At 37.5% G+C, this 72,089-nt stretch overlaps 2 protein-coding genes across 2 annotated transcripts; both read right to left on the reverse strand.

The window, feature by feature from the left end:
• Nucleotides 1-30,703: 30,703 nt before the first annotated feature.
• On the reverse strand, nucleotides 30,704-33,406 carry LOC132067039 (uncharacterized). Its single transcript, XM_059460198.1, has 2 exons — nucleotides 32,913-33,406; nucleotides 30,704-32,088 (listed from the first exon to the last, which is right to left on the reverse strand). The coding sequence occupies exons 1-2, from the start codon at nucleotides 33,285-33,287 to the stop codon at nucleotides 31,954-31,956; spliced, it is 510 nt and encodes a 169-aa protein (XP_059316181.1). The 5' UTR covers nucleotides 33,288-33,406; the 3' UTR covers nucleotides 30,704-31,953.
• Nucleotides 33,407-36,144: 2,738 nt separating this feature from the next.
• On the reverse strand, nucleotides 36,145-36,875 carry LOC132066472 (uncharacterized). Its single transcript, XM_059459778.1, has 2 exons — nucleotides 36,535-36,875; nucleotides 36,145-36,436 (listed from the first exon to the last, which is right to left on the reverse strand). The coding sequence occupies exons 1-2, from the start codon at nucleotides 36,873-36,875 to the stop codon at nucleotides 36,145-36,147; spliced, it is 633 nt and encodes a 210-aa protein (XP_059315761.1).
• Nucleotides 36,876-72,089: the final 35,214 nt, after the last annotated feature.

Raw genomic sequence — 72,089 nt, forward strand, 5'->3', positions numbered from 1 at the left:
TTTAGATAGGCAGAGGCCCCGTCTCGTCCGCAACATGTCCAAGATGTCGAGAGGCTCATAGACACTTATAGAAGTAGGCCCGCTTGTTTGGTTAAAGTTTTATGGGTAGAAATAATAATTCATGTATATATATATCTTTTGAAATGACTTGGGAATCTAAAGAGGACATGAAGCTCGTGTGGCCCGCATTTATTTTCACCCCGCGTAAGAGACCCAACACGTAGAGACGCCATTATCCTCAGGTATGTAGTGTTTTCCTTGATGTTTTCCTGGTCGTGTGTGGCCACGGCTATTGATGTTGTTGTTGTAGCCCTGTGAGGTGATGTATTTTGGGTTGCTGTGCAGGATGGTAGTGCCATATTATAGGGAAAATTTGGCAAAATTTTTATAGAATCCCCAAGAACCTAACATTCGAGGACGAATGTTCCTAACGGGGGAAGAATGTTACACCTCGAAAATTCCGGGTTTATTGCCTTGGAAATAGACCAATGCGAGTTTAAGATGAACATGAAGTTCTTACGAGATTAAGGGAAGTATTAGATAACTTAAGGTGCATACCATAAGATTTTGAAGTCGTACGAATATGTGAAATTTAGTTTGTTGAAGGAAGTGAAATATAAGTCGTGTTCGGAAAGGTTTTGGCTATAATTGAGCTAATGTTTATTTAGAATATCTTGAGGAGCTGCTATAGGGTCTATTGTATGGTTAATGAATTATTATGTAAGTGCCAAGAAGGTTCCACGAGGATTGGAAGTCGAACGAATCATTGAGAGAAAGTTTCGTACAACTGGGAGTTATACGACCACTTATACGGTCCGTATAACTTTATATGGTCCATATAAGGGGGGGTTCGTATAACTCGACCTTTACAGAAAGGGACTTTTCCATGGTGGTGTTATACGGTCCACTTATACGGACCGTATGATATTATATATAAGTGGTCCGTATAAGTCCATCGGGCTGAATTTTTACTTTTTGTATAAATAGAAGACCTTTGTTCATTTATTTCATTTTTCATCTTCCACAAGTCTTGAGAGCTCAAAACCCTTCTCCAAGCATATTCCACCCCAATCCAAGAGAAAACAAAGATCAAGAGGCAAGAATCAAAATGTTCATGTGTTAGAAGGCTTCCTAGGGTTAGTAAACTACAAGAGATTCTTGGGTATTGAAGCTAGGATTTTCACCTAAGTTGATAGCTGCTCCAAAGCTCATTCCCATGAGATAAAAGGTTAGTTTTCATGCTTATTTCATGTTATCATGGATGCTTGGTTGTTGAAGAACTTAGGTAGATGAAAAAAGTGGAAAATGAGGGCTCAATGTAACTTTTATGATGTTTTTGAGTAGTAAGCTAACTTTAGTCATGATTCTTAGTATGATATAGGTATAATCTTGTTATGGAAGGTAGTAATAGTGATAAGGAAGCATTTTATGAAAATATGCTAAAATGGGTGTGAGGTTGTTGGTATAAGTTGAACATAAGGATGAATTGTGAAGACTTAATGGAATGTGATTACTTGATGATGATATTATGGACGTTATTGTGGATGTTTGGGAGTTGTTTTGTAATGTGGTGGAAGTTGAAGAAATAGGGGAAATGCTGCCCAATTTCCATTAGATCATGAATTATTCTAGTTTGAATTTAAGAGTGTCATTAAAGCTTAACCATGGTATGAATCCTTCTAAATGTAGATTGCTTAAGCTTCGATGGTGAACGTTATTTAGTTAAGAAGACAAAGAGGTATGTAAGGCTAACTCTTCTTTCATTAAGGCATGGTTCTTTTGCTATATATCCTTTCATGAGTTCCATAATGTCTTCCAAATGACTCCATCTCTAAGATTACCAAAGCTCATGATTTCTCGATACTTTCATGATACTAGAACCTCCTTTATATAATAGTTGATCCTCTAAGGATAGATGTAACGAAAACGATGATAGCAATGATGTTGATGATGCTTATGGACTTTGATGTATACGTGTCTAAGTATGTATGACTATTATGTGACACCGAGCTTATATGGCCGGGTATGATATCTATCGCGCGCACACCACTGTAGTTGGGTACGGATAACACTGAGCCTTGGTAGGGCCAGGTATGTATAATCACCGAGCCTTGTCATGGCCGGGTATGTGAACCACCCAACCTTCATGGTCGGGTATGATATATATACGAATACGGGTATAAAAATGAATACGAATATGTATATGTATGTATATATGCATGAGTAAGCATTAGAAATGGAAGGTCCCTATGAAAGACAAGTAAGTAGATATGATGAAGGCCACTAGAGGTACAAATGATTCTATCACCTCCTGATTCTCCCATCTTATGCTATATCTTATGCTATTTCTTATGTTGTCTCTTATGCTTCTGCTATGATGTTGATTATGCTTTACATACTCAGTACATTATTCGTACTGACATCCTTTTGTTTGTGGACGCTGCGTCATGCCCGCAGGTGGACAGGGAGACAGGCTCGATCCATAGATTTCTTTTTAGGGACTACATAGAGGAGCTCCATTTCATTCGGAGCTACAGCTTTTGGGTATTATTCTTTTGTGTACATACATATGGGATGGAGGGGCCCTGTCCTGCCTATATGATGTGACATACTCTTCTTAGAGGCTCGTAGACAGTTGTGTATGGTTAGATGTCTTATAGCCTTGTCGGCTCATATTTTGTATATCATTTGATAGCCCCGTCGGCTTGTGCATATAGATATGGGCATTGTTATTGATGATAATATAAATGCGTTGTTGCCCAATGAGATTAGCACTATTGATGTATGTAAATTATAAGTAATCCATGTGGCTCACCTAGATGTGAATATGAGAGTACGATAAGAGGTGCCCGGGTGAGTTAGCACCGGGTACCCGTCATGGCTCTCCGGTTGGGTCGTGACAACAATATATCTATGACCTCCCACAACTCCAATCACGTAATTAAATACATTACATGCCAATAATGCGTAAATAATGGTGACAAGCCCACATAATCAGAAATCATACCAACCTAACTGTCTATCCATCCAACATCATGTCCGAAGACCTACCATGCTTTCCCCGTCAATGCTCGCAATCATATATGAGTCGCTAATCAAAGTCTAATTAGATTAAGCCATAACCTACCTCAACTGCCGAACATGTGCCATGAATAATCAAATTTGAGCCTTTTCTTTATGAAGCGCCTTAGAACGTTCAAAGTCTAACATTTAAACGGTCTACATTCGACTACGAAAACAACAATATGAACATTGCCATACTTTTAGCAAATTAACCCAGAAGTGACTGTGGCTTTAAAAGGGTAAGATGGGAAATTATAGGTTTAAAAAGACCAATGCAAAGCTTAATAGGTCTATTTACTCATAATCAACATCAATTAGTTCCCAATTTGCACTAATTTCATAAATAGAAGAAAACCCCTAATTTGGGTAGGAACCCTAATTTCCATACTTTGATTCTTAAAATAACAGAAAATTCAAGACTATGAGTTAATTCCCTAATGATTAAATGGTAGGAATCAGTAAATTAATCAATAATACTCAATTAGATTGAGAGAGATTTAAAATCACAACCTCGGGTTCATAAAACCATCTTCCCCAATAGTTCATTACTACCATGGATTCCATTTTAAGCATGATTAAATAGTAAAAGAAGGTATAGGAACTTATCCGAAGATGATTCCACCCAACTCTCTTCAGAAATCGCCCACCAAACTCCCTAAGGTTTATATTTTAGTGAAAGGAGTGAAGGGTTCGAAGTTGGGAATAAAAAGAAAATTTTGTTCGGCAATTTCCGCATCCGCGGACACCTTGTTCGCTGATGCGGACTCGCTTAAGCGAAGTGGGATCCACCTTTGCGTACCTACTTAAACATGTCATTCCTCGCAGCTGCGAGCCAAGTCTTGTGTGGGCGGACCCGCAGATGCGGACCTACTCCCGCCGAAGCGGAATATCAGAACACAAAAAAAATCTAGTTTTCACCAAGTTCAACCTAGAACCCGACATCCATCCGAGACATCCGGATACAAACTAAATATGCATGTCAATGTAAAAACAAGCAACAAACTCATCAGTTCCCTCAGAATTCCCAATAGAGATCATCTTGACCGGTCACCCCTAAAAGCCCATAAACAAGGTTTCCAACCCAAGGCCCAAAATACCCCCCGAATGCCTAAAAAACCGAACCAATCATCCTACCAAGTCATAATCGACATCCGGACCTCATGAAACCGACAAAAATTCTAAAAAGACGCGAATACTCAAAAGTCAACTATTGGTCAACACTATTTCGCTTATTCAACTTAAGGGCTTCTAAACTCCTCAAACCAATCCCGATCACCTCGAGAACCACACTATCCATCCCCATGAGTCAAAACCACCCTAATAAAGTTGGGGAAAGGGTCAATAAGGGTAAAAGAAGTAAAATACCCGTTCCATCAGATACCAATCAGACAATCGTTCGCCCTCGAACGAAAAAGTTGAGTACGAAAATTGACGAGAAACCAAAGAAATCCCATCATAACCTCAAGGAAGCCTCCATAGGAAAGAAGTACACCGATATTACCTCTAGTTCACCTTATTAATCAAAACTACCTTTAACTTAGCTCAAATACCCAAACTTTCCCTTCTTTCAAACCCGAAATTCGTTTCCAGATGGATCCTGGAATGTACTGACTGTCCCGCTCGAATTATCTGATTCTGACTATAACCATACCATTGAATGAATTTGGTTGATTCCAAAACACCCTCACAGACACCACAACCCTCTGACTGCCGTCGTAAACATAAACAACTAGAGTACTCTTATTTTGCTAATCCTTCCTTCACACCTTCCAGGATGTCATCATCACCAAGATCCCTTAGAAACATACTGACACATGCCACAAGTCCAAATCATGACTTCCTCTCTTCAGGAAAACAATCTTCTTTTATCTAAGCAGATTCTAAGCATTTCCATCACAATCGATCTTATCAAGAGCTTATTGCGCTAAATCCAATTTTGTTATTTCAGTACCCAATGTTGGAACCACTTAGTCAAAACCCATCATCCATTTCTTCTCAAACTTTCAAATAACCAAACTTTATGCACACCTACTGATTGTTTTGCCGAGCCAAATTCGTATAAAACCATCTGATTATGCTAAAGACTTCCTAAAACCATTAGAACCTCTTCAATGTGCTGCCAGTACCGGTGTAAACCATTAGAACTGCCCGAATAGTTATCATCAGTAAAATATTATTAACCTCGCTTGCAGACTTCAATGAGACCCGATAATCCTGCCATACTTCCATTTGAACTGAAATCCATCGACCCTATGAACTCTAAAAACCTCAAATTCCCCTCATGTCTCCACTTAACTTGCTTACGATCCCGAACATTTCAGTGTAAAACCTGCAGCCTCATTCAATACACCTTTAACCATCGAACCACCAATTGTAACACTTTGATAAACCTATAACCATTCCAAAAGTGCCAATTATCACAATCTCTTGCACCAAACTTGCGCAACTACTCCCAAGTCCCTGATATCTAAAAGGCTTACCCAGGCTACCCAATTAGCAATACCTACAACATGGTTCACTACCACGAATATGGTCTCATCTCGAAAATATAACTCTAGTTCCCAAAATTACTCCTCGTTAAACAATTCTAGCTCATCCATCGGAGAGTGCTACGAAATTACTCATCTTGGTACAATGCAAACCACCTTTCCATAAATATTAACATGTCGGTCACCTAAAATTTGCTTCTCACCAGTCGCTGATCACGAAACCTCACGGAACATCGTCATAACACTTAGTCCATTTATGTAGACTTTCTTCTTTAAGCGTACTTAACGATCACACCTTATCTGGATGATGCAAGTCAACAACACCACAATCCATACCCGACCCAAGTAACCCTGAAGATGTACCTTATTTATACTGATTCTCAATTAACTATACCTTTATATTAATTCTTCAATTTCTTATTTCAGATCACATTCACCACCACCGACCGACCATCACTCGAACCCGCTCGAAAGTATACCACCAAGTCAAAAGTCCTGCCAAATAGTTGAGCCAATCCTAGAGATAGTAGTAGGCCATGCACTCGAACAACCGAGAGTTCCCTTATTTCACCTGACTTTCCAAATTTATTTCTCCTCTAAACCCGTCGCACCATATATACAATTCTTCATAAAGCCTCTGTGCTAGAAAACTACCAACCAACTCTACTTATCCCAACAAGAATCCATTATTGTCAACGCAATACCTCAACCACCACTAAACTGATCTATAATCCCGAATTACCGTACACATAGTCCTACTAACGCCCTCATATAAATTCATCGAAGAACCCTTACTAAAGCCTATAAACTGAAGAACCCTTATTCTAACCTGGTTTATGATTTTACTAACTTAACATCGATACCCAACCTCTATAGTGAACTTGCCTTTCCTTGTATCAATTGGTACTGCTGATCCTTAACTTAATTCCTGAAATTCTCTTCGCAACTTGAATTAGCTCAAAACTATCATTGATCTACCACTTCAAATGTCCTTACTGACCTACTCCTCATTCAAGGGTCCTTGAATGATGCTTTCCCGCGAAGACCACCTCTTGCCTTACTTCGCCGAACCGAACACCTCTAACAATAGCGCGATTATTCCTCTCTTTTGGTCAACTCCACAAAGTCACGATACCTGTAATTGTTGAAATCTTCACGCATTAACCTTTATATAATATGCCCACAAATCTTATCCAAGACTAGATGCAACACCCGGTAATTCCTTAGACATAACAACTTTACCCTTGTCCAGCGCTCGAGTTATTCCCGTTAGTCTATGACTTAATCGATCTTACTAACTCATCTATGAACCCATACCTCCACTCTATATCAAAAATCGCTACATAACTCTCAAAATAACAAGATTTGGTTCAAACAATCTCTCTTTTATCACTAACCTAGAAACAACACGACTATACGAACACACCCTGTATTGGAGAATCACAACTGTCTATTCCCTTAAGTTCCACTCGTCACAAATAACCTTTTCACCTGACCTTGAACAAATAGTCATTTCCCGAAGGAACCTTCAAACCACTAGCTATTACTCCAACATTATAATTTTATCATAACAAAGCACAAGTTAACTTTTCACAACCTTATACGACATCCACCCTTGCACATTTGGCTACCTTATCCTGACGAGCACGTCAGACCAATCGTTCCCTTCATATAGCGGAGATTGATCCATCCTATTTTCTTTGTTATGCCTCCATCTCATAGGACAATGAAGTACTTTTACCTTAATACCATAAGAAAGCTTAGTTCCTCATGCCTTAACACACAATTCGCCCTTCACGTCCTTATCCTCACTTCTCTTCATCCTTAAAACACGGTCATTATCCTCTTGTCGAATCCGAGAATCCTCTTCAAGTCTACACTTGCTTTTATATATCGACAGCCATACTCTGCCATAGCTGAATTGTTAATTTTTCATTGATACACTCGTGCCAACCAAACTATCATAATAACCTCTGACGATGCTAAAAATTCCCCATACCAATCACACCTCAAGTAAATCATTCTTGGTAAGCCATAATTGCACTCCAGCAACTTTCGAGCAATCACTCACTGAAGCCTGGAGATCGTGCAATCCTCTGTATTATCACCTCACTTCTCAAGAGTATTACAAGATAAACGAGTCTTAATCACAACCTCACACACACAATCTTTAAGTCGTAGCTGGAAATTGAACATGGATCACGCATTCGTATCAAAATAACACAACTGATACCATATCGTGCTACGTCATACCATACCACCCACTTACGAATGCAAGAACGTGTTCCCACCATCAGTGGGAGAATAAATATGAAGTCGAATACTAACCTGGACCAACCAGATGCCAATTTGAATAAAGTAACACGAAAGGAGTGAAAAGGACAGAAGTTTTCTAAATGTCCTATAGCCTCTCGCAGATAAGTACGGAGCTCATTGTACCGATCCGCAAGACTCTACCAAACATGCTATTGTACTTGTAAAATCGGTAACCTAGTGTTCTGATAACAACTTGTCACGACCCAATTCGTGAATCGTGATGAAACCTACGCTGTTCCCCCAGGTAGGCGAACCATCCCCCGTTTGATTTAAGTCATTTATAAGAAATATGCGAAAGTAAGCAATGATTTAGCTAATAGTTTCAAATTATATAAAATAATAAGGGCGGAAGTAATAATAACCTCAAAATCTAGTCTGGACTAGTATAAGAGCCACCATTACATAGATACATAGTTTGATAAAAAGTATAAGTCTTAAGAATACAAATATTGTCTCAAGAATACGGAATAGACAGGTATATACAAAGGAAAAGCCTCCGGGTTACGGATCTAGCCAATAGCTCACCCTAGAATTTCAGTCAAGTAGCCTTGGATCACTCTCGAGGATGGGAACTAGAAATAGTAACAAACTCTGCACTCAAAAGAAGAGTACAACAAGAGTAGTATCAATACAACACACATACTGGTAAGCATCATAGGCCGATTAAGATTAGTTCATGCATGTGAAAACACATAATTAACAAGTCAACAAATAGGCACATAATAACCTCAAATGTACAGGATATTACACAACTGAACAATAGCCTAAGGTGAAGCTTCTGAACCACAAGTTTGCTAAGTCTCAATAACATCTCAAATTAACCACAACACAACACAACCAATAATAAGTAGGACAATGTATGATGGACAATGATACATACATTGCAATGAGATGAATACCGTGCACTGCAATGGCCAATACTCACTCTGTACACATATGCTATGAAAGAAATCTCGACGTCTCTATAGTCATGACCCGTAGGGGACCATGTACTGTTGTGGCGTGTGACCCAATCCACTATGTATATATAAATGTGCGGCACGTACTCCAATCCAATATGTATATATATGTGCGGCGCGCACTCTGAACTAATATGTATATATTTGTGCAGTGTGCACTCCGATCTAATATGTATATATATATATATATATGTCGCGCACACTCCGATCCAATATGTATATATATGTGCGGCGTGCACTCCGATTTAAAATGTATATGTTCAATGAATGCATGAGGTGTATAAATACAAGAAATCCATGAAATCAATGAATATGCTATGGAATCACAAAACACTATAAGTCACATCGAGTCTTGCATAAACCAACAACACTTATAAAAATGGATCAATATCTAGTTCCAATCACTACAATGAAGCTATCACCTCCCATAACTCCAATCACATAATCAAAAACACCACATGTCAATAATGCATAAATAACAACGATAAGTCCACATAATCAGAAATTATACCAACCTAACTGTATATCCATCCAACACCATGTCCGAAGACCTAACATGCTTTCCCCATCAATACTACTCAATCATATATGAATTGCTAATCAAAGTCTAACTAGAGTAAGCCATAACCTACCTCGAACAATCAAACTTGAGCCTTTCCTTTTACGAAGCACCTCAGAACATTCAAAGTCTATCATTTAAACGGTCTACATTAGCCTACGAAACCAACTATATGAACATTGCCATACTTTTAGAAAAGCCCCGAATTAACCCAAAAGTGACTACGACTTTAAAAGGGTAAGATGGGAAATTATAGGTTGAAAAAGATCAATCCAAAGTTTAATAGGTCTATTTACTCATAATCAACATCAATTAGTTCTCACTTTGCCCTAATTTCATAAATAGAAGAAAACCCCTAATTTGGGTAGGAACCCTAATTTCCATACTTTGATTCTTGAAATAACAGAAGATTCAAGCCTAGAAGAAAATTCCCCAATGATTAAATGGTAGGAATTAGTAAATAAATCAATAATACTCAATTAGATCGAGAGAGATTTAAAATCACAACCTAGGGTTCATAAACCCATCTTCCCCAATAGTTCATTACTACCGTGGATTCCATTTTAAGCATGATTAAATTGTAAAAGAAGGTATAGGAACTTACCCTTAGATGATTCCACCTAACTCTCTTCAGAAATCGCCCACCAAACTCTCTAGGGTTGATATTTTAGTGAAAGGAGTGAAGGGTTTGAAGTTGGGAATAAAAAGAAAATTCTATTCAGCGATTTTCACATTCGCGGACACCTTGTCTGGCGTGAACAGATACTCGGTGCCTTCATTTACATGTGGACATGTACTTTGATACGAGTGAACATCACATGTGATATCATAATAATGAATCATACATGGGACATGTAGCGTAGCCCACAAGAATACGAGTACCCAACATATATGTTAAAAACATCAAAAGTCTGAATAAAGCATGTGATATCATAATAACTCACCAAATAGAAAATACTTTTCATACATGATACGGAAGTAATCAACTGCATGAAAAACATGATAGTGTAGCCCACATGAGTATAATATAACATGAGTAAAACATTTTCAAGAATATATATAAATGGGGTATAAGCGAGTACCCAACATGACATACCGACTAGTCAATAAAACTTCCAGACATGACATGGAAAGGATCTATCAAGTATCCGAATTACTGAACTATTGCTGGGACAAAGCCCTCAACATACCTTACTGTCTAACATGGCATGGCTACTAAAATGTAAAGACAACACCCCGAAAGAAGTAGGACTCACCAAATATCATAGCATCTATATGATGATGTCTGGTCTCTAGACTAGTCTCGCATCATCTGTACAGAAGAAGGGGTCGACGAGTAAATCAATGGTAACATAGAAAGCATCGTGAAATGCATATCCCGTACATATGAGACATATCACGTATAAAGTTAGTCATATGGAACATGACGTGTGTAAAGCCGTATATTTGAATTGTATCCCGTAAAGCGCCAACCGGTACATAGGGATCATATATTGTATGTGTATAGGAAGCATATAAGCATGAATAAACATGGCACATGAAAGAATGGTCATAGGTATCATAGCGCCGAACTTAAACTCACCCAACATGAACATGAGTATAATATAACATGAGTAAAACATTTTCAAGTACATATATATCTGTGGGGGAGCTTTAGTATAACCGACAACATGAAGTCACCACGCGAGCACGCGAGAATAACATTAAGAGAACATCCATTTCGTACCATATCATCGATCATGTCAATGGCAGAGCAATTCCATACCTTCCAGGGTATGAGACATAATCATTTTCTCATATTTGACATCATCATGATCATCCCCATGAATCATAGTCATGACATGAAAGGATCTAATCAAGAAAAATGAATATTTTGGAAAACACTTATAAACTTTTAGTAAGGAAAATCATGCCACTAACTAGGCGGATCGACCCTTATCCTACCAAACGGCATACGTAGTTTAGGAACGGTGGGCCACCCTGGTCGAATGAGGCGGCGTACACAATTTACTCGATAATTTCATAACATACTACTCCCAAAACATGAACATGAATATAGGTGGCATCGAGCCCATGGTTTGTATAATATTACTTATAAGCATGACTTGTAAACATGACTTATAGACATGATTTGTAAACATGACTTGTACACATAATTTGTAAACATGACTCGCAAACATAATTTGTAAACATGACTTATAAACATGATTTGTATATATATATATATATATACAACGGAATAATATTGATTCATGACCTGTATCTAAGAACCTATGGAATTCAAAACATGGGTGTTCATGGATTATGGATTCATGACAACCAAAATAATATTCATGAATACAAATAATGGAAACATGGTTGAACATAATGGTATACATATATAATCTTGCACCTAGGGTTCATCTTGAATTGAGATATAATTTTCCTTAATTCTGAGGAGAAAATGTGTTTCATGGATTATATGTGATGTGGGGAAGAACAATGATGTTTCTGTACGTGGATAGATGTCCTATATACCTTAGTTGCTCCAAAACTTGAAGGAAAAGTCTGAACCTTTGAAGAAGAACCCCAAGAATCTAAACTTGAAACCTTGAGAAGGGTTTTCTTGAAAATCCTAAGATTGTAGTGTAGAATCATGTTAATAATCCATGTATAAGTATTAGAATTACTTAGGAATACATGGGAGAGACTTATCTTGATGTGGGAGGATGAGAATAGAAGAGAAAATTTGTGCTAGGACTTGGAGAACTGAAAAGTGGAATAAAAATTTAGAAAAATGCGACTTTAATGAACTTCGGATGTCATATACCTAGTTGCTCCAAAACTTGAAGGAAAAGTCGAATCTTTGTGAAGAGGTGACCTTCTGTTATTACAGATGATAACGCACTTTCGGAATAGAATGTTAGAAACTTTGAGACGAAAAATTTGGCCCAAATGCATTGCAGATGGCCATCTGCGTCGCATTTCGCGTTTTGCGCCTACGACCCTTCAATAAAATGACCGTAACTTTTTGAACAGAGGTCTGTTTGACCTCCACAATATATGGATGGAAAGGTATTTCAAAAGCTTACAACTTTATTCGAGGAAGTTTTCCCAAATTCCCAATTAATAAGGGGGTTATTCTAGCTTGAAGTGAGGCCTTGTGCAAACTCACTTGAAAACATGCTTCGTAGAGTAGCTTCTGACTTTGCTTTGTCCTAAGCTTATTCTTATGACTTGATTAGGTTTCAAAAGGCTCCCAACAGCTCCCATCTTGATTCTATTATATCACCATATTACGGGTCAAACCTTAGCCCAAAAGTATGGGATGTTATAGAAGTGGGCTCCGCCTCTGCGGACCCACTTAAACATGTCATTCCTCGCATTTGCGGGCCAATTCTTGCATGGGCGGACCTGTAGATGCGAACACACTCCTGTCGAAGCGGGACATAAGAACACCAGAAAAATCTAATTTTCTCCAAGTTCAACCTAAAACCCGACATCCATCCGAGACCTCTGGGATACAAACCAAATATGCATGCCAATGTAAAAACACTCGCCGAACTCACCCGTGCCCTTAAAATTCCCAATAGAGGTCATCTTGTCCCGGTCACCCCTAAAATCCCAAAAATAAGGTTTCCAACCCAAGGTCCAAAATACCCCGAATGCCTCAAAAACCGAACCAATCATCCAACCAAGTAATAATCGACCATCCAGACCTAGTGGAACCGACAGAAATCCTAAAAAGACGCGAATACTCAAAAGTCAAGTATTGATCTACACTATTTCACTTATTCAACTTATGGACTTCTAAACTTCTCAAACCAATCCAATCCCGATCACCTCGGGAACCGCGCTACCCATCCTTATGAGTCAAAACCAACCTAACGAAGTTGGGGGAAGGGTCAACAAGGGTAAAAAAGTTAAAATACTATAAATGACCAAACGGTTTGTTACACATTCATATTGGTTCGATTTTGGTGGCGACTAGTTAATTGAATTACTAACCTATTGGTCATCTATCATTTGAGAAATATTTTGTTCATTTGTGAAAGGATGTCACTTGAAATGTTATGTTCTCTCGTGTAAAGATGTCACTTGAGAGGTTCTGACTTTCATAATAATATTCAAGTATTTAGTATCATTTGGAAATGACACTTAAAATGTTTAAAGTGTGGGTTGATTGGCTTACGATTGATAGCCAATAATATTTGAAGATGCTTCAGATATAAAATTCTTTCTTCACCTCCCACAAAATATATCCTTGATGTGGTAGTGAATTAACAACTGGAAAATTTTGGTGATGATTAGTTGATGAAACTACCAATATGATGGTTAGGATATAAGCCATCCTATAAATGTTGTGTTCTTTCATAAAAGTTGTGACTTTTTATGAAAAGATGTATTTGTTGAAAGATGGCTTATTTTTTTTTAGAGATATGACTGTTAATAAGCGGGTGTATTAGTTCATTGGTCTATAAGTAGTACTGAACCAACATATGATAATGACAAAATTCATATAAGTTGGATTTGTAATAAGAATGACGGCGCTATTATTTGGGTATCAAAATAAATTTGTATTCCATAATGGAAGAAGAATACAACCATTCTAAGCAATTGATATAATGATACTACTTTAAGAGTAGATAAAATTCAGAAATGAAATGGAAAGTCTAGACTTATTAGTCTGTGACATGTCTATGTGCATGTGATGCTTTCAATTTATCGTGACAATCATTCATATTAATCTTGTAAGATTTATTAAGAATGAATGCAATATAAATAAATTGTCAAGGAATAAGGCTAAAATCCTCAAATTAAGCACAATTGATGGGAATCCACCTTTGAGTTAGTATACACTCTAACAATACAAGTTCAACGGGTAATAACAATTCACTTGTGTTGCTGAAGCAAAGTCTCCTCATTTAGAGCCTTGATTCCAATGTATTGGCTACTGTTATGTGAGGAGTTAAGTAGTTGTTAAATGCCTGAAATAACATGGGCATAGTGACAAACTCCATAGTGCAAACTGTTACGAGAAGAGGTTGAATTAATCTTAATGAAATTAGTAAATGTCTACAGTAACAATGACATAGTAGCTAATTTCACTTATATGAATATTGAAGTGGTGCCGCTTCACACAAGACTTAGAGGGTTGGTCTTGTTAGTATTCATGGAATCAGGATGGGCACATGGTCATAAATGTGCTAAAGCAAATACTGGATTTTCTAAGCTACTAAATAATATTATGTGTTTGATATATTCGGTTTTGACACATGGAGTTGTGATTTAAATCTTTAAAGATACCAATAACTTCGACATAACTTTAAAGTATTTACACTAATGGAAAGTTCAAATCTATCATAAGATACTCTCTGGTATGCATGATATTATGAGAAATATTAAAAACTAGTGAGGATTCTTAGATAGTTTGTAATATATAGAGGTCTTAAATTGAACAGGCACATCTGTTCGTGAAAGGACATGACTATTTTGAAGAGTCATCTCTCAAGTTCTATAAATATAAGGACACTCTTGAAGTAGCATATAAAAAAATCTGCAGGTATAATCATGGGCTTTGTTGTGTCCTGAAGGAAACTGCTTGTATATTCCCCAATTTGTAAATGAGCAATATCTTTTTAAGGAAAGACGATTTATTCACGCCTCAAAGTCATTTCTTCTTCGATTATGTTTTCCTATTTTTCTAGCAAAGGGTGGTCAGATGAACATCATTCATCCGAAAATTACGTTGTGTATATAGGTCAAATTATGGTTAAAACATATATATATATTTAATGTTGAACAAACTTAACACAACCAAGTTCTTGACGCAATGACTAAGAGTGTTTATTTTCTGCCGATGAGTTCGAGACTCGGTGCAGTCTCTCCACAATGTTATTTTGTTTTATTTTGACCGATGTCATTCTCAAAAATCACAAGCTACACTGCTACAGCTGTGGATACATACATTAATGAATTACAGATCACCTGCATTATCATTCTTAAATATTTGTCAACTTTCTTGATGTTACAATTTTTATCAAGACAAAGTTATATATATGAATAAGTTATTTTATTTTTGAAACATGTTATTATATAGATATTAATCGTATTAAGTTTTTTATCCCACATAGGATGCACTTTTGAAGGGTTAAAAAAAATCTAAGTCGATAAATAACTTTAAACCCAAAACTGAAATTGATAAATAAGTCTTACTCTTTTTTTGGGTCATCTTTTTCTCTTTGATTGTCTCATCAGTGTCCAGTACAAATCTAGACTCGCTCATTTGTTCAACTTGTGTTTTACTTTATCCAAAAGAGTCCATATATTTCATTAGTAAAAGCAAATCAACAGAAAAAATAAAAAAATCTCAATTAGAAACAAAATCTTGGGATCGTTCATGGCAGAATCGTTTGATTGAACAACATAACATGAGTGAACCCACTTATCAAAATATTTGTCGTTTACTTTTTCAAATCTTGAACACCATTGACAAAAATTTTGGCTCCGCCACTGGCCTTAGGACCAGGCAGATTACGAGACACTCTCTACTCCATTGTGAAGGAATCACGAGAGAAAGGCGTGGTGCTAGTGTAAAATCACTCGACACTAATGCTCGAGAAAAACAAGTTGATCTAGTGAAACCCCTTATATAATCGTATAAGGAGACTAGATATAGGTATAGGTGTTTCAATATAAATTTGAGTTTGTAGTTCTTTACTTAGCTTTATTTCATTCACTACAAGATAGTATAGGCCTCACTATGTGGGACTTTACTGAGTATGTTATTGTTGTTGTACAAGAAAGTATAGAATTTGCAATAATATTTTAGCAATAACAATGATATTGTTGCTAAATATCAATAAATGGGTTGTTGCCATATCATAGAATTTTCGGAAAAGGTTCAAATATGCCATCGAACTATCGGAAATGCCTCATTTATGCCACTTGTCAATAGTTTGGCTCATTTATGCCATCGAACTATCGGAAATGGCTCATCCATGCCATTTTTCAATAACACAGGTTTTACAATATCAGATATGACACTTGGCCTCCAATTAGAGATCCACGACGTTTAATTAAACCAAAGACAAATTTGTCGGTCGGGTTTTAGTTTAATTTAGGATTTAATTTGTGCTGGTTAAATTAAACAACGTGGACCTCTAATTGGTGGCCAAGTGTCATATCTGGTATTATAAAACCGGCGTTAATGAAAAATGGCATGAATGAGCCATTTCCAATAGTTCGATGGTATAAATGAGCCAAGCTATTGACGAGTGGCATAAATGAGCCATTTCTGATTGTTCGATGGCATATTTGAGCCTTTTCCGTAGAATTTTTACCCATAATTGTTTTTTTTTTTTTTTTGTTGCTAAACGTTTTTAATCTTGTTGCCAAATCTACATTTAATATAATACATTTTAAATATTTATGAATTTGCAACAATTTTTTGCCAACAACCATAATATTGTTGGCTAAGTTTAATAAATGGCAACAACTAGATTCAATTGTTGCTATATCATATATGTTTTAACCACAAGTTTTTTCTTATTACCAAACAATTTAGATTCTTGTTACCATACTAGATGCAAAGCCCCGTGCCCAGCATGGGCCCAATTAGAGGTGGCAACCGGTTCCAACCGGAACCGGTTATGGAACCGGCCGGTTCCTGTTAAAAAACTGAACCGGCTTCTTAACCGGTTCCGGTTTCTGCAGTTTTTAAACTCCAAACCGGAACCGGTCCGGTTTGGAGTGTTTGAAATATATTTTTTTTTTTTTTTTTTGTATTATATATATATATATATTAGTATTTATTTGTATATTGTAGGTATATTTACATATGTTATACAACTTTATAATTAAAGTTTAAATATTTATCGACTAACAACCCCTGTTAAAGTCGGAATACGATAATAGTGTTTTTCGTATACATATATATGTATAACTTACATATACTTATATATATGTATAACTTAATATATATAGTATATATACTTATATACTATATATACTTATATATATGTATAACTTAATATATATACTATATATATGTATAACTTAATATATATACATATATATATATATATATACATATATATATATATACTTATATATATACCAAATATGTGTATAACTTAATATATATACTATATATATGTATATATATATATATATATATATATACTTATATATAGGTATAACTTAATATATATACTATATATACATATATACTATATATACTATATATACTTAATATATATACTAAATATATGTATAACTTAATATATATACTATATATACTTACTTATATACTATATATATATATATACTTATATATAGTATATACATATATCCCTTTTTTTTTTTTTTTTTTTTTAATTTTCACCGGTTTAACCGGTTAAACCGGTCCGGTTCCGGTTTAACCGGTTCCGGTTTGCAAAATATTGGAACCGGACCGGTTAACTATTATACGGTTAACCGGAACCGGTTAACCGGTTCTACCGGTTCCGGTTCCGGTTTAACCGGTCCGGTTACCGGTTAAAACCGGTTAAATGGAACCGGTTGCCAGGCTTAGGCCCAATCTTTATTTATCCTACTATTAAATCAAGTTCTTTGTCTGTATGAACTTGAAATAAATAAAAAGAATTAAGTTTTTTAAGCGGTCATAAATCTTGTATGAAGAGTTTCAAGTTTAAAGCATGGAAAGTCAATCTTATGAAGTTCTTTATAAATTAAGTTTGGAAAGCCATTTTAACGGGAAAGCACTACAAAATAATTTGTATAACTTGCTCTTCTAAATAATTAGATCACTTGAACTTATCAAATTTTTATTTTTATTGAATAAATCAGCAGATGGTCCGCTATGTGCTCAGTGAATTGCCACGTGAATATTAATAATATAACAAACAAAAAATAGATACTTATCTTTAAGCTATAAAAATATTGGATATTAATTAGTCCAACCAAAACGGGGAAAACTTTTTAAATTTTTTAATAAGGGTATCTCAGAGTGAAGCTCAATATTACAAAGTCAAATATTTATTATAGGTAAATAAAGGGTAACAAAAAAGATAAAAGAGTTAAGTGCAAGTAGTAGGAGAAAACAAAAAGAGAGTATAGGAAAAGCTGCAATATATTTTTAACATGACATCACACAACAGTCATTTGATACGTTTGGATCATTTGAAAAGTTCACAAAAGTTTACTAAATTTACAAGAATACCAAGGACATCTACCGTAATAACGAGATAACAGAAGGGTACAAATGTTCTCAAAAACACGACGCAACCAATTATGTGCAGGCTCATTAAATAAGGAAAATTGGTTTATTAGTCCAAGTAAGGAATAGTACACCTACCGTTACATGGAAGTACAAGTTATTTAAAGCAGATAAATTCTAAAATCCCGTAAATACCCTCGGCCAGAGGCAGGCATGTCAACGAAGAGCCTGCTTCTATAGAGTAGTAATTTTAGGGGTAATATAATAAGTATAAAATATTAGAAGAATTGCCGACAATAATTTTCCGCCAAATTTCTCTTTTCAACTATTTCCCCCAAATTCTTAGCGGCTCTTCTACTTTCCACTACAATTAGGTTTTTCCTTTTCCATTATTCCTCAAACTCTGGTGAGTTATCCCTTCCGATCTAGTTTAATTTGAAGGACTTCTCGTTTCGCCTCTCAATTTCTCTCTGATTATGGTGTTTTCTGCTCTGGTTTCATTCGTGACTTCATTTAATTTGTTACTTGAAGTTTCGTCTTGTTTCAGTGTTTCTTTTTTACAATTTTATTGTTGTAGCATGTTGCGATCATGCTATTGATTTAACGGTGGAAAAAAAAAAGGGGAAATGATACACCTTTAGATGCCATTAATACACACTTGGATGCCACATCAACATGATTCACATGGTGAGCACATGGAGATGCCACATTGGTGCCAACTAAGCGAGATCACATGGAATTGATGGACACAGTTTTGGTGGGAAAGTTTGTTATTTCGGTTATTTCCAATTATTGCATTATGTAATTTCCTTTAGTTTGATTAATTCAGCAAAGTATAAATAGGAGAAATGTAATAGAATTCACAACTTTGAATGCACTGATTTCTCTCTTTTTAGTCAACTCTCTTCTTCTTCTTATCTCAATTCTCTCCTCTTTCTCCTTCTTCTACTTCTATTCTTCAATTTCTATCTCGATACCAGCTAATTGGTAACAATTAGTATTAGAGACACCATTCCTGTAACCGATAATGGCCCCACGCAAGGTAGTCGAAATCGCGATTGAGAACCCATTCGCGATTGCACAAGAGCAGTTCGAAGATCTCCCTGCTCAACAGTTGGAGATCGAGTAGCTATGGAACAAAAACACTAGGAAATGTGAGATGAAATGGATCCTAGACAAGCTGAATTACTTCAAGTCGTAAATGCACAGAAAAAATTCAGTTGATGGAGTTCACCTGCACCAAAAAATAAAGGAACCTGTATCTTCTTCGACTTCTAGGGAAACAAATCATTTGTCTAGAACTGGTATATTAGGATCTACTCCTTATTCTCATGGTAATGCTCGTAGTCACAACTTGTTGTTTCCTAGATTTAATGGGCAAAATTTGAAAACATGGTTATATAGAATCAAATAGTACTTTTCTGTGGATGATATACCTGTTAATCATAGAATTAAGCTGGTAGCTATGGATTTGGAAGATGAGGCATTAGCATGGCATCAATCGTATTTGAAATGTAGAGAAATTGTTGTGTTGCCTAATTCGGATGAATATTTGCTAGCTTTAAGAGAGGGGATGATTTTGCTAATTCAGTGATGGAGCTAAAACAATTGAGACAAACAGGAATAGTGAGAGAATTTTAATTTGCCTTTGATAGATTACTATCCCAATGTAAGCTCTCTAATAAACAGCTTATCTCTTGTTTCCTTGGAGGATTAAAGAGGAATTGATTGGTCCCATTTTGATGCATGAACCTCAGACCTTGTCCAAGGTATATAGACTTGCTAGGCTAGCAGACGCAACATTGAATGCTAATGTTAGGAACCAGAAATTGACTAGTGTGTCTAGTGGTGTGATGAAAAGGGATAATCAAGTTCCTAGATCTGTTAACCCTAATTATCAATAGTATTCTAGATTAGCTTTACCAGCTGCTAATACTATCAATAATCCTAGGCCTAAAAGAGCCATATCACTAACTGAGATGCAAGCTAAGGGGCTCAAGACCTATGCTTTTGGTGTGATGATAATTATACACCCAGTCACAAGTGCAACTTACCAAAGCAGATGTTTGTGCTGGAATTGGAGGAAGGTGAATCAGAAGGGACTTTAGAGGTGTTAGAACAACCAGAAAAGGAAAGGGAAATTGAGAATTGGCCAGCTATAGAAGTGAATACTCCCATGATCTCTTTTTGTACATTGACTGGACTGCAAGGAGCACAAACTATACATGTTGGTGGTTACAATGAGAAGAGGCCTATACAGATTCTGCCAAATGGAGGAAGTACTCATAACTTCATAAATGTCAATGCTATGAAGAAGTTGCATTGTACAGTTATTCCAACACCACCAAGCAATGTTAGCTTGGGTAATAGCTCAGTAGAAGCAACTTCTGGTTTAGTCAAGGACTTCAAATGGATGATGAATGGCACCATCTACTGTCTAGACTTGATAGTTTTTCCTGTAGGCAAATATGATGTGGTTTTGGGAGCATTATGGATGAAGACTTTAGGGTCCTATTACCATAGATTACGTTAAACTAACTATGACATTTGACCACTAAGGTAAACATCATGTATTGAAGGGGGTAAATGAGAGTGCAAGTTAACTAGTTCTAGGTTTGTGAAGAAGAAACAAGGACTTGATGCTCAATTTTTTATGTTACAATTATTGCCTAAGGTGGTTGAAGTAGAAGTACACAATCATTTTAACTCTTTGCACCTGCCCCAAGTCACTGACACCCCTGAAATATTGAGTAAACTTCTTATCCAATACCAATAAATCTTTGCAGAACCAACTACTCTCCCTTCTCAGAGAGGAGTTTTTGATCATAGAATTCCCTTTCAACCAGGAACTCAACCTCCTAACATAAGACCTGATAGGTACCCTGCTATGAAGAAGGATTTCATAGAAAATTTAGTGCAAGATATGCTGAACCAAGGTGTTATTCAGCACAGTAACAATCCATTTTCCTCTCCTGTGGTGTTAGTGGGCAAGAAGGATGGAAGCTGGAGATTATGTGTAGATTATAGAGGGTTGAATCAATGCACTATCAAGGATAAGTTTTCTATACCAATTATTGATGATTTATTAGATGAGTTAGGTGGTGCTACAATCTTTTCTAAGGTGGATTTAAGATCAGGTTACCATCATATAAGGATGGTGGATAAAGATATTCAAAAAACTGCTTTTAAGACTCACATGAGCCACTATGAGTTTTTAGTCATGCCTTTTGGTCTTTCTAAAGCTCTATCAACATTTCAATGCTTGATGAATCATGTTTTTCAGCAGCACCTCAGAAAATTTATTCTTGTCTTTTTTGATGATATTCTCTTTTACAGTATGAACTTACAAAATCATGTTATTGATCTGCAAATGGTATTTGATCTCAGGGTGCATCATTAGTTGCTAGCTAAGCACTCCAAGTGTGTTTTGGGGTCCCTAAGGTTGAGTATTTAAGTCATTTTTATCTCTGCTGAGGGGTTTCTACTGATCCAAAGAAGATAGTAGCAGTGTAAGGTTGGCCAATTCCAAAAACTCTCAAACAGTTAAGAGGATTCCTTGGACTAGCAGGATATTATAGGAAGTTTATCCAAGATTATGGTTTCATCGGATGCCAATCGTTCTTTTTCTTAAGAAGGACGGTTTCCGATATCGAGGCTATTTGAAAAAGCTTTGTTGATCTTAAGGTTGCTCTCACAACTGCACCAGTATTAGCACTTCCTAAATACTCATTTCCATTTCTGTTGGAGACTGATGCAAATGGGAGTGGTATTGGGCAGTACTGATGCAAGATGGTCATTCTATTGCCTATATTAGTAAAGGATTGTCTACTTCTCATGCAGCATATCCTGTCTATGAGAAGGAACTTTTGGCATTAGTCTTTGCTGTTACTAAGTGGTTCATTATTTGTTGGGGAAACATTTCATTGTCAACACTGATCAGAAGGCATTGAAATATTTATTAGAGAAAAAATTACACACTAATTCTCAGATCAGGCGGTTAACAAAGTTACTACCATTTGATTTTGAAATTTAGTATAAGAAGGGAAAGGAAAATGTAGCTGTTGATTCCCTTTCAAGATTGCAAGGTGCTGAATTGATGTCCATGTTTTTTTCATATGTCCAAACTGACTTATGGGATGAAATCAAACTCAGTTGGACTACAGATCCTGAGATAGTGTCACTCATTGCTTCTCTTCAACTTACACCACAGAAGCATTTCACTTAGATTAATGAACAACTCAGAAGGAAGTGTAAATTTGTTATTAGTGATAACAAAGATCTCAGAACCAAGATTCTCACTCTATGGCATTCAACACCATCTGGTGATCACTCTGGTATTGATGCAACTACGAGAAAGGTGGTTACTTAATTTTATAGGAAGGTCATTAGAAATGACATTGTGGATTTCATTCATAAGTGCACCACTTCTCAGAGGAACAAGTATGATACTTTTGCATATGCTGGTTTTTACAACCCTTGCCTTTTCCTGCTTTGCCTTGGTCTGACATATGCATGGCTTTTGTGGAAGGTCTTACTAAATCCAAGGGCAAATCAGTGATCTGGGTGATTGTGGATAGGCTTACAAAAGCTGGTCACTTTATTGCTTTATCACACCCTATACTGCACAATTTTTGGTTCCAAATTTTTCTTGATAATATTTTCAAACTCCATGGTTTCCCCTCTACTATCACTAGTGACAAAGATCCTATCTTTATCAATGCTTTATGGAAGGAAATTATTACTACTCAAGGTGTTGCATTACAGACTTCTACAGCTTACCATCCACAAACAGATGGTCAAACTGAAGTCCTAACAAATGTCTAGAAAATAATCTTAGATGGTTTTGTGCTAATTCTCCTGCAGACTGGATTCAATTCCTTTCCTTAGCTGAATGGTGGTATAACTCTAGTCCACATTCAACTACTCAAACTTATCCTTTTGAGTTGCTCTATAGTTTTTCTCTCTCTTCTTCACTTACCCTATTTTCCTGTTGATGCTTCTGATATTCTTATTGATGATATTCAACTCCTTAGGGAATTCAAACTTGATCTAGCTAAGTTCTATCTTAGTAGAGCTCAGCAAAGAATGAGAGATCAGGCTAATGCTCATATAACTGACAAATAATTTCAAGTTGGAGATTGGGTGTTTGTTAAGCTCCAACCATACAGACAATCATTTCTTTCTCAGTGTCCTTACAATAAACTTTCTTCTAGATATTTTGGCCCTTATCCCATTATGGAGAGGATTGGTGTTGTTGCCTACAAGTTATCCCTTCCACATTTCCCAACTTAAATACTGTTATGGGATCCCAACTGCCATTATCCACCCTCCTATATTAGATCTTTCCAGTCCCTTATGTCTTCATCCTGAATTGATCTTTGATAGAAGGTTTATCAAAAAAGGCAACAAAGCAGTAGCTTAGTGCTTAGTCAAATAGTCTGGTTTGGATGCTACTTATGCTACTTGGGAGCTTGCATCTTCCCTTGGAGTAAGGTTTCCTTCCTTCACCTTTGAGGACAAGGGTATTGCTCCACGGGGGTATTGATACACATTTGGATTCCATTGATACACACTTGGATGCTACATCAGCATAATTTACATGGTGAGCACATGGAGATGCCACATTGGTGCCAACTATGCGAGATCACATGGAATTAATGGACTGCCGCATCAGCATGATTCACCTTCTCCTTCTTCTCCTTCTTGTCCTTCTCCTCCTCCTTCTTTTTCTTCTTCTCCTTTTTCTTCTCCCGCTCCTCTTTCTCCTCCTTCTTCGTCTCCTTCTTTTTCTTCTTCTCCTTCTTCTTCTTCTTCTCCATCTCCTTCTCTTCCTCCTTCTCCTCCTCTTTCTTCTCCCCCTCCATCTTCTGCTCCTTCTTCTTCTTCTTCTTCTTCTTCTTCTTCTTCTTCTTCTCCTCCTCCTCCTTCTCCTCCTCCTCCTCCTTCTTCTTCTTGTTCTCCTCCTTCTTCTGCTCCTCCTCCTACTCATCCTTCTTCTTCTTCTTCTTCTTCTTCTTCTCCTTCTTCTTCTTCTTCTTCTTCTTCTTCTTCTCCTTCTTCTCGCTCCTCCTCCTCCTCCTCCTCCTTTTCTCTCCTTCTTCTTCTTCTTCCTCTTCTTCTTCTTCTTCTCTCCTCCTCCTCCTTCTTCTCCTTCTTCTTCTTCTTCTTCTTCTTCTTCTCCTTCTCATCTTCCTCCTCCTCCTTCTTCTTCTTCTTCTTCTTCTTCTTCTTCTTCTCCTTCTCCTTCTCCTTCTTCTTCTCCTTCTTCTTCTTGTCCTTCTTATCCTTCTTCTTTCTTCTCCTTCTCCTTCTCCTCCTCCTCCTCCTCCTCCTCCTCCTCCTTCTTCTTCTTCTTCTTCTTCTTCTTCTCCTCCTCCTTCATCTTCTCCTCCTCCTCCTTCTTCTTCTTCTCTTCTCCTCCTTTTTCTTCTTCTTCTCCCCCTTCTTCTCCTCCTTCTCTTTCATCTCCTCCTCCTTCTTCGCCTCCTCCTTCTTCTTCTTCTGTTCTTCAATTTCTATATCAATACCAGCTAATTGGTATTAGGAAAGAGATGAGGTTTTTTTTATTTTTTTTTATTTTTTTATTTTTTATGGAAGCTTTAGTAGCTTATTCAAGATTAATTGAAGTTCTTGGATTTGTTTACAATTTTCCTAGTTCATGCTAATTTATTTGCCTCTAATGTGAGCTTTGAGTTTGTGTTCACTCAGATTGCGAATCCTCATTCCATATTTGGGCTTTACTTGATAAACAATAGTTGTAGACCTAGACCCATTGTTTGTCAAACGTAAACTTATGGTTGTTTCTTCCAGTTTTTGTTCCATTCGTGATTACATATTTTATACTAATTTCCTTTTAACAAAGTGTAATTATATTTGTCTTCTTTTATAGGACGAACAGGGATAAATATTCAAGACTACACACTACTGGCTATCTGGTACAGCAATGCACAAATTGTTAGAAGAAGATTTTTCGGGTCACTTATTTGGATTAGAATTTAGTGACGTTGGATAGCCTTGCTCTTTTGTAAGCAAGCATACATGTGGAGTTGGAAGTAAATAATTAAATATTTTGTAGGACAACTTTTGCATTGACCTTTACATGTATATAATATGTTCATTCATATAGATTTAAGAATTGTGGTTATTTGAAATTGGCCAAAGTCATAGATAAACCCTCAAACTTGTCCATATTTTTCATTTCCTCCTCCTCCTCCTCCTCCTTCTCCAAGACAACTTCTTCTTCTATAGACACAAAATAAATATCAACAACACACAAATCGTGTAATCACTCCAAAAAAATAACAAATAAGATAGAGCCACGTGGATTTTAGCTTTAAAAAAAAAAAAAAAAGGATTTTACAAAAAAAAAAAAAAAAAGTAAAAACAAAAATAGTCATCTTCTTCCCCCCCCCCCCCCCCCCCCCCCCCCCCCCCGACCTTTTCTCTTCTTCTCCCCCTTCTTCTCCCGCAAAATTTTCTAAAAATAAAATGAGAACAAACCTCCTCCAACGGATTTGATCTTAGCCTCCTGATTATTGAGGTTCTACAAAAATGTAAAGCTAATGCTCAATTTCTATATCAAAATCTTCGAAAAAGAACACTAGAAAAAAAGGAATTTAGAAATGTGATTTGATTAATTGTGAGTATAGAATAGATAGATGTCTTTTATTTTTTTATGTGATTTTAATTTTTTATGGAAGCTTTAGTAGATTATTCAAGATTAATTGAAGTTCTTGGATTTGTTTACAATTTTTCCTAGTTCATGCTAATTTATTTGCCTCTAATGTTTTAGAGCTTTGAGTTTGTGTTCACTCAGATTGCGAATCCTCAAAATTAAAATAAAAAAATTGGAAGTTGGAATTGTTTTACTTGATAAACAATATACCTAAAATATATAGAATATACTTATTGTTTGTTATATACGTATACTTAAACATATATAAGTATATATAGTATTACCATATATAAGTATATATAGTATATAAGTACATATATATTATATATATTAAGTTTCCTATATTAATATATATTGTATATATATATATATGTATATATAGTATATATATTACGTTATACAGGCATATATATATATATAGTATATAGACATATATATACATATATATAGTATATATATTAAGTTACAGCATATTTAGTATATATATTAATATATAGTATATATAGTATATATGTATATATATTCGGGTCACTTATTTGGTATATATATTATTATAGTATATATAGTATATATATTAAGTTATACATATATATATATATATATACTATATATATTACATATATATAAGTATATGGAAGTTATACATATATATTAAATAATATATATATAGGATATATATTTTATACATATATTTTATATATATTATATATATAGTATATATAGTATATATTATATAGTATATATATTAAGTTATACCTATATAAGTATATATAGTATATAGTACATATATATACATATATATATATATATATTAAGTTATACACATATTTAGTATATATATTAAGTATATATAGTATATATGTATATATATTAAGTTATACCTATATTTAGTATATATATTAAGTTATACATATATATAATATATATATATATAAGTATATATACTATATATATTAAGTTATACATATATATAATATATGTAAGTTATATATATATATGTATAACTTAATATATATATAGTATATATATTAAAATATATTTAATATATATTAAGTATATATAGTATATATATATATATAGTATATATATTAAGTTATACATATATTTAGTATATATATAGTACTTATATACTATATATATTAAAACATATATATAAGTATATGTAAGTTATATATATATATGTATAACTTAATATATATATGTAAGTTATACATATATATGTATAACTTAATATATATATAGTATATATATTAAGTTATACATATATTTAGTATATATATTAAGTATATATAGTATATATAGTATATATGTATATATAAATATATAGTATATATGTATATATAGTATATATATTAAGTTATATACATATATTTAGTATATATATTAAGTTATACATATATATAGTATATATATTAAGTTATACATATATATAAGTATATATAGTATATAAGTATATATACTATATATATTAAGCTATACATATATATAAGTATATGTAAGTTATACATATATATGTATACGAAAAACACTATTCTGTATTGCTGACTCTGAACACTAGAAAAAATTTAAAATTTAATTATAAAGAAAACATATGTAAATATACCTACAATATACAAATAAATACTATAATATATATATAATACAAAAAACAAAAAAAAATATATATTTTAAACACTCCAAACCGGACCGTCTTTGAGTTTAAAACGAGAATTGTGAGGAATTTTCCATAACCGGTTTTGGAACCGGTTGACACCTTTAATTGTGAGTATAGAATAGATAGATGTCTCGAAAATAAGTAAAGGGGTGTGTTTGGATGAAGGGTTTTTTTGTGTGTTTATTTCAAAGGACTATTGATTTTTTTGGTCCATCAATGGAGAAATCATGGACATTTTCTGTTGGAGAAGATGAAGGGGAGAGAGAGAAAAAGTATAATATTCTCATGCCTTTTTCTGTTGACACTTGTCAACTGGGATCCACATTAATAGCATTTGAAATACTTCTCATGCTCCTTAAAAAAGTGGGCAACACGCACAGTGGCATGTGTCTATATGACACAGTAAACGTTGTCTTGGAGGGTTCAGATGGTACGCTGCTCAGTTGAGGGGTCCAAATGAAAAATATGGACAAGTTTGAGGGTCTATCTATGACTTTGGCCTTTGAAATTTTGACTTTTGTGGGAATATAGGAAAGTTGCTAAATCATACATGTAACCACCCATTTTTGGCAACAACAATATTGTTGGGATTTTTTTTGTTTTTGTTTTTGTTTTTTTTTTTTTTAATCAAAAGCAACAAAATATTTTGTTGCAAAATGTTGTCATTTAGGCATTACTGGATAACAACAAAATATAATTTTTGGCAACAATTTTTTTTTTTTTTTGTTGCATTTACTTAAGTTTTGGCAGCTATACCAATTGTTGTTGCAAGAACTTTTCGCATCGGAGGTTATCGCAACGGCATGCAGCAACCTTTTTTTTTGTTACGAAAAGTACTTTTTGGCAACGACATCCAACATTTGGCAACAAAAATGTTGTTGGCAAATGCCTTTCTTCTTGTAGTGATATTCCTGCTATTATTATCTGTTTGTTGATCCATTTGTTGAAAACCATTTTTTGCATACAACTTTACTAAAGAATCTTCCTATCTAAGTCCAAGGATGTCTCAGAAAAAATGTGGTTTTCCAGTAACATAAGTCTACTATTAGTAGTTGACAAAGACTCATTATCCGTAGAAAACACAACTCACACTGCTGGAAAATCACTATTTTCCCACTGAAAAATGTTGAGTGACTATTCTCACAGATATCTTGATTGAGCCAGTGAGAAAAGAAAAAATAGTAGTATTTTCACACGGAAAAATTAGAAAGTTTTCCAGCGTTTCAATTAGAACCTGTTTCCCACCATGTGTTTTTCCAGTGAACTGGTTCGGCGGGAATGAGGTGGGAAACTCATGTTTAAACAACAAATTTCCCATTGATTCATGGTGAGAAAAGCCTTTGTTTCTAGTAGTGTCATCCCTCTTGTGTGTTTTATCAAAAGTTCAGCTTATATGTTTTATGTTTGCTGATAAACTTCAGAATCGAGTCTAAATGAAGGTGTAAAATGTAAAAATATGGGCTAACTGGCTGCAAGAAATGGGGGAACTAGGAATGTGAATTTGACAATGTTATCTTATATGGCAGTGTAGTTGTTTTTCGGAAGCTGAATTGATGAACTTACTTCATTTTATGCCTAATATAGTGGTAGTCCGTATATTTGTATTACAAAGTTTAGTTTTTAACTTTACTTCAATAAAACCTTAGCTCGATGAAACCGTTCTCTTTATTTTCCAATGGGGGAAAATAACTAGATTTGCTCGAGTGATTGCAACTTTTTGAAGTTTGACATATTATCAAGAAAATGTTTTGTTTTCCCTATATCGGTTTTCCACTTGAATTGTAGTTCTCGATGTTATTTTTACCGCAGTCGTTTGAAAGTACTGCGTCTATGAATTTTTCATGATAGAAGTTAGAGGAGCAACTGAAATTTGAGGGCACTATAAGCAGCTAATGAACTTTTTTGCAGCAAAGCTATTCTTAGATCAAGTTCTCTTTTACAGTTTAGCTTCTGAAACTTTGTTGCAGCAAATTTATTCTTAGATCAAATTCTCTTCTAATAGTTAGCTGCTGAATTGGTTCAAACTCTCTGCTGACTGCTGCTTAAGCTTTTTTGCAGCAGAGTGAACATTGGATCAAACTCTCTGCTAACATCTCCCAAAGCTATTGCATGTCCAAAGTTAGTTTTGCCTTAAATGCAATCTTACATTTCTTGAGACCCTTTTCTAGAGGCGGAGCCAACATATTAAATGAATTTCTTAATACAAATACAAGGTTAGAACTAAAAGCTATTGGGTTCAGCCGAACTCGTAAATCAGCTTCTAGCTCGGCCTGTGCCCTTTTCTGCTCTATCCTCTGCCCTCCTATCCCTTCCATTTTCTCATAAACAATTTCCAGGTGTTTTCTTGGTCGTCTGATAGTATGTAGATTGATTAAAGCCCCATCCAACACTGAATTAAAATTACGCCAGCTCGAGTCAGATATGGAATGGTCTTTCACTCGAAGTTGTCTCTCTAGCATTATGGCAGGGGCTTTATAGAAGACCTACCTTGCACAGTATATAGTTGTGTTGGCCTTTACCGAAAGACTCTACGCCCCCTCTATTAGACTAATGAATGCTTCTAAAACTAGATTCGTCGCACATTGTTGTCTCCTGTGGGCTGTGATTAACCTCTTCCAGAGCTATCAGACAATTATCCTATCGCTTACTACTCGAAGCCTTCACAAATTCTTTGTCGGTTTCTATCACAATGGAGGTAGCTGTGAGGAGATAACTTGTGCCACTAAGTATTGCTTGCAAATTTGGGAAATTAAAAATAAAATATAAATGGATAGAAGACCTACCTTGCTTAGTATATAGTTGTGTTTGCCTTTACCGAAAGACTCTACGCCCCCTCTATTAGACTAATGAATGCTTCTAAAACTAGATTCGTCGCACATTGTTGTCTCCTGTGGGCTGTGATTAACCTCTTCCAGAGCTATCAGACAATTATCCTATCGCTTACTACTCGAAGCCTTCACAAATTCTTTGTCGGTTTCTATCACAATGGAGGTAGCTGCGAGGAGATAACTTGTGCCACTAAGTATTGCTTGCAAATTTGGGAAATTAAAAATAAAATATAAATGGATAGAAGTGCATTGTCAAGAAACCATAAAATGTATTAACATTAATGTAGATGCTGAATTCACAATCTTATCATTGATCTAGGGACCCTCTGCATCATCGAGAAAAATTGCAGCCCTGAGAGCCACCAATTCCAACCCCCACTGCCCAAAAAGAAGTAAGCTCGCCTCGTTCTTCTTCTTTTCTTTTGCCTCGTCTAAGGTGGGTGGAGGGTATCAACTGAAATAAAATGCTTTTAGAAGTTGAAAATATTCCGTTTAATAAACTTATCATAAGGCCTCTTCTCATATGCTACCTGGACTATAGATATAATTATCAAATCCTCTTCACTTGGCAGCTTAATTGAGATGAAAGGGGGAATTCATTAAAGAAATGACTGACCAAGCTTTGACAAGAAAAACTACGTGTGATGTTAAAACTATGAAAATATGGAAAATAGCTTCTATTCCACTATCCGGTCAAATGTTGGTGTATCATTTAAGCTAACTACTCTCCATGTCACTCCATTTAAGCCCGTCTCATTCAGATATTATTAAAAAAGACAAAGACATCCCAAGTGTATAATAGCTATTAGGCTCTTGCTCGAAACACAATTCTCAACAGGTTACAGACTCTGATTTTCCTAAACACAATAGTCTAACTTCCACCAGTGACCACAAGTTCCCCTAATATCCTAAAAGTTACTAAACCAAGTCATTTGACTGCTGTAGAACAAATACTTAACTAGATATTACCTGCAGATCTTAATTCTATAGTATTAGCATTGAAGAGATTAGATTGCTACAAAGCTGATTATTAAGCGTGATCTTTCACTAGCAACAATGATAGAATTGCTATAACATGAATTAATCAAAGTACAACTTAGTGGAGAAACACAAGTGTTTCGGCTCAAATGCAACAGCATATATACTACTTTTACTGGAAATTATGGCCAGCAAATTACTAGATTTACAAGAGAATATCCCCATCACACTGACTATGGATATGTAGTAGTGCGCGAAAGACTATTGCCAGTTAAACATTTGGAAAGATTAAGATGACCTGCAGAATCTTTCTTCTTGCCCTTCTTCTTAAAATGTTTAGAAGCCGCTTTTAGCACCTTAGCCCACCCCTGCATGCATTATAACATATTGTTAACTCACTAGATTTGCGAAATCACAAATTGGAAAAAGAAGATACTACGAGTTTGCTCTGCTTCATTATTAGTCCTATTGAATTTGCAAACCTATTGAGGATGAAATTCAGTTCATTTCTAACGAAATTCAATTCAATTGATTTATTATAATCAAGAAAACTATCAGTATGCATATTGTCTATGTACATAGACGAATCTAAGAATTTAAGCCAGTAAATATAATATAGCACTATACTCACCATTTCTTTGCAACGAAACCACCAGATCACCCTCACTATTAAAATATAATTTCAAGGCAATCTAAAACCTAAAGCAATAAGGAGAGTGAAATAAAAAATAAGAGTCACGAACCATTTCTTTCAGACTATTTTTCATTCAGTAAATATTAGTTGATGGTATGTATATTTCATTATAGTTTTATGACTCAAAATATCCTTTCGTAACTAATCCCTTTGACTTCCGTAACTATCAAATCTATTCATTAAGAAGAATCAATTTAACACGTTTCTTAAGTATTGGATTTGAATCAAACATCGGATCATTCTATACTGGGTGACAGCCTCTATTATGTTAATGTTGCTAGCAACCATCCCTAATTTTATTATTGGAAAAAATAATTAATAAATAAAACCTTTATGAGCCCTTTTAGATGTCTTTTTATACCAACTTGAAACATTATATAACTAAACAAATATGTATATACCTCGACCTAAAATTGCTCACTATCCTCCATGTCCACATCGAAGCAGAAAATTGCAAGACAAAAAAGAAGCCACCCAAAGGTGCAAAATCGAATTTACCTTTCTTGGAGTTGAAGTACAAGAGCCGACCTTAGAAGAAGATGGTACAGGAGAAAAATCAAACCCCTTTCTCTGTCTCTTCTTCAAATTTTTGTATACTTTCATGTTATCAAACAGCACACTAGAAAACTTCCTCTTAATATTCCCGAACAAGGTTTCATCATCCTCGTACGACAACTTTCTTGAAAGACCGAAACTGAGCCTACGGTCGGAAGACAGCGGAGGAGGTACTAAAGGAGACCAAATAGAGCTCTGGGAATAATCGAAATCGTAAGCAGAGTTGTCGGGGAATTTGCAGAGAAGATCTTTCGACATTGACGATTCTAAATACTCTATCACCATTACTAATGGACCACTGTTATTATAAGTTTCCATAGTTTCTGATATTGACAACGTTACGTTGTTGTGTTTGTTTACTGGACTAGTATTGGTTTTAGTTCTGTAAGATAAAGAAGAGACAGAAAGTAGCCGTTGCAATAAAAGAAGACAAAAAGTAGAGTTAATGACTTTCACGTTTTACCATCATTTTGATTGTTCCAATTTTTATTACTCCTGTTACAATGTCTCGTGTTTGTTCTTTGTTTAGTTACTCCTTTCGGTCCATATTACTCCCTCCGTCACAAAAGGATTGTCCTAATTTGATTTGATACGAAGTTTAAGAAATAAATATAGTCTTTTGAAATGTGTGGTCCAAAACAAACCTTAGATATTTGTGTGTGTAAATCATCTCATAAAGTTAAATTGTTTCTAAATATAGAAAGGTGTCAATCTTTTTGGGACAAACTAATAAGGAACGTAGGACAATCTTTTTGGAACAGAGGGAGTATCTACTTCCTCCATCCAATTTATGTGATACTTTTCGCTTCTTGATATTCAAACTGCATGAATTTGATGTATTTTTTATGAGAAAAGTTGCAACATATAATACTCTTTATGTAATTTCCAAATATATGAATTTTAATCTTAAAATATTGAGTTATTCTCTCTGTTTCGTGGTGTTTTTAGCTTATGCATGGCCCTTAAGATATTGTTCACTCCTAGAAAATTCAAAGTGTTTTTACTAACTCACCTCTAATTCAATTTTATCCTTTTCTAAGTTACCTCCTTCCTAGAAAAGCTACTTAATGATCTTGATTATGTAAATAAGGGTATTTTGAAGGAATAAGATCAATTTCTTCTTGAAATCCTAAAGCACAACTAATTTTGAAACAAAATGAAAAGCCTAAAAAACTATTTATTTAGAAACGGAGGGAGTAATCTAATCCAATTTAACTTCAAAATTTAGTCAAATTGACTCTCAAAAAGCGAAAAGTATCACTTAAATTGTGATAGAGGGAGTAGATATTTGATTTACAACATATGTACTCTCTACATTCCATTTTATATGACACTCTTTCATTTTTAGTCAATTCCAAAAAATGATAGCTTTCTATATTTAGTAATAATTTAACTTCAGATTTTCCATTTTACCATTAATTTTTTTTAATCAAAGCAACCAGCATCATGCTGGTTGAAATTTATTAATCAAAATAGTCTCAGACAGAGAAAATTGGCCAAAAGTACCTACAATATGATTAGCAGTAAAAAATGCAAAAACAAAAGCAAAAATAACATGTTGCTGCTTTTGCTCCAACCTTGGATTGATTCCATTTCAAGTCACCTCAAAGCTCTCACCAGGTGCTTATGGAATCGAAAAAACAAATGAAGAATCCTTCAAGTTGAAACTATCCGTAGCACATTATTCGCTTTTTCTTTGTCGCTAAATTTACTTTATGACAATGCCTACCGAATATTCATCAGTGTCACACCAACAACTAATGCTACTAAGGAGATTCTTCCAATAGGATGAACCAAAGGTTAATACCACACATTGAATAGAACTTCCCTAGTAACTAAGTATTAGGCATGAGACTCATGCTACTCTTCTTATGTTGCATTCCAAAATTGCCGATGATCTTTGAAATATCATGCGGTCGATGTTGTGCTCAACTGGTTCCCTAGGTTGCCAAGTCTTGAATCTAAAGCTTGGCATTTGCATTTTGTCACTTAAAACAATAGTCTTTGCCTCGACCGGAAGATCCCGATAAGAATGATATTGAAGAACACCTCGCAAAATGAACAACCATGTTAGCCAAATAATCACGCTAGTTTGTTGCCTTCTCCGAACACATGAGCCATTTGAGTTTGCCCTTTAAATCTCCATTCCCGAATCTTATTAATCTCCATGCATACTTTCCATGGCACTTTCCATTCCCATCTAACACCTTTCTCATGACAAGTGAGTCTGTCTCTATAATAAGGGGAAAAAATTGATTATTAGCACAATAGATTACTCCTTCTAAGATTACCTTTGCCTCAACCTCAAGAGAGGATGTTTCTGCTGTTGTACTTGCCCATGCAAAAATTAAGTCCCCCGCACTATCTCTTATACGAAGTCAAGAACTCGACCGATTCTACTCTTATAAGCCCCATTTGTGTTACACTTGAACCAACCTGTTGGAGGAACTAACCATTTGCGATTGTACAAGTGATATATGGCTAATGAACTTCTAAAACCTCGCACCGATTGTGGCAATTATCCGGGCAAGTGTCAAGCACAGGCAGTTGTTTAGCAAGTTGGACCAGCTGCTAATTAATGCCATATAATACTTGGTTTCTAGATATCCTCCCCCCATGCACAATAGTATTTCTCCTTTTCCACAAATGCCACATAATGATGGATGGAAATGCTTGATAAAGAGGCCTCAGCTTGGAGTTGCACTTTGCTGTCCACCATTTAGTGACAGCTTGATTGATCTGTACAAAAGGACCATTAACTCCTGCTTTAACGCAAAATACCGCCAAATCTCTCTTTAAATTCCCCAGTTAAAAATAGATGAATCATAGTCTCTTGTTGAGGAACCATGCAACATCTGCATATTGAAGCCAGATTAATCCCCATAGAAGCCAAAACATCATCAACAGGTAACTTTCTATGCCATACTCTCCATAAAAAGAAAGCTATCTTGAAAGGAAGGCCTTTGATCCATATGTTTCTATAGAACCATTGCTGTTGTTTTTTCTATCTAATAACCTCCCATGTACTACTCACTGTGAATTTCCTGGTACTTGTCAGCATCCACCATGGTTTGTCACATTGTCTTTCCCCCTCCTGAAGTATCAATTTAGACCTTATGTGATCTACAATTTCCTCAGGAACTATTGTGTGCAACAGATCAATATCCTATTTTCCTTATGATAACACAACATCCACATCTTCTAAATCTTCATTGACCTGATAACCAACTGGTAAAAGTGTGATCAATGGTCCTAGTCTAGTCCAGTTGTCAAACCATAGACTAGATGAACCATTTTTTGTTTCCCACCAAATGTGTTGTTCCATTTCATCTCTAGCTTCCAAAGATTCTTTTCCACAATTGTGATCCTCCTTTCCATTTAACCAGAATTGGAATCTGTTTCTTGCAATATTTGTTCCACATGAATATGGACCATAGTGTGCAACTAGTCCTGAATCTCCACCATAGCTTAGCAAACAAAGCCTTTGAAACATAAAAAAAGGGACCTGAATCCCATGCCCCCTTCGTCCTTTGGAAAACACATATTTTATCATGATGTCCAATGCCTATTCCTCTTCTCCTCCATGCTGCTCCAATAGAATCTAGCAAATATTCTATGCAGCTCTTGGATAGTGTATTTTTTGGGAACCATTGCTGAAAGTAAATACATAGGCATGCTTTGAAGAACACTCTTTATGAGCACCGCTTTACCACCAAATGACATCAATTTTCCTTTCCAGTTTTGTAAATTGTCCTTCACTTTTTTGATCAAATCATTATAATACATCTTCTTCTTTCTTGTATGGAAGATAGGACATCCCAAGTATTTGAATGGGAAGTCATCTCTGGAAAAACCAGTAAGCTGAGCTACTTCTAATGCTAAACCTTGAGACCGGTTTACGTGCATATAAAAATAGCTTTTTGATCTATTCAAAGATCCGACTGATTGACCTCATATACGTGTAACACTCCCATAATCAATTCTAATGAATACTTATCGATGAGATGCAAAAATCATAGTGTCATCTGCATATGCCAAGTGATTTAAATCAGCACTCCACTTAGGCATGCCATAGCCTCTAAACATAGGATCTTCAAATAGGCTGTTCAAGTCTCTTGACAAGATTTCCAAAGAAAGAACTATAAACAAAGATGGTGAAAAAGGGTCGCCCTGCTTAACCCCTCTAGCAGAGTGAAAGAAAACATATGGCTGACCATTCAACATTACTGAATACCAATTATTTGCAATTAGTCTCCAGATCATGTCAACAAAATCATCTGCAAATCTCATCTTTTTGAGAACTCTGATCAAGAACAACCAAGATACCCTATCATATGCCTTTGCCATATCAAGCTTTATTATCACATTAGCAGGTCTGCCCCTTTTTCTAATATCTGTGACAATTTCTTGAGTTAGAAACATTCTCAATTATGTTTCTTCCCTTCACAAAACCTGATTGGTTTGTAGAGATGAGATTAGGCAGTACAGATTCCAGTCTTCCATGCACAACTCTTGAAATAACTTTATTAATAAAGTTACTCAAGCTTATAGGCCTCATATCAGCATAAGTCTGTACATCATTCTTCTTAGGCAGCAGCACCAGATTAGTATGTGTAACTGACTTTGGAAGAGTAAAACCTTCATAAAAGGCTTTAACAATATTGAACACATCAGCCCCTACTATATTCAAACAGATTTGGAAGAAAGCACCAGAAAAACCATTAGGACCACATACACTGGCACCATTCATTGCAAACACTGCAGTTTTAACTTCTTCTATATCAGGCAAAGCCACCAAAGTTAAATTGTCATCCTTAGTTACCATAGCCTGAATGTGATTCAGTAAACTAAAATTAGCAAGTTCCTCCTCATGTGAGAACTGTTTTTTAAAGAAACTTTCTGCTTCCCTAGCCATGTTTGAAGCTTCATCTAACCAATCACCATTAGCATTCTGAATTCTTTTTACTTGTAATATCTTTCTCCTACCATTTACTACATTATGAAAAAATCTAGTATTTCTGTAACCTTCTGCAAACCATGTTACATTTGCCTTTTTCCTCCAGAATTCCTTCTCAAAGTGTAAATACTTTTTGAGTTCAAAGATGAGCCTGTTGGAGAACCATTCTGTTCATAGGGGAAGGATCAGTCTAAAAAAACTCTTCCTTGAGCCTGACTATTTCTTCTCTATCATCAACTGCCTGAAAATATCACCATATACCTCCTTACTCTATGCAGATAGAATACCTTTTAGATGCTTCAACTTTTGTTTAAACAAAATAAAAGGATTCCCTGTCACCTTTGAGGCCCAATTATTGCTAACAACAGATAGAAAATCTTGGTGTTCTCTGCAGAATTTTAAGAATTTAAAGGGCCTTATCACCACCTGACCTTGCTCCTTCAAAGAGATGAGTAGAGGAGCATGGTCAGAGCCAGTTCTTGCCAAATGCCCTATTTCAATGTCAGCAAACCATTGCTGAAACTGTTGATTGAAGAAAATTCTATCCAATCTCTCAAAAATACAATCAGCACCTCCTCTACCATTCCACCAAGTAAAATGACTCCCTTTAAAACCAGTTTCCAATAGTTCACAAGAATTCACACAAAAGGCAAAGTCTTCATATAGTTTTGAGGTCGAACAGAATCCCACCTATTTTCTGATCTTCATGCAACACAACATTGAAGTCCCCTCCAACTAACCATGGAGAATTAGTGGAACCTGCTACATTATATATGTCTTCCCATAAAATCGTAATCTTTCCCTTTCATTACGCTTTGCATAAACTAGTGTGATGACCAAGGTTTTATTCCGATCTAGGAAAACCAGTTTCAAGGAAACTTGTTGTACAGAATCAGAAATCACCTCTACATCCACATTGTCCTCTATAAAGTACCAAATTTTTCCTGAATTGTTTACTCCAGCATGAGTCATTCCTAATTTCCTTCTATATTTATCAATATATCTTGCTTGTTGAAAAGGCTCCATCAAAGCAATAAAAGAGAATTTATGATGTCTGTGCAATATTTGTAATCTATGAAAAGCTTGTTGAGTTCTCACAGACCTTATATTCCATATGAAAGCTTTCATTATTTAACAATAGCTTTAAAGGAGCCTTCTTTGACAACACTCTAACTAGGTGCTTGAACTTGTCTTGGACCTTTTTTCTCCTTTCTTTCCCCCTTTATAGGTGTTTTGGAAGGAGAATCTAGCATCGAGTCTGCATCTTTGTTTTAATCACATTATCTTCTATTTTCTTCCCGATGGCCGCATGAACTCCTCTATATTATGAGAAACCAAATCATGCAAATTTCATTGGAGAGTTTTCCTTCAAAGGAGAAACTTTCCCACCACTTGACTTGCTTTGCTTCTCCCTCTCGCTTTTGCTGAGATAACATCTTCTGACTGAACCTCTGGTGATCTAGGAGGGTACCATTCAGATTGAATGGTCTCTCCAATATTATCATGACACTGCACCACTTCCTGAGACTGCTGATTCACTAAAACATCTGCTGGAGGATCTAAATCCTCTCCCTCCTTTATAGCTTCCTCTCTACTTTACTTGTCTGCATTAATCAGGTCTTCCACATTCTTTCCATCTTCCTTATCCTCCAGCATTTCATGTTCTACTCTATCACCCCATTTTGAGGGAGATAGAGTATTTCTTGCCAATATATCAACAACTGGAGTAACCTCCTTTCCTTCCACCTTCTTATCTTCCACAGATACCTGATCCATCTTTTGAACCATCAAATTATCATCCTTAGTAGCTGGATGTCTCCAATCCTGCTCATCTCTTTGAATAGCCTCATTTATCAATCCCCCTACTGTTTTGACACTAAAATCAGGCCTTGTTTGACTATTATTATCAACAAGATCAGATTTTGTTTGGTCCTTGATGCCTTTCTCACCATCCTCTTTTGTCACCTCTTTATTTCCTAAAATATCAAACTTGTTTTGAGTAATTATCACATCCCAGCCTGATCATTGCCTATCTTATTGGAAATCCCTGAGACATTTTCCTTTGCCAGCATTCTATTATCTTTGACGGGGTTAAAATTGATAGCATTTCCAAAAACCTTCCCACGAGTTAAATACTTGTCATGCCTAACTTTATTCCATGCACTACTATCAGTATTCAAAATCACTTCACCATTCTGCTTCCCATCCTTTCACTTCTTATCACTGATGTAACAGCTTTAATTCAAAGGATGAAGAATTCGACAACCTCTTCATTATGACCTTTGTAGCATGCATTTTTTACGCATTTTGGCAACACATCATACTGTATCTTAACAATCACTTCCCTAGACTTGTTATTGTCCTCATCAACCATATCTATTGTTACGGAATCAGGGAGATCGTCAAGCAAATCCACCAACACCATGACCCTCGCACAACTAGGTCTAGTTTTATTAATAGTAGCCATGTCCAATTGTAATGGCTTGCCAACTACTGATGCCAAAGAAAATAAAGATTCTTTAACAAAGAAAAAGGCAATAGATACGTGAAAAAGAAATCAAGCCATAGCTTTTGTAGTTTCTTCTTCAATTTTAAACATAGGATCGTATATCAATGGTCTCATAGGATAATAATACCCATCTTTTGAATTAATATTGTGAACACCTTTAGAAGTCATCGCAATAAAATCTTCTAATAGATCAATCCTTATTAGAATATGACGATGTCTAAATAAACCAACCCTATATCTACCTTTGATACCACATTGTTTTGGAATTTGGACTCTCAGTTCCTCCAACTCTGGCCATCCATATGAAAATTTGCCCACCACTGCGTAGTCGAGTTCTTCAATGGAGTTTATACGTAAAACCTCAGCCTCTGTCCATCTAACCACACGTTTTCCATCCTTTATCTCTACTTTTTTGACCTCAATAGGTTCAATATCATTTTTGGACGTCTGCATGTCATGATTCAAGTGTTTTGGATCAACTAGATTGGCATATGATAGGGTTTTGTATACGTTTAGTACTGTATTAGGGTTATTATTCAAGGTAGTTATTGTTGTGGGGTTCAAAGAAGGGAACTGGGACGATGAAGCAATATCATGGCCAACCACCGGTGGTGGTTGGCCCGTAGCCACCAACATTAAAGTAGGGTTTGCTCAATTTTTAGGGTTTGCATGAAGAGAGAGAAGAGATTTTTTTTGAAAATCCTAGAGCTTGTTTGTATGGGCTTATAATAATTCATTTTACCATTAATTATTTATAGTCACACATATATTTATGACTCATTTTCAACCACAAGTTTCAAAAGTCTTCCTTTCCTTCTTAAACTCCGTGTTCAATCAAACACCTTCATATAAAATGGGATGGAGGGAGTACTAATAAATAGAATGATACTCCCTCCGTGCCAATTTAAGTGTCTTACTTTCCTTTTTGGTTTGTCCCAAAAAGAGTGCCTATTTCTGTATTTAGTAAGTTGACAATTCAAACATCCTACATGGTAATTTTATAACCACAAGATTTAAAGGACATTTTAATACATTATACACATTTGCAATTTAGAACCAAAAGTTTCAAAAGTCTCTCTTTATTTCTTAAACCCTGTGCCTAGTCAAACTACGACATTTAAAATGGGAGGAGGGAGTAATATTATTTAATATCACCCCAAATTATTATAAGTCATCTTAATAATTGAAATCAATCAAATATACTTACAAAGTTGTGTAGCCACTAACAATTCCTTGACCTTTCCAACTCAATAATTAATAATAAGGTTAAAATATATATAAAATGATAAACTATCTCTTGATTTTCTAAACTGAACAAGTAAAAATGGACAACTATTTTTAGTATTGTGAACAAGTAAAAATGGACTAAGGGAGTAGTATTTTTAATTTGTGTACACCCTTTAAAAAATCATTCATCCCTAGAAAGTAAGAAATATTTTCATTAAATTGTCCATAATTAATAAATAGTGTACTAATTTAATATAATTTTTTAATTATCTAAAAATTCACTTTTCTAAATAAGGATAAGTTTGGAAGTGTCATTAAATTGTTAGGCCTAACCAGGTAATTATGTCTCCTCGCTTGTGCTCTTGGCGTATGTTAGCTTAACCCATGCCGGTGAAGGCTGGCATGGCCAAGGGAGGCAAATGAGGGCGTGGCCGGCCAAGGAAAGAATCTCTCACCATCATGGAAGGCGCTCTAGGGATCCGATTGAACAACAGTGGTGCGAAAGGACAACTTTCAACTACTCCTCCGGTGCTGCTTAGTGCTGGATCAATGGTAGTGGGTAATACACGAACTAGTGCTGCTAAAAAGCTTGACCTAAGTCCTGTGCAGTTAGGTGCGTCGTTTAGCAGTTCTGCTAAATCCTTGGTTGCAGAGAAAACTAAAGAAAAAGCAACACGTGCTAAACTGGTTCCAATACCCCCAATTGATGACACCCGATCTAACGTTCTGACTGTACATACAAGCCCAGTGGTTAAGGAAGAGTTTGTTGATGGAGATGAAGGTGCGAATCAAAAGCCCCCTTGGTCTAACCTATTCAAGAACAATAGATCTACTGAAAGAGGGCTGCCATTATCATATGTACCTTCTAAGGTGATTGATGGTAAAATTGCTATTCAACTAAAGAAATCCGATGTTTAGAAAGAGCTTGAGAAGTGGGATTGTGCCATTGTAATATATGTAGTCGGGGCTAAACCAGGTTATAATGCTATGTTATGTCGGTATATTGTACAAAATTGGAACTCTGTATCTAAACCGGCTATCTTTCTACATGATGAAGGGTACTTTACCATTAGGTTCCAAACCATAGGGGATAAGAATGAAATTATGTATTTTGGGCCTTATACTATCAATAATAAACCTCTAATGTTGAAGCAATGGACCTCTACTTTTGATTTTTCTAATGAATTTATTTATGAGATTCCACTATGGGTAAAGTTTCCTAAGTTACCCATCAGGTGCTGGAGTGGTGAAGCACTAATGAAGACTGCTAGTGGGCTGGGGAAACCCTTGTATGATGATGAATGTATTGTTAACCAGTCAAGGATAACCTATGTAAAGATGTTAATAGAGATTAATGTTACAAAGCCTCTACCTGATGAATTGACCATCCTTGACCCCTCTGGCATTGAGTTCACTCAAGACATAGAGTTTGACTGGAAACCGGAGTTTTATGATACATGCTTGGTCATTGGACATAAATGTAAGCCTCAAGTGCAACCGGTGGTTCAGCAAGCTCCTCATAATAGAAGGCATAGGTATAAAAAACCCGTGCAAGAATGGAAATACAAAGGCCCCATCCCTATAGATGATGCTATTTATGTAACACCTCGTATCTTACAACAAAGGTTAGACTCGTATTGTTAGAGTTTTAGAGGAAATTTGAAGGTTTGAACATTTTGAGAAAGTGGCCGAGGAGACTATCGCGGGCAGCCGTAACCCATCAATTAGTTGAGAATTTTGAAAAGGTTCCTTAATAAAAGTGTAGTACATGGAAGTAGCTTTCCAGGGATATAAGGATCAGGCCAATCGGAGCAAGGAGATATGATCCTCACAAGGTGGCTAATAGGAAGGTGCTTAAGATTCGATGGAATCGCCTAAGTTTTTGATAGGTCCTTATTCCAGCTCGATTTCGTGAAAATCCATTGGGAATTTGAGAAATCTTAAAACATTAAAGCTGTAGATCTCTGAAATACCTTCCAACGATATATTATGGAGCCAAAATAGAGCCCTGTACTAGAAGTTATGGCCATTTTACCACCCGTAGTGCAAGTGGATGCGGAAAGACAGACTGTCGATGCCCAAAGACGGCTATCAATGCGCAAGGACAGCCTGTCAATGCATAAGGATGGCCGTCAACTTGCACCGTCAAGTTGCACAGCCAGTGCAGACCCTCAGAAACTCTTTTGATTTTGTGAAACAACGGTCACAACGACGAATCGTCAACATGTTGACAGTCTTTCAAGTGAACCGTCAATATACGGCGACATCAAAAAGTATAAATAGGGCCCTGCAGTCTAGGAAATCAGTTTTCATAATCCATTAAGCCCTAGAACGAAGTTTCTCTTCTCCAAACAATACAAGGCTCTAAGGTAAGCATCTTAAACACTTCCAAGTCAATTTTAGCATAAGATTACGTAACCTAATTAGGGAATAATTTTTCTTAACCTAGGGTTTTCAAGAAAACCTACGTTCAAGGTTTAAGACACAGGTTTTGGGGATTCTTCTCAAGTTCAGACTTATAGATACAAGTTTTGGAGCATATACAGGTATGCGAGGCTAACTATCTACATTATGGGATGTTCGTGATTCTCCCTGCACCTCGTTCTTCGTACTTATCAGTACTTGCCTCATAATATAGTTTAGCCCTAGTTTCATGAATAGTTGTAGAACTTCTATCTTCTAGGGATATAGTTTCATAATTTATTCATGGTTATCATTTTGAATAGCATGAACTTAGTACGTACTCATTATGGACTTGTGTATTGACATCACATGAGTTTCAGTCAGTGTATAATCAGTTATTGTCTTAAGTTTCATAATTAGAAATAATTATCATGCTATCAGTTATATTTCAGTCTCAGTATCATGAATTGTTTAATGTTGAACACCTGTATCTGTATTTTGGGCTCTAGGACATAGTTTATGCATACGTATTGCTTAGGCCTGAGGCCACAATTTTGTACACATTTATTTGGGCCCTAGGCCACAGTTTGGATTTATAATTATATAGGCGATTCTTCATTCAGAACAGGGAGTACTTCAGATCCTTACCTTGCTATTTAGTTCAATTTACAGTTATCAGTTTCAGTTTCAGTACTTATATTTCTTTCTTTCAGTTGCTTACATACCTATACAATTCAAATGTGCTAATGTCCCTTTTTATTTCTTGAGGGCCTGCACCTCGCGATACAGGTAATGACTTACAGGTTGACGATCCAGCTAGCTAAGACTTGCTCGTATCAGCTGCTTGGTGAGCCCCAGTTCCTCCGATGTGTTATTTTGCTTTCAGTCTTTTCAGTTTTAGACAGTTATCTTTTCAATATTCGTTATAGGCTTCATAGACATAGTCCAGTCAGTTAGATATTATCAGACCTTGAAATGTTAGCCTTGTTGGCATTTATTTCAGATGTTTTAAACTTAAGCCAGTAATTTCGCATTTAATATATTTCAGTCAGACTTCTAGTAGATCAGCATGTGTCAATCTTATTCCCTTATTATTGTATGTTTTGATATCACGTGTTGATTTAGCCAGCCTATGGGTTCGCTCGATCACATGGAGTTAAGCACCGAGTGTCGTGTTATGCCCATGCCATGATTCGGGGTGTGATAAATCTAGGTATCAGAGCACTAGATTCAAGTATCTTAGGGAGTCTATGAAGCCGTGTCTAGTGGGGTCGCCTTTATATGTGTGAGGGCCCCGCACATATAAACAGTTGACCACCAAGACATTCAGGATTTGTCTCAGTTTTTTTAGACTCTAGTTCGTGTAGTTAGAGCAGTACTTTTAGGAATTCTTCTAACTCGTGCGAATTACGTATTTTAGAAATGGCTCTGAAAAGGAAGTACAATAAGAGGAATTTAGCTACTAGCTCGAGGGCTACCACTAATGCAGCCCCAGAAGAGAACACTCAGGCTCAGACGGCCGCCCTAGCTCATGCTCCAGCTACACCTCCCAATGCTACGGACGCGGATCTTAGAGGAGCTATTTAGCTGCTCACTCAGATTTTGGCAAACCAGGCCCAGCAATAAGAAACTGCCCCTAGCCCAGGTGCTAGTGGTGGCCCAGCAATAAGAAACGGCCCCTAACTCAGGAGTTTCTGCAGATGAAGCCACTAGTGCTCACAGGGTCTAAGAAGGATGAGGACCCGCAAAATTTCATTGATGGACTCCAGAAAGTGTTTCGTGTGATGCATGCTACTGATATAGAGTGACCCACAGACATGGGAATAGTCCCGACCACTTCAGTTTGAGTATCATCGCCAATAGAAGTTAGACAAAGGCTACCGAGTTCGTATCTATCGATTACTATCTCAATTTTGTGTCATTGTCCAGACATGCTCCTCACATGGTTTCTGATATGAGGGCCGTGGTTAGAAGGTTTGTGCTTGGGCTTAAACCTAAATTACACAGGGATGCTAATACAATTGCTCAGAAAAACAAGATGACTATTTCCAAGATACTGGCATTTGTGCAAGGTAACGAGACTAGGTTCAAGGAAGAAAAAGCCCTGCAGAAGCAGAAAGATAGGGAATTCAACAAAAGAGCCAAGTCTGCTGGTAATTTCAGTCAGGGAGGATCTCAAAGAGGTGGAAACTGTTAGTTCTTTAAGAATAGGTCATCAGGACCTTCTCACTCTACAGCAAGTGCTCCATCTCAGAGGTCCAAGTTCAATTAGAAAGGCCAAAACTTTCGGACAGCAGGCTCATAGTCCCAGGCCAACGTGACCGACCGTGGCTTCCCGCATCCTACTTGTAACACCTATGGTAAGAGGCACTCAGGAGTATGTTGTTCGAGCATAGATGGTTACTTTGGGTGCAGTAAGCCAGGTCACTTTCTGCGGGATTGTCCGTCAGCCAAACAGAATACCAGAGGTAAAGTAGCTCAATCCACCAAGCCGATATCCATTTCGTCGTACAGAATGGTCAGTTCAAAGATCTCCTTGACAAGGGATTTATAAGGCCAAGTGTCTCACCTTGGGGCACACCGGTCTTGTTTATTCAAAAGAAAGATGGATCCTTGCGTATGTGTATAGATTATCGCTAGTTGAACAAGGTCATCATTAAGAACAAGTATTCACTTCCCAGATAGACGACTTCAGAGTGCTCAGTGTTATTCTAAGATTGACCTCAGATCAAGCTACCATCAGCTAAAGGTTAAGGAAGTTGATATTTCGAAGACCGCTTTCAGAACCCGTTATGGCCATTTTGAATTTCTTGTCATGTCCTTCGGATTGACGAATGCACCAGCAGCTTTCATGGATCTTATGAACAGGGTCTTCAAGCCGTATCTCGATTTATTCGTCATTGTATTTATTGATGATATTCTGGTATATTCCCGTAGTAAGGCTGACCATGCAGAGCATCTCAGAATAGTATTGCAGACACTCAAGGATCGCGATCTTTATGCAAAATTCTCAAAGTGTGAGTTTTGGCTAAAGTCAGTGGCATTCTTAGTTAAAGTTGATTTTTAGAAAGTCGACGCTGTTAGGAATTGGCCCAGACCCATCTCAACAAGATATCAGAAGTTTCTTGGGTTTGGCAGGTTATTATAGGCGGTTTGTGGAGGAATTTTCCTCTATCTCAGCTCTGTTGACGAAGTTGACTCAAAAAAAGGTTAAGTTTCAGTGGTCTGTAGCATGTGAACAAAGTTTCAAAGTGTTGAAGAAGAGATTGACTTCTGCTCCAGTTTTGACGCTACCAAAAGAATCCGAATGTGTCCTAATGCAGTATGGGAAATGTAACGACCCATTTCATTGTTACTGTGACTTTTAGGAAATTCGCGACATTGACCCCTTTAAAAACACCTCTGGATCTCCACGCTCCTAAATCGCTAACTTGATCGGACCAATCGTGTGAGTCGCATGTAAAATGTCTAATTTGGACCCAGTTCTGCCGCTATAGTGGCAGACCTGCCACCCCAGCGCAGGCACCACAACGGACTGGAACTCCGTCGAAGCAGGTATGCAAAATTATTGATGGACCGTCCCAGCGGTGGGCTACGGCTGAAGCGGTGCCGCCACAACGGCCTTTGGATTACCACGGCGGTTGACGGGCAGTTATTTTCCTATTTAAAACCCCATTTATGACTTGACCTAGCTTTTATTTTCTCGAGTTCCAGCCGCTATTTGGAGACATTTCAGCTCCTTGAGACCAAAATGTTGAGATGGAAGATCTCCATAAATCCCCTATTTCATCTTCCTTTAATTTCCTTTATCTTCCTAAACTATTTGTGATTATGGCAAAGCTCAAATGAGGGTTCTTTCCTAAACCTTCTAATTTTCCTAAATGGGTTAAATTGTTAAAGGCTGATAGTGGCTTATGAGAAATAATTGGGTAAGTTTGACCTAGATTAACCTTGTGTTACATAAAGAGGTAAGATTTGCATAATTGGTGTAATATTTTAAGAATGTTGATTTTACCCTATGACCCCGAATTCTTCAAGCTTTTCTTACTTAAATATGTCTGTCATTCCTACACCTCTCGGATCTACGGGTTCTCTACGAAGATGGAAGATGGAATCCAAGTGGATGTTCGCTCTCCTGCTCGGCCTCGAGGTAGGTTACGGCTTCCTTTCTCTGGTAGACTTCGATTAGATTTACATATTCATGTATTGGATGAAACAGAAAATGCATGTATAGGATTTTGGAGATTGGGATGGATTCTTATAATGGTACTGTTATGCTATTTGTGTGTTCGGGCTTGTGGCCTGTAGATTCCCTCGGTTCATGTGTTGATTTTTCCTTGAGTATTGGTGGACTTTATGTGACTTGGAAGGTTAGTTGTTTGGTACTTAGTTTACTATGTCCCTTTGATGAGGAGTTCCCTTCTGATGCCTAATATGTCCTGTGCTATTTAATATTGAATCTTAGTTGGCATTGAAATGGATAAAATGTGCCAAAGAACGTGAAATGATTCTAGATTGGATGTTAGTGGTGATTGTGTAAGTAGAAAACGTAATTATCATGTATTGATGTTGTTAGGCAGTAAAGGAATGAGGTGATACTGTTATGTGACTTTGTCCGTGTTGGTTATTGGAGACTATTGATATATCCTAATTATGATTTGGTAGTATCTTACACGTTGTCGTTTGATACTAGGATAGTGTTCTATTATGACTTATTGTGTAGCCTTTTCATGATATTGTTGGTGTGCCCATGTGTGGTACTTATGATACTAATTGATTATTGATATTGAACTCATACATTGCATGCACTCATACATTGTATGCATTCTCATCCTTCATGATATACTGTTGATACATTGATGATACTTGAGAAAACACTGTTATAAGCTGGTCTCAGCTGGATGAGAGTGACGTGAGGATCGATATCCGATGGTTGCCCCGAAATTGAGGTTGTGCATAGCGATTGCCGAGGTTTTTGCCGGAATCGTGAGGCAGCGGTTGACGAGGTTGTTGCCGGAACTGTGAGAAACATAGACTTCGCGGGTGCTCCATGGGTTATGCTACTGAGAGGTGATGTTCCATCATCGGAGTACATGTGTACACAACATATGCATTGCATTCACATCTCATACATTATTGCATTTGCATTGCACTATGGCTTCTATTATGATATTCTTGTGATGTATTGAGATATACGGATTCAAACTGAGTATTTGAGATTTGACACAGTTGGGATTAGTGGCTATAACCATAGGCCATGATCTTGAATTACTTTTGTTGAGTTACGTTGGCGCAGTTGTATATTTTGGCTTCCTAAATTTAGGCGATTAATGAATATCAGAATGACGAGTTGACTTCCGATACTAGGAGTGGATAGTGTAATGGTAGTTGATTTGTGATACTTGAGTGAAATTGTATATTGTATGTTAGATGAGATAGAAGAGAGAGGATAACGTAAGTTAGGCAAACAGAGTCACTAGGGTGAGAATAAGAATCCTTGTCGTTGCGACGAGTGGTAGGTAATGTGTACGGTTGACCTAGTTTTACCTACCATGCTTATTTGTGAACTCTTTTACTGATATGTTCTTCTAACAGTTGTCGGCCTATGATGCTTACCAGTACTAGTGTTGTATTGATACTACCCTTGCTACATCCCTTTTGGGGTGTAGAGTTTTTCAGGAAATTTATTATTGGAGTTTTTCGGAAGATGCACAGTGCCTATGTTGAAGGCCTCCATCCTTTGCATTATGAGATGGAGGTTGGGTCTAAAGTTTATTATTGTATTCCGGTTCAACATTAGTCGCTCTTGTACTAGTCTACACCAGGTCACGGGGAAAACTGAGTCAGTGCATTTATTAATTTGTTATAAACACTTCCGCTATATTATTTGGACATATTGGTTTGATTTCTGTTTTTCGCTTATATTATATCTTGAAGGATAATGGATCTCGTTCTTTACTTACTAATGGTTGTTTTGGTTGAGGGTTCGCCTAACGAGGCAGCTGAAGGCTAATAAAAAGAACTATCCGACTCATGATCTAGAATTGGCAGCTGTGGTTTTTGCATTGAAGATATGGCAACATTATTTATATGGAGTGCATGTGGATATTTTTCACTGACCACAAAAGCTTGCAGTATGTTTTCAAGCAGCGCGAATTGAATCTTAGATAAAAAAAAAGATGGCTTGAATTGCTTAAGGACTATGATGTGGATATTCTCTATCATCCAGGAAAGGAGAATGTAGTAGCCGATGCGCTTAGTCGGTGTTCCATGGGAAGTTTATCTCACGTTGATACATATAAAAGTGTTATGACCAAGGAAGTTCACCATTTGGCTAGTCTTGGAGTTTGGCCTTTGGACTCCGAGGATGGTGGTGTGGTTGTTTAGAATAGGGCTCTTTCCTGCTTAGTCGTTAAAGTTAAAAAGAAGCAGTATAATGATCCCTACTTGTTGCAACTGAAAGAGAGGATTCACAAGCATAAGAGGACGACTTTTGAACAAGGGAGAGATAATAGTACCTTGAGATACCTAGGCAGATTATGCGTTCCAGATGTAGACGGGCTCAGAGAGCGAATTATGTCAGAAGCTCAACATTCTAGGTATTCTATTCACCCAGGTTCCACGAAAATGTATCATGATCTTAAGGAGATTTATTGGTGGAACGACATGAAAAAGCACATAGCAGATTTTGTAGCTAAGTGTTCGAATTGTCAGCAAGTGAAAGCTGAACACCAGAGGCCTGGTGGCTTGGCTCAGAATATTAATATTCCCATCTGGAAGTAGGAGATGATAAACATGGATTTCATAACAGATCTACCTCGTTAAGCTAAGAGGCATGATTCGATTTGGGTGATTGTAGACAGACTTACGAAATGGCCTCAGTGAAGGTCCTTTGGAGGTGTCAGAAAGCCGAAGAGGCTACGTGGGAAGTCGAAGAAGACATGAAGTCCAGATATCCCCATCTCTTTGAAGAGTAAGCAGAAAATGTTGAAGGTAATTTATCTTCCCATTTAGATTTCACTCTATAGTTTCAAGTTTTCAGTATTCAGTCAGCTCTGTAGTCGCTCAGCCAGTCTTATTCAGCTAGTTCAATAGCTATTCAGTTCAGTAAGCTATTCAGTTTAGCAATCCTTTCAGTTTAGCATTCAGGTGTTCATGACGGTAGTGAACACATGTTTCCCGTCATCCTTGTTAACTAGAACCCATCACTCGAGGATGAATGATCCCAAGGGGGAGATACTCTAACACCCCATATCTTACAACAAAGGTTAGACTCGTATCGTTAGAGTTTCAGAGGAAATTTGAAGGGTTGAACGTTTTGCAAAAGTGGCCGAGGGGCCTACGTCGGGAAACCATATCCCATCGATTAGTTGAGAATTTTGAAAAGATTCCTTAATGAAAGTTGTAGTACGTGGAAGTACTTTTCCAGGCATATAAGGATCAAGCCAATCGGAGATCGAAGCAAGGGATATGATCCTCGCAAGGTGGCTAATAGTAAAGCGCTTAAGATTTGATGGAATCGCCAAAGTTTTTGATAGGTCTCTTTCTTCCAGCCCAATTTCGTGAAAATCCATTAGGAATTTGAGAAATCTTAAAACATAAAAGTCGTAGATCTTTGAAATATCTTTCCAACGATATATTAAAGAGCCAAAACAGAGCCTTGTGCTAGAAGTTATGGCCATTTTACCACATACAGTGCAAGTCGAGGCGCAAAGACCGACCGTCGATGCGCAAGGATGGACCGTCAATGCACAAGGACAGCCCGTCAACATGTTGACGACCTGTCAACTTGCACCGTCAAGTTGTACAGCCAGTGCAGTTGCACCGTCAAGTTGTACAGCTAGTGCAGACCCTCAGAAACTCTTCTAATTTTGTGAAAGGACAATCACAGCGATGGACGGTCACAGCGATGAACTGTAACCATGTTGACGGTCCGTCAAGTGAACTGTCAATATACGGCGACAAAAAAAAAGTATAAATAGGGCTCTTCAGTCTAGGAAAACAAGTTTCATAATCCATTAAGCCCTAGAACAAAGTTTCTCTTCTACAAACAATACAAGGCTCTAAGGTACGCGTCTCAAACACTTCCAAGTCAATTATAGCATAAGATTACGTAACCTAATTAGGGAATCATTGTTCTTAACCTAGAGTTTTCAAGAAAACCCACGTTCACGGTTTAAGACAGATGTTTTGGGGATTCTTCTGAATTTCAGGCTTATAGATACAAGTTTTGGAGCATATACAGGTATGTGAGGCTAACTATCTACATTAGGGGATGTTCATGATTCTCCCTATGCCTCGTTCTTCATACTTATCAGTAAATTGCCTCAGAATATAGTTTAGCCCTAGTTTCATGAATAGTTGTAGAACTTTTTTTCTTCTAGGGATATAGTTTCATAATTCGTTCTTGGTTATTATTTTGAATATCATGAACTTAGTACGTAATCATTATGGACTTGTCGTACTGACATCACATGAGTCTCACTCAGTGTATAATCAGTTATTGGCTTAAGTTCCATAATCAGAAACAATTATCATGCTATCAGTTATATTTCAGTCTCAGTATCATGAATTGTTTAATGTTGAACACCTGTATTTGTATTTTGGGCCCTAGGCCACAGTTTATGCATACGTATTGCTTGGGCCTGAAACCACATTTTGTGCACATTTATTTGGGCCCTAGGCCACAGTTTATATTTACAGTTATACAGGTGATTCTTCATTCAGAACAGGGAGTACTTCAGATCCTTACCTTCCTGTTTAGTTCAGTTTACAGTTATCAGTTTCAGTACTTATATTTCTTTCTTTCAGTTGCTTTACATACCAGTATAATTCAAATGTGCTGATGTCCCTATTTATGGCTTGGGGGCCTGCATCGCGAACGACTTACAGGTTGATGATCCAGCTAGCTAGGACTTGCTCGTATCAGCTGCTTGGTGAGCCCTAGTTCCTCCGGGTGTTATCCTGATTTAAGTCTTTCTAGTTTTAGACAGTTACCTTTTTAGTATTCGTTAGGGGCTTCATAGACATAGTCTAGTCAGTCATATATTATCAGACCTTGAAATGTTAGCCTTGTTGGCATTTATTTCAGATGTTTTAAACTTAAACTAGTAATTCCGCATTTAATATATTTCAGCCAAACTTTTAGTAGATCAATATGTGTCAGTCTTATGTCCTTACTGTTGCTTGTTTTGATATCACATGTTGATTCAGCCAGCCTATGGGTTCGCTCGGTCACATACAGTTAGGCACTAAGTGCCGTTTTACGCCTAGGCCATGGTTCGGGGTGTGACATTTTAGGGATAGCAGCAGGAACATATTGTGGCTTCTATTGCTCAACAAGTTCAGGAAAGTTTGCCATCTAGTTCACAACAGAAACCTGTAGCAAAGTCACTTGTGGTGCTAAGTTTTGTTCAAAGCTCTACCGATAAACAGCTGGACATGGCCTTATGCACCACTCTTGCATTTAACTTGACCAATTTTACTAAACTCACACTGCTTTTACCAAGAAAACTACTAAGACTGGAAAAATAAGAACTGTTTTAACTCAAATTTCCTACCTGATAAGGGAGGAACCCCCAAACAACATTAATGAATTGGTTGTTCTGGAATGTTAGGGGGATAAATAAGAGGTACAAACAAAAAGAGTTTAAATAGTACCTCAAGAATAAAAGAGTTAAATTAGCTAGAATTTTGGAAACATGAGTCAAAGATCACAAGAGTAGTTGTATACTTAAGAGTATTGCCACTAGATGAAATTCTTTCAGTAATTACAATAATGCTATAAATAGGAGATTTTGGTTGATGTGGGATCCAAATTGGTATCAACTCGCAATGCTTAGCTGTAGTCCTCAGTTTGTTCATTGTAATGTTAAGTATAAATCAAGACCATTGGATTGCCTCATCATAGAGGTTTATGGATTTAATGGTTTGCAACAAAGGAAAGCACTTTGGGATGAATTGTTGTCACGACCCAAAATGATGAGTCGTGACGAGTGTCTGATCTCTAGTGACCAAACTCCCCTTATACATATATCTGAACATCAAGGGCCCATAAGTGACCTAAACTGATCTCATACTGCCTCATGAAGGGGGGTGACATCATAAACTCTGTACAATCTGTATATACATATACATACTGAAAGGACAATGCAAGCCAGCTAGGCCGCTACATATACTGTACACAAAAGAATAGAAGCCGACAAGGCTACATTATCTAACAAATACATACAATGACGTCTCGGACCTCTCTCGGAATAAAAGCTATAGAAAGGACGGGACAGGGCCCCGTCATACCCATATACATATACATCTCAAAAGAATAGCATACTAAAATAGACTACATCTTCGGATCAAATGGAGCGCACTGACCACCGCTGGATAGAGGTCCTACTAAGACCGCCTGTCTGTCTACCTGAACCTGCGGGCATGAACGTAGCCCCCCGAACAATAGGGGAGTCAGTACGGATAATGTATCGAGTATGTAAAGCATAAGAGTAACATATAAATAAGCATCATGAATGAAATCTGAAACTCATAAGCTAAAATGACTATCTGACTGCATGTGTATGACTGAATATCAAATCATATCTATGCAACTCTGCATGCATTTGTATGAAGGAGTACCTGTAGGTATTTGCATAAATCTATACAGCTGACTATGCCTCTGTGGGTGCATAATATGCAGGCTCTCAATGATAATCATGCTCATATACATAAATATAGGTCATAGTCTTTGAGGAACGTTCAGCCGATCCATATCCCATATAATAGTCTTTGAGGAATGTACGGCCCGATCCATATATCATATAATAATGGTGAGGAATGTAAGACCCGATCCATATATCATCATCAAGGTGCACCAGCTGATCAGGTGGTAATGCATATATAACGCCTATCCCTTTCCCTATACCCCATATACATATAATACACGCGTATATAACGCCTTCTGGTCATGGGTCAATATGCATATGTATATGAATGCAATGCATAACTGAAGTTTATACATAAAACTCTCGGAGTGACGTAAGGTCATATTACCTCCGATGGACAACCTTTGAGCTAACATTATCAGCATAAGTAATCCCTAGACCCATGAATAGAAGGAACAATCACACAGGGTATAGGAGCATCAAAGACTGAAATACTCCTAGTGCGTCTAAGAGTAGAGTAATATGGAAGCTCGTTCAATCGCTTGTTGACTCATAACATAGGATCATGCCAAAATGAAGAAAGAATAGCCTTAACAGACCTTGAAGGTTATCCAATCATCCAATTTCTACTTCTCGAAATCGTAAATCTACAATAAAGATATCATAGGCCTTAATTAGACTACTTAAGACTATTTACCTCATTTACTAACCATTTTAAATACAAAAAGAGCTTAACGAATTGTGGACAACATTTCCCTTGTAAACCTAACAATCCTTCCACTTCCAATTCAATCCAACCTCAACCACAATATCAATAACAACAATGACAACACTTATATATCAAGATGTACTCAAATCTATCACCAATCATCTCTTAAAACAGCCCCAAATCACCATCTTACTCTCCATCAACTTACCACTTTCATAAGTATCTTCTCTTTACTTAAAACCACCAAAACTCTTAGTGATTAACTTAAGTACAAAGGTAGAAATCATTTACATACCTTGAGGGGTCTACGATCCCAAGGATCAACTTCAACTCCAACTCCCCAAGCTTCACAACTTTAATGAAACCCTAGGAACAACCTTCTTCTTCATAAGCTCGGGTTCAAGGGCTCGGATCTTACTAAATCTTCACTAAATCAATGAAAAGTATTAAAAGGAAGATTTAAGGGTTTTCTATGAAAGTTCCAGCGATGCGGTTCGACGAGCGGGTAGACGACTCGTCGACGTGTCGACGGTCCATTGACTTGCTCCGTCGATCTGCGCTTGCAGAGCCAAAGCTACAGAGACCTATTGACGATGTGAAATGACGGTCCGTCGACGTGTCGACGGCCCGTCGACCCTGACTGATATCTACAGATTTCCCCGAATTAGTTCAGATTGCATCGATTCGATTCGTTCAACTTCTAATCTTGTAAGTTACCAGGAATACCTGCTGGCACCTTTGTGCACGTGGTAAGACACTTTCTATTTGCAAAACTCGGGCACGACCTCTATTTCATAGGCATACCCAACTAGAAAACTATAAGTTCTATTATGACGAAAACGAGAGGCGTAAAATTCTCCCCCCCCCGAAACATTCGTCCTCGAATGTTTAAACTATTATGGGCTATAAAAGTTTTGGCAGAGTTTCCCCTGTAAATATACCAATCTAACCTGCAAACAGCAACCCAAAATAATGCCACACAGGGCCACATACTACAACATATAATACCGTGGCCTCACACTGTCACGACCCAAACCGGAAGGCCGCGACTGACACCCAAAACCCTACTCGGCTGAGTGCCATACAACTATTTCATCCAAAATTCGCAACTTCTCCCTTATCGTTAATTCAAAGAAGACCTTTAGTCACAAGTAAAATCTTTACAAAAGAAGCAAAGCATAAAGACACATCGACCTATATGGTCGCTTTACACAACTGTCGACCCCTCGACGCCCTATCCACAGGACACTGTCTGCAAAAGTCTCTAATATACACGAGATACCATAATATAAGTACTCTGACTCGGCAACACTCCGAACTGAGATGGAGCTCACCAATCTAGCTGATAGCCTGAAAACATCCTATAGCCAACGTCTTCTACTCATCTGTATACACCTGCGCGGCATGAAACGCAGCCCCCGAAGAAAGGGGGTCAGTACGAATAGTGTACTGAGTATGTAAGGCAGGAATAACATCACAATAAGAAGTATAGGACATAACAGGGGATAAAGATGACCCGTACATTTGATTGCCTCTTAGGGCGGATACCATACATGCAACTTTAACCTTTTTAAATCAATATGTACACAAAATCAGGGAAGACATCTGAAACATTTTAATGAATGTGCAAAGATAAATTAAAACATCACCACATAGGCCACAGCGTCACCCCCTGTCAACTGTGCCATATGTATACACATCACAACAAAGGGCACAACACGCCCCCTGTCAACTGTGCCATATATATACATATCACAACAAGGCCACAATGTCACCCCCTATCAACTGTGCCATATATAAACATAACAAATATATATATATATACATATATAAATGACAAAGGTCACACAACACATATATAAATAACAAAGGTCACGTCGTCACCCTATCATCATATATATATAAATGACAAAATGGTCACAAAGACACACCCCCTATCAACGTGCCATATATATAATTGACAAAGGTCACAACAACCCCCCAACACCTTATATATAAATAACAAAGGTCACCCACTCCGTCAATTGTGCCTTATATATAAATAACAAAGGTCACAGCGTCACCCCCTGTCAACTGTGCCTTATATATAAATAACAAAGGTCACAGCATCACCCCCTTTCAACTGTGCCTTATATATACATGAAGAATGAAAATGAGTGCAGTGCATAATCAAAATGAAATAATAGAACTCTCTGTAATGTCACAAAATAGCCATATACATATATTATACTCATGGCATGCATAGGAGTTCAAATAAAAACATATCGCTCTATCCCACCTTGGAGGAACAATTTATAAGGTGAGATCAACAACAATGACGTAAGATCGAGAAAATCATGAAATAGCTTAACATTTTCACATCATCGTTGAAATCATACTTGAGACCTTTAAGCATAAAATCACCCTCACGTAACCCTCATAAAACATTCTCATTTTTAACATCATAAGAAGCTTTAAAAGTTGTAAACTTCTCGCTTTTGAAAACAAGGAGGTTATGGAAACATTTATGGAATCATGCCTTTAAAAGAAAGGGGCGAGCCTTAACATACCTGGAAGCTCGCTTCTCGACTTTCCAACCTACCTCTTGTCCTGAAATCTACATATAAAACCATTCATACTATTGTCAGGCCCGTTGTCATATACTTATCCTAAGCCTCCAAATAAATCTTTCTAGAATCTCAAGCGAAATTTCGGCAAAGATCTCCCTCTATTTATATGCCTAGCCCAAAATCTCAACTCAGCAACCAACAACAAAAACAACAATACCAACATCAACAACAATATTATCAACACCAAACTATTCCATAAACATCCCACACGATGTTTTATCCAATTTTTCGATCCATAAATTCCTTATACGCTCATTTAGTAACTTTTCATCCGTAGATAAGCTTAAATCAATACTAATAAGGAAAAATTCATACCTTTCACCCGCTAGAATTGCAATATCTTCGATTATCATCTTGAATCCAAGTCAAGTTTCACCGCAATACGATAGTATAATCGCAACTACGCGCTGTCCAACCTTAAATCCGGAGATTATACTTAATTCGCATTAAAATCTAGTGGATAGAAGTTGGGAGAATTTTCTAGAAGGTTTGGAAAATATTTGGAGAGTTCTTGGCTGAAAAATGGGGTTTTGGATCAGATTGGATCCTTAAATAGTGGGTCAAATTCGGGTCGGGGTCACTGTAGCAGTACTGTAGCAAGTCGGGTATGCGTAGTAGCTACTGTAGCACGCGTTTTTGCTTTGTCAGCCAAACTTGTAACGTCCATAATTCTCTACTCCGATGTCCGATCGATGAGCGGTTTATTGGGTTGGAAGCTAGACTCGACGAACTTCATTTTAGGCTTTTACCTTGCTTTAAAACTCCTCATTTGCTAAAAGATATTCTTTCTCCAAGTTGGGCCAAAATTACCCCTCATATTCTCTTCCAAGTTCCAACAAATTTAATTTTCTTAATTCTCTTGCCCTTCAATCCTTCCATAGCTTACAATATGCACTTAAACCCTTATAACCATAAGTTAAACACATACAAGCTCACATACCTCCTGAACGGTGACTCGAATCTCAACATACGAAACTACGGGGTGTAACATCCTTCCCCCCTTTAAAAACATTCGTCCTCGAATGTTGTAGTTACAACTCCACGGCGTTTTTACTAATGACTTGAAGTGACTGCCCTTCTCTTATACCCCGGTCGCCTTATCTTTAACATCGGTTGGTCAACCTTTTCTCGTTCTCCCTTAGCTCTTTATTGGACTTTTTCATAACGCTATAGCCTCGCTCTTTATATAACTGAATGAGCATTCAATTACCATTCTATTCCCGTCAAGGTGGCTTTGGTTCGCCAGGGCTATGGCTACTCGCCGACTCGCAAGCACCTCCTCTTACTTGTTTTTCAGTCCTCTACTAGTGGACAACTCCCTTGCTTGGCTATGACACATTCCTTGAGTCTCTTTTTGTTTTTGAAGTGATCTTCTCCACTTTGCCACTTTATAGTATTAGCCGGAAAGTTTGTAGAATGTCCTCTCAAGAACCAGAAATCCTTTGGCATTTTTGCAAACCGTGTCAATATGACTTTTCCCTTTCCAATTCACCTCCTTATTTTCCCCCAATTCACCTCCTTATTCATTGCTATTGCTCCCGCTCCATTTATCAAAATCGATCTCAAACCCTTTACCTTCGTCTTGTGTTCTATACTACATGTTCCATTTCTTCTGTATACTCTGATTTTATTGCATCAGGCTTATCCAACACTAACTTTTAGAGAAAATAATGTCAATTTGCCATATCGTACTTGCCACCTGAACTTCAATACTATGGTCAATCAATACCTTTAGCATATGACTTTATTGATTATCTTTACTGGTTAACATAACCACACATAAGCTATCGTATCTCTTTATTAACACCTTACTTACCAAATATCCCCAATACTATTCAAACTCGTCCTAATTCTATAATTGTATACGTCTTCTCTCTCTCTATCCAGTCAGTCCGCCTCATCTTTCGCAATCATTAAGAATCTCTAACCGTGAGGTTCACACACTTCTAATTTCCCTCAAGCTGTTCTAGTTCCTCATCCTTCTCTTATGTCTAAACCTGCAGGATTTCTTAGCATACTTCCCAGGGAGGTCACCCATCCTAGTACTACTCTGGCTCAAGCACGCTTAACCTCAGGGTTCTAATAGAATCAGGTGCATTAGTGCCGGTATGATCGCATCCATCCTACTGCGTGGCCTTTATCACGTGACCTAAAACAAGTTGAAGTTCTAACGGATCCCAAGAAAAATTTCGGTCCATGCATCTCCCTCCGAAATTGGAAAAGTTCCTCATGTCACCGACCACGCAAATGTTGTTTTAGTCTTTGGAACTCCCTATTACTTCTCGATTTTACCATTATCGGGTGTCATAATTTCTCTAATACCTTAGTCAGTCCTTGTGCTCGCACTCAAGCTTACTTGCTTCCCCCCTTAAAGGTTTTACCTTATGGTATCACTATATCCAGAGTATTCCATTCGAATCCGTAGTCGTAGTCATTTCGTCATGATCCTTAACATCCTTCCCTTTTGTCTCCACATGCCCGCTTATTTTTCCTTTATGCTTTTCTTGAAAGTATCGTCCTATGGTACTTTTCGGAACTCTAAATCTCATGTCCTTTCCTGAACTCATTTGCATTTTTTTTTTCATTTGTCAGCTTCCTTTTATTTGTCACCAATTGTTCCCATTTCTTGAGCAACCATTTCCTCATTTCTTCTTATTGTATTTCCTTTTTCCATAAATACTATCCCATGTGATTATCTCTACTTCTTTGCTTCTTTCCACAACTGGTTATCCTTTGCAGTCTATTTCTGTCCTTGGTCTTTTTCGGATCTCACTTTGATTTATTCTATTTAGTTTAACTCAACAATACTTTCGTAGCTCACCTTATGTCCCTACACTTTTATCCGTCCATTAGTATCGAAATAGCCTAATCTTGACTGCAGTTTTACCCTAACAATCTAACTTACGTTGCCTTGTCCTTTCCCTCAATTCATCCGTAATATCGTGGCATATATTCTTCGCTTGTTATCCCACCTTTGGCCTCAACTCTTTACTTAATCCGTTCCCTCCTATTGTATCACCTCATTATCAAAACCCTACTATTTCCCTTAATCCCACTCATATACAATTATCTCAATAGCTTCGACCATAAGTCTCAAAATCAGTCCGTATCTATGTGCAGCAATACTCTTTAACTTGACTTGAACATATAGCCGACTCCATAATCCTTTCGATAATTTACTACCTTATTGTCTTCATATGACTCGCAATACTTTACTCACTTGTTTCTATAAAACCTCAAATTGTACTATTGATCACCTTCCTTGCAGATCATTCACGATATCTTGCTTGTTTATCAATTTTCTTTATAATCCCAATAAGTCTCATTACTATAAAGCCTTTAATATAACCCATCTAAATCCCCTTAATCTCAACTGAGCCATCTAAGTATTCCTTCTAGAGCAGTTCACAAGTATTAATTCAACATATTTCACTTACCATCCTGTCGCTAGGTTTCCCATTTCCCTTACTTCTGCAATGTACACATACTCACACGATTTAGCTTTGAGAGATTTTTAATAGAGCTTCCCTTGTAATTCTTACTATCCCAAACCTGCACACAGCTCAGAAAGCAAGTCCAACGCCTCCCAGGGCAACCGCAGAAATACAAACGATCCATAGTTCAGCTATACCAAATTCTTCTCATATATCAACACTAATGGGCGAAAAACATACCTTTCTAATACGAGCATCAATCCTTACTAGTAACCTTAAAACCAAGCAAGCAATCACTTATCAATAATCAAGACATCTGGGGTTAGGACCAGGGATTTCGTAACCTATGACATAGCTCTACGACACGATCTAAGATAAGAAAGAAAGGTAACCATCCTAGATGTCCTGTAGCCTCCTGTTTATAAATGTGGCGCGCTTCACACCATAAACAAGACTCTACTGGACACGACTTTGCAGACAACCCCTAGGACGAACTGCTCTAATACCACTTCTGTCACGACCCAAATCGGAGGGCCGCGACTGACACCCAAGACCCTACTCCCTTTAATTCACTGAGTGCCATACAACTATTTCATCCAAGAGTCGCAACTTCTCCCTTATCGTTAATTCAAAGAAAACCTTTAGTCACAAGTAAAATCTTTACAAAAGAAGCAAAGCATAAAGACACATCGACCTATATGGTCGCTTTACACAACTGTCGACCTCTCGACGCCCTATCCACAGGACAGTGTCTGCAAAAGTCTCTAATATACACGAGATACCATAATACAAGTACTCTGACTCGGCAACACTCCGAACTGAGATGGAGCTCACCAATCCAACTGATAGCCTAGAAACATCCCATAGCCAACGTCTTCTACTCATCTGTATACACTTGCGCGGCATGAAAGGCAGCCCCCGAAGAAAGGGGGTCAGTACGAAATAGTGTTATCGAGTATGTATGCGTGAATAACATCGCAATAAGAAGTATAGGACATAACAGGGATAAAGATGACCCGTACATTTGATTGCCTCTTAGGGCGGATACCATACATGCAACTTTAACCTTTTTAAATCAATATGTACACAAAATCGTGGAAGACATACGGAACATTTTAATGAATGTGCAAAGATAAATTAAAACATCACCACATGGGCCAGCCGTACACACACTCGTCAACTATGCCATATGTATACACATCACAACAAAGGGCACAACACGCCCCGTCAACCGTGCCATATATATACACATCACAACAAGGCCACAACGTCACCATCCCGTCAACTGTGCCATATATATACATAACAAAGGTCACGAATCACCCCCGTCAACTGTGCCTTATATATAAATGACAAAGGTCACAGCGTCACCCCCTGTCAACTGTGCCTTATATATAAATAACAAGGTCACAAAGGTCCCCCTGTCAACTGTGCCTTATATATAAATAACAAAGGTCACAGCGTCACCCCTTGTCAATCAGCCTTATATATAAATAACAAAGGTCACGCGCACCACCCCCGTGGCCCGTGCCTATATATAAATAACAAAGGTCACAGCGTCACCCCTGTCAACTGTGCCTTATATATACATGAAGAATGAAAATGAGTACAGTGCATAATCAAAATGAAATAATAGAACTCTGTGTAATGTCACAAAATAGCCATATACATATATTATACTCATGGCATGCATAGGAGTTCCAATAAAAACATATCGCTCTATCCCACCTTGGAGGAACAATTTATAAGGTGAGATCAACAACAATGACGTAAGATCGAGAAAATCATGAAATAGCTTAACATTTTCATATCATCGTTGAAATCATACTTGAGACCTTTAAGCATAAAATCACCCTCACGTAACCCTCATAAAACATTCTCATTTTTAACATCATAAGAAGCTTTAAGAGTTGTAAACTTCTAGCTTTTGAAAACAAGGAGGTTATGGAAATATTTATGGAAAATGGGGTTTTGGATCAGATTGGATCCTTAAATAGTGGGTCAAATTCGGGTCGGGGTCACTGTAGCAGTACTGTAGCAAGTCGGGTACTGTAGTAGTACTGTAGCAGCACTGTAGCACGCGTTTTTGCTTTGTCAGCCAAACTTGTAACGTCCATAATTCTCTACTCCGATGTCCTATCGACGAGCAGTTTATTGGGTTGGAAGCTAGACTCGACGAACTTCATTTTAGGATTTTACCTTGCTTCAAAACTCCTCATCTGCTAAAAGATATTCTTTCTCCAATTTGGGCCAAAATTACCCCTCATATTCTCTTCCAAGTTCCAACAAATTTAATTTCCTTAATTCTCTTACCCTTCAATTCTTCCATAGCTTACAATATGCACTTAAACCCTTATAACCATAAGTTAAATACATATAAGCTCACATACCTCCTGAATGGTGACTCGAATGTCAACATACGAAACTACGGCGTGTAACACACACGATCAATCACGATAACTGAAATGAAATAATATCTGGGGGAGATGATGCTTCATACTGAACCTCCTGAAATGCCGGATACAATTACGGGTACTTAATATTCATTGCCTCTTCCACTTCCTAAGTCACTTCCTCAACATTGTTATTCTTCCACAAAACTTTAACGGAAGCTACATCCTTGGTTCTCAATCGATGAACCAGTCTGTCCAATATAGCCACTGAAACCTCTTCGTATGATAACTGCTCCGTCACGTGGATATCAGCTACTGGTACAACTCTTGAAGGATCTCCGATGCGTTTATGAAGCATAGACATATGAAATACCGGATGTACAGACCCCAACTCAGAAGGCAATTCTAGCTTATATGCTACCTTACCCACGGTACGAATGATCTTATATAGCCCAATATATCGAGGGCTCAACTTACCCTTCTTACCAAACCTCGTCACCCCTTTCATAGGTGAAACTTTCAGGAAAAGCCAATCGCCCATCTCAAACTCTAACTTGCGTCGCGTAGGATTTCTGTCGACTCTAAGCTGTTAGCAATCTTTCCTAAATCATTTTCACCTTATCGACTGTCGAATTAAATCTGGGCCCACTAACTGGCTTTCTCCTATATCAAATCACCCTATAGGCGATCTACATCTCCGCCCATATAAAGCTTCGTAAGGAGCCATCTGAATGCTGGAATGGTAACCGTTATTATATGTAAACTCAATAAAAGGCAAATGGTCATCCCAACTTCCTTGAAAATCAAGTACACAGTCTCTAAGCATATCCTCAAGGGTCTGTATACTACGCTCAGCCTGTCCATCTGTCTGCGGGTGAAATGCAGTACTAAGACTCACCTGAGTCCCCAATCCAATCTGAAAAGATTTCCAGAAGTTAGCTGTGAATTGTGCTCCCCTATCTGAAATTATAGCTGTAAGAACACCGTGAAGCCGTACAATCTCTTTAAGATAAAGCTTCGCATAATCCTCGGCTGCATAAGTAGTTTTGACAGGCAGGAAATGGGTTGACTTTGTAAGACTATCAACTATAACCTATATCAAATCATACTTCAGTTGAGTACGGGGCAAACCTGCAATAAAATCCATATTAATTACCTCCTATTTCCATGTCAGAATCTCCATAGCTTGCAATAAACCTCAAGGCTTCTGGTGCTCTATCTTAACTTGCTGACAATTCGGACATTGAGCAACAAATTCTGCTATGGCTCTTTTCATACCATCCCACCAATAAACTTCCTTGAGACCATGGTACATCGTTGTTGTGCCTGGATGAATAGAGTAGCGAGAATAATGAGCTTCCCCCATAACCTGCTGACGAAGCCCTGCAACATTAGGGACGCACAATCTACCTCTATATCGGAGTACTCCATCTCCTGTAATCACAAAAGGGTGTCTTTTCTTTCTGAGGTGTTGTAGCTCGATAATGGGCTAGAACATGATCTTCATACTGACACTCCTTTATCTCTGTTGCTAAAGACGATACCACTGTGTTCTGAACTGTGACTCCTGCATTGCTTGAGTCTATCAATCAGACTTTGAGGCTAGCTAATTGATGAACTTCGCGGACTATCTCCTTTTTCTCTGGCTACATATATGACAGGCTGCCCATGGATTTACGACTAAGAGCATCGGCTACTACATTAGCTTTTCCAGGATGGTACAGAATATCAACATCATAATCCTTTAGCAACTCTTGCTATCGCCTTTGACGTAAGTTCAAGTCCTTCTGCTTAAAGATGTACTGGAGACTCTTATGATCAGTATAGATATCAACATGAACACAGTATAATTAGTGCCTCCATAATTTCATTGCCTATAATCAATACACATTCGCAAAGAGCCGTCCTTATTTCTTACAAATAATACCGACGCTCCCCATGGCGATGTACTGGGTCTAATAGAGCCCATCTCGAGTAAATCTTTCAACTGCTCCTTCAATTCGTTCAACTCCGCAGGTGCCATCCTATAAGGAGGAATAGATATTGACTCAGTATCTGGCAATAGATCAATGGTAAAATCAATCTCTTGCTCTAGAGGAATGCCTGGGAGCTCATCTGCAAACACTTCTGGGAACTCATTAACCACAGGAACATACTGAAGGGTCGGTGACTCTGCCTGCACATTTTGAACCCGAACTAGGTGATAGATGTACCCTTTTCTGATCATCTTCCTTACTTTAAGGTATGAAATAAACCTACCCCTCGGTGAAGTAGCATTGCCCTTCCACTCTAGGACTGGCTCGCCTGGGAACTGAAATTGAACTATCTTTGCTCTACAATCAACATTAGCATAACAGAAAGCCAACTAATCCATACCCATAATAACATCAAAATCAATCATGTCTAACTCAATCAAATCTGCTAAGGTATGGAGATTGCAAACTATCACTACACAGCCTCGGTAGACTCGCCTAGCTATGACTGGATCACCAACTGGCATAGACATGTCAAATAGTTTAATCGATTCAGGCTCTATCCCAAACTTACCAAAGAACAAATGGAGTAACATATGATACGGTAGAACCTGGGTCAGTCAGTGCATGCACATCATAGGAGGAGACTGATAATATACTTGTGACAATATCAAGAGACGACTTACGATCCTGCCTATCGGCTAGTGCATATACGCGGTGTTGAGGACCGCTCGAGCTGGATGCTCCACTCTTCCCTCTATCTCGTCCTGTGTGTCTGAGAGACTTGCCCTGAAGGGCATACTGTAGAAGATAAACCATCTACAGACCCTGTGGGCTGAAACACACCCTCACTCTCTCATCGGACATTGCCGCATCCTATGACCTGGCTGATCGCAAGCATAACAAACATCTGATCCCAGCCGACACTGACCTGCATGTAACTTGCCACACTGGGCACACCGTAGCAAAGGGGGTCTCATCTGGCCCGACTCTGGTCTGTACTAAGAGCCGGATGCTCAAGAACTCTGGCTCGCTCCGAAATAAGAAGGCCGATCAAACCTCGGACCTGAAAACCACGGAGGTGCACTCCCTACCAAATGGAATGGATACCAGGAATATTGCTACCTCTATCCTCCCCTGGACTCGCCCCCGATATCTAAAGATATAGCCCTCTTACCACGGCCCTGGTCACGGTCACGCTCTGTCCTCCTCTGACGCTTACGATCTTTCAGATTCGGTGCATATGCCTGTATACGGGAGATATCTATTCCTGGCTATAATGCAGCAGCCGTACAAACATTTATCAAATGTGGCCCTAGACAAGCCACAAAACGATGAACTCTGTCCTTCATCTCAGCCACCATGGCTGGGGAATATCTAGCCATAGAATCAAAATACACACAATACTCTTGGACACTCATACTGCCCTGATCAATACGCAGAAACCTATTTGCTCGGGCTCGTCGGACATCTGGAGGTAAATAATGGCGAATAAAAGCATCTGAAAACTCTCGCCAAACAAACCGGGGGCATTCTCTCCCCTAGATAGCTCCCAAGTCTGATACCACAGTACTGCAATATCACGAATCCTATACGAAGCCAACTCTAAAAACCTGACCTCATTCGCGTGCATAACCCTCAAGGCCTTCTGCATACCATCAATGAAATCCTGGGTGTCCATATTTTGCTTTATCACAGAAAACTCTGGAGGATCTAACTCGAGGAAAGTCTTAACTCTCGAACTACCAGCCCGGTCTACCTGGTCAACACCAGCTCCCTGCTGCTGAACCTAGGCGGCTACCAATCTAGTCAATAACTGTATGGCATCCCGCACGTCTAGGCCCGGTACATCTGGCTAAGAAACTGGGGCAGTTGGGCAGGTGCTGGAGGCGGGGTATGCGATGGGTCAGATGGGCTCTCACTCTGAATCTCATCCTGAGCCCTAGTAGCCAGCCAAGTACAGCTAGTGGCCTCACCTGCTGCTCTCTTGCCCTTCTGGGCAGCTGTAGCTTTCATGCGGGGCATTTTTGAAATCAAAACAATTCATCGGAAAGCGAACGCTTAACGCATGGCTCTATGGCACGATCTAGGAATGAAAGAATAACATTATCCTAGATGTCCTGCAGCCTTCTGTTTATAAGTGTGGTGCACAACACACCTATAAATAGGACCCTACTAGACACGGTGTGTAGACAACCCTGGGACGAAACTGCTCTGATACCACTTCTGTCATGACCCAAACCGATGAGGCGTGACGAGTGTCTGACCTCTAGTGACCAAACACCCCTATACACATATTTGAACATCAAGGGCCCATAAGTGACCTAAACTGATCTCATACTGCCTTATGGAAGGGGTGACATCATAAACTCTGTACAATCTGTATATACATATACATACTGAAAGGACAGTGCAAGCCAGCTAGGCCGCTACATATACTGTACACAAAAGAATAGAAGCCGACAAGGCTACATCATCTGACAAATACATACAACTGTCTACTGGAATAAAAGCTGTAGAAAGGACGGGACAGGGCCAAGTCATACCCATATACATATACATCTCAAAATAATAGCATACCAAAATAGACTGCAGCTCCGGATCAAATAGAGCACACTGACCATCGCTGGATAGAGGTCCTACTAAGATGGACCGCCTGTCTATCTACCTGAACCTGCGGGCATGAACGTAGCCCCCCGAACAATAAGGGAGTCAGTACAGATAATGTACTGAGTATGTAAAGCATAAGAGTAACGTATAAATAAGCATCATGAATGAAATTTGAAACTCATATGCTGAAACGACTATCTGACTGTATGTGTATGACTGAATATCGGATCATATCTATGCAACTCTACATGTAATTGTATGAACGAGTACCTGTAGGTATTTGCATAAATCTGTATAGCTGACTATGCCTCTGTGGGTGCATAATATGCAGGCTCTCAATGATAATCATGCTCATATACATAAATATAGGTCATAGTGCTGAGGAACGTTCAGCCCGATCCATATCCCATTTAATAATGCCGAGGAATGTATGGCCCGATCCATAAATCATATAATAATGCCAAGGAATGTACGACCCGATCCATATATCATCATCAAGGTGCACCAGCTGATCAGGTGGTAATGCGTATATAATGCCTATCCCTTTCCCATACCCCATATACATCTAATACACGCGTATATAACGCCTTCTAGTCATGGGTCAATATGCATATGCATATGAATGTAATGCATAACTGAAGTGTATACATAGAACTCTCAGAGTGATGTAAGGTCATATTACCTCTGATGGACAACCTTTGAGCTAATATTATCATCATAAGTAACCCCAAGACCTATGAACAGAAGGAACAATCACACAGGGTATAGGAACATCAAAGACTGAAGTACTCCTAGTGCGTCTAAGAGTAGAGTAATATGGAAGCTCGTTCAATCGCTTGTTGGCTCATAACATAGGATTACGCCAAAATGAAGAAAGAATAGCCTTAATATACCTTGAAATGTATCCAATTGTCCAACTTCTACTTCTCGAACTCGTAAGTCTACAATCAAGATAGCATAGGCCTTAATTAGACTATTTACCTCATTTACTAACCATTTTAAATACAAAAAGAGCTTAACGAATTGTGGACAACATTTCCCTTGTAAACCTAACAATCCTTCCACTTCCAATTCAATCCAACCTCAACCACAATATCAATAACAACAATGACAACACTTACATATCAAGATGTACTCAAATCTATCCCCAATCATCTCTTAAAACAGCCTCAAATTACCATCTTACCCTCCATCAACTTACTATTTCCATAAGTAGCTTCTCTTTATTTAAAACTACTAAAACTCTTAGTGATTAACTTAAGTACAAAGGTAGAAATCATTTGCATACCTCGAGGGGTCTAAGATCCCAAGGATCAACTTCAACTCTAACTCCCCAAGCTTCACAACTTTAATGAAACCCTAGGAACAACCTTCTTCTTCACAAGCTCGGGTTCACGGGCTCGGATTTTACTAAATCTTCACTAAATCAATGGAAAGTATTAAAAGGAAGATTTAATGGTTTTCTATGGTCTAATAATAAGAAAAATGAGGAATAAGTCATGGGATCTTATATTTATAATTGGAACTAGAAAGTTCCTGCGATGCGGTTCGACGAGCGGGTCGACGACTGGTCGATGTGTCGATGGTCCGTCGATCTGCGCCTGTAGATCAGAAGCTGCAGAGACCTATTGATGATGTGAAATGACAGTCCGTCGACATGTCGACGGCCCGTTGACACTAACTGATATCTGCAGATTTCCCCGAATCAGTTGAGATTGCATCGATTCGATTCGTTCAACTTTTAATCCTGTAAATTACCAGGAATACCTGCTGGTACCTTTGTACACGGGGTAAGACACTTTTTATCTCCAAAACTCGGGCACGACCTCTATTCCAAAGGCATACCCAACTAGGAAACCATAAGTTCTACTATGACAAAAACGAGAGGCGTAACAATTGCAAAATCTTGTTATTGGTGTATCACTACCATGACTTATTTGTGGGGATTTCAATGCTATATTGTACTGCATGGATAGGCTCAAAGGTGCCGCAGTTAACTATAATGAGACTCAGGACTTTGCTGACTGTATTCACAGCTTACTGGTGAGTGAATTGAGTTAGAAAGGGGAGTAATACACGTGGACCAATAAGAAACATAGTGACCACAAAATATATAGTAGGCTTGATAGGGCATTGGGTAACTTTGAATGGATGATGTCGTTTGGCCAAGTAGTGGTTGAATATGAATTGCCAAATATATCTGACCATGCCCAGATGGTTCTAACTATGCCTTCTAGAAACAAAATTGATAATATCCTCTTCAGATTTTTCAAAATCTGAAGTGAACATGACCAATTTGTTCCTTGTATGAAGCAAATTTAGTCACAACACAAACCTGGCTATAGGCTAATGGTCATATGGAGGAAAATGATGCAGCTCAAACCCCGACTGAAGAATCTCAACATTACTGAATTTAAAGGTAACTCTCCAGGATTGAAGCAGCTAGAGAAGAACTAGTTACCATACAAGAAGCTATTGTCAATCAGTGTTCTGATGCTCTATTAGCACAGGAAAGTGCTATTCTTCAGAACTTGGAGAAATGGTCCTTGATTGAGGAGAGTGTACTAAAGCAAAACTCCAGAGCTATATGGATTAAGCTGGGAGATACAAACTCTAAATATTTTGAAGCAGTTGTGAAAGAAAGAACAAACAGAAAGCAAATTGTTGAATTCAATTCTCTGGTTGGCACAAAGATAACATCCACTGAGGTTATCATGCAAGAATTTGTCAACTTCTACCAAGGACTGATAGGGACAACAAAACAATCATTGCCCCTAGTAAGACAACTTATCATGCAAAATGGACCTAAATGCAGTCGTCATCATAAAGCTATTCTATGTGCTCTAGTTACTGATCAAGAAGTGTGGGATAGTTTGAATTCCATTGGTAATGAGAAAGCTCCTGATATACATATGGGTACAATGCTAATTTCTTCAAATAAGCATGGCTGGTTATCAAAAGAGAGGTTACTCTGGCTGTCAATGAATTCTTGACTTCAGGTAAGCTTCCCAGAACTATAAACTACACAACTATTACTTTGGTTCCAAAGCTGGCTAGCCCTGTAACTGTCAAAGACTTTAGACCAATAGCCTGTTGTACTGTGCTGTATAAAATCATAGCTAAGATCTTAACTGGTAGATTACATACGTGATGCCTTCTATCATTTGTGAAGCACAAGTTGGTTTCATCCTTGGAAGAAAAATATCATATAATATCATAATGGCTCAGGAATTGGTCAAATCCTATACAAGAAAGCATATTTCTGCTAGATATATGATCAAGATTGATCTACAAAAGGCATATGATTCAGTTCAATGGCCTTTTCTTGAACAAGTCATGGATAAACTTGGTTTTCATGCTTAGTTTACTGCCTGGATAATGGAATGTGTCCAAACAGTCAACGACACTATCATGTTCAATGGTGAATCCTCCAATCTCTTTAATGCCGCAAAAGGTCTTAGACAAGGTGACCTAATCTCACCTTTCCTTTTTGCCATAAGTATGGGGTATCTTAGCAGGTCACTCAACCAACAGAAGATTGTCAAAGAGTTTAAATTTCACCCAAGGTTGTCCAAACTAGGCATAACTAACCTAAGCATTGCTAATGATTTATTGCTTTTTGCTAGAGGTAATATTATGTCAAT

Source organism: Lycium ferocissimum, chromosome 8 (genome assembly GCF_029784015.1).
Source record: "Lycium ferocissimum isolate CSIRO_LF1 chromosome 8, AGI_CSIRO_Lferr_CH_V1, whole genome shotgun sequence".
NCBI classification, from domain to species: domain Eukaryota; kingdom Viridiplantae; phylum Streptophyta; class Magnoliopsida; order Solanales; family Solanaceae; genus Lycium; species Lycium ferocissimum.

Bases quoted from the DNA above. Each gene is read 5' to 3' on its own strand.
- LOC132066472 (XM_059459778.1), bottom strand. From the start codon at position 36,875: ATGCACGTAAACCGGTCTCAAGGTTTAGCATTAGAAGTAGCTCAGCTT. The intron at 36,437-36,534 runs GCATTGGACATC...TTGTTTGCTAAG, and splicing joins ATGGAGGAGAAGAGGAATAG to CTATGGTGGAGATTCAGGAC.
- LOC132067039 (XM_059460198.1), bottom strand. From the start codon at position 33,287: ATGGAAACTTATAATAACAGTGGTCCATTAGTAATGGTGATAGAGTAT. The intron at 32,089-32,912 runs GTAAATTCGATT...TAATGCATGCAG, and splicing joins GTACTTCAACTCCAAGAAAG to GGGTGGGCTAAGGTGCTAAA.